General features: G+C 48.1%; 1 protein-coding gene across 1 annotated transcript; it reads left to right on the forward strand.

Moving 5' to 3' along the window:
* Window positions 1-12,540: 12,540 nt before the first annotated feature.
* On the forward strand, window positions 12,541-48,180 carry LOC144509486 (vesicular glutamate transporter 1). The gene is made up of 12 exons (XM_078238393.1): window positions 12,541-12,557; window positions 15,517-15,769; window positions 17,621-17,739; window positions 28,501-28,615; window positions 31,607-31,694; window positions 32,175-32,261; window positions 33,917-34,059; window positions 35,797-35,946; window positions 39,713-39,845; window positions 43,003-43,113; window positions 43,343-43,470; window positions 47,848-48,180. The coding sequence occupies exons 1-12, from the start codon at window positions 12,541-12,543 to the stop codon at window positions 48,178-48,180; spliced, it is 1,677 nt and encodes a 558-aa protein (XP_078094519.1).
* The last annotated feature ends 17,400 nt before the right edge of the window (window positions 48,181-65,580 follow it).

Below are 65,580 nucleotides of genomic sequence, written 5' to 3' on the forward strand. Positions count from 1 at the left end.
CCATATCCGATATTTTTAGATCAATTAGACAAATGTATTCAAAGAAGTTTTTCCAAAACACTATGTAATACCAAACTGGGTTTGCTTCCAGCAGTGTCCTGAGGACCTTACCAGTCAACCACCTGCTTGAAAAGTAGATCTACAGTTGGGTGGTGGCGGGAAAGTCATTTTGGGACGGTCAGTAGTCATGCATCAACTTGAAAGGGAAGTGCTGAGGCTGGGAGTCAGCTGAAATCTTCAAAGCTGAGATTGACAGATTTTTGTAAAGTAAGGGTATTAAAACTTATGGAACCAAAGCTGATAGATGGAGTTATAGTGCAGACTTGAGGAGCTGAATGCATAGGAACATAGAAATTAGGAGCAAAAGTAGGCAATTCAGTCCTTCGAGCCTGCTCCGCCATTCAATCAGATCATGGCTGATCTCTCCCTGGTCTCAGATCCAACTCCCCACCTGAAAAAAAAGTTTATTTATCAGTCACAAGTAGGCTTACATTAACACTGCAATGAAGTTACTGTGAAAATCCCCTAGTCGTCACACTCTGGCGCCTGTTCGGGTACACTGAGGGAGAATTTAGCACGGCCAGTACACCTAACCAGCACGTCTTCCGAACTGTGGGAGGAAACCGATGCAGACACGGGGAGAATGTGCAGACTCCGCACAGACAGTGACGCAAGCTGGGAATCGAACCCGGGTCCCTGGCACTGTGGAGGAGCAGTGCTAACCACCACTAAATTCACCACCCTCTGGGAGAAGTAAATGTGGACCAAATGGAACACCACCACCTGCAAGTTCCCCTCCAAGCCACTCACCATCCTGACTTGGAAATATATCAGCCATTCCTTCGCAGTCGCTGGGTCAAAATCCTGGAATTCCCTCCCTAACGGCATTGTGGGTCAACCCACAGCACGTGGACTGCAGCGATTCAAGAAGGCAGCTCACCACCACCTTCTCAAGAGCAACTAAGAACATAAGGCACAGTAGCAGAATTAGGCCACTCGGCCCCTCAAGTCTGCTTTGCCATTCAATCATAGCTGATATTTTTCTTTCTAAGGATGGGCAATAAATGCTGGCCCAACCAGCAATGCCCCTGCCCCACGAATGAATTAAAAAAATTAGTTTCTCCTCATCTCAGTTTCAAATCTACCGCCTCTCAAGCTGTACCTGTGACCTCTTGTTCTGGATTGCCCCACAAGGGGAATCATTTGGTCTACATTTACTTTATCCGTCCCTTTTGGTACTTTATATGAATTTTGTTTTAAATGAATGGCCTCTTGAGGATGCATAGGTCTCGGTTTGCGACCTATGCATCCTCAGTCAAGGCAGCGGGATCAGATCTGCTTCTCACTCTCAATGCTGCAAATTAGAATCCTGGGAGATGAGCAGAAGGCTGTATCTCAGCACCCTGCATGACTAACGCATCCCTCTACGTCCTTCTGTTGGCAGTTTTCCTCTGATTCCACACCAGGCAGAAGGCAGGTCGTCATCAATAATTGACTCAGCACTCGCAGAAGAGAGAGTATGACAACCTCCAAAAGCTCTGAACATCCGAGTGTATTTTTAGCATATGGCTGGGTCTTATTCAATCCTGCAGCAAGGGAATGGGCTAGTTGAACAGTACTAGCAAGATGGGCCAAATGGCCTGTTCCTGTCCTGTATGATTGTCCAAATTGAATCATACTCTGGATTAGGCATTCGGGTTCATAGGCTGCGACGTCAGAGCCAATCTCTTTTGGCAGCCATATCATAGAAAACAGGAGCAGGAATAGGCCATTCAGCCCTTCGAGCCTGTTCTGACTTTCAATACAATCATGGCTGATTCATGCCATCGCTGGGGGTGGCATGGTGGTCAGCACTGCTGCCTCACAGCGAGGGACCAGGGTTCAAATCCAGCCACGGGTCACTGTCTGCGCGTTCTCCCCGTGTCTGCGTGGGTTTCCTCCAGGTGCTCCGGTTTTCCCCCACAGTCCGAAAGACGTGCTGGTAACTTCATTGCAGTGTTAATGTAAGCCTACTTGTGACACTAATGAATAAACGTTAAGCTATAAGAGCCCTTCCGCTCTCTCTGCATCCAATCTGTGGTGTCACTGTGGTTCAATTGGCTTGCCCCACACATTCTAGGTATGCGAGTGTAATTAGCAGATTACTCTATCACAAGAGACCGCCTTTGTTACGACACTGGTAGACATGGGAGTTTGTACCTTTTAAATGATACTTTTGCACTTTTAGCTAAAGTAATTAGCTCTGGCCATTTGAAGGTAATAACTGTTCTATTAATTGATTAATTGATGAATGATGCAGCATTTTCTATAATCTGTTATGAAATATTAGACGTGCAGTAAATGTATTGAATGCATGTATTGGGAGGCTATGGTCTCGTGGTATTATTGCTAGACTATTAATCCAGAAACTCAGCTAACGTTCTGGGGACCCAAGTTCGAATCCCACCACGGCAGATGGTGGAATTTGAATTCAATACAAAATATCTGGAATTAAGAATCTACTGATGACCATGAAACCATTGTCGGAAAAAGCCATCTGGTTCTAGCTAACACTACATTCTGCACCCTCTCCTTTCCTTCTCTATGAACAGTATGCTTTGTCTGTATCGCGCGCAAGAAACAATACGTGTGAGAATAATAAATCAAATCAAATCAAATATCTGCCATCCTTACCCAGTCTAGCCTACATGAGGCCACAGTAAGAAGTCTCACAACACCAGGTTAAAGTCCAACAGGTTTATTTGGCAGCAAAATCCACTAGCTTTCGGAGCGCTGCTCCTTCATCAGGTAAGTGGGACTTCTGTTCACAAACAGGGCATATAAAGACACAAACTCAATTTACAAAATAATGGTTGGAATGCGAATCTTTACAGCTAATCAAGTCTTAAAGGTACAGACAATGTGAGCGGAGAGAGCGTTAAGCACAGGGTAAAGAGATATGTATTGTCCTGTCTCCAGACAGGACAGTTAGTGAGATTTTGCAAGCCCAGGCAAGTTGTGGGGGTTACAGATAACGTGACATGAACCCAAGATCCCGGTTGAGGCCGTCCTCATGTGTGCGGAACTTGGCTATCAGTCTCTGCTCAGCGACTCTGCGTTGTCGCGTGTCGTGAAGGCCGCCTTGGAGAACGTGTGGCCTCCAGAGCCACAGCAATGTGGTCGACTCTCAACTGCCCTCCAAAGGGCAACTAGACATGGGCAATAAATGCTGGCCCAGCCAGCGACGCCCATGTCCCATGAATGAATAAAACAAAATCTTATTTATGGAGTTGCGGTGAGTGAACAAGCCCGATTTCAATCTTGAAATGAAGGAGGGGCCACTCGTTCGGCCCACTCACGAGCCCAGGTTGCCCATCACTGGCCTAGAATCTGAATTGAAGGTTTAAGGAATTTAATGATTTGAAGACACAGGAACATAAGAATAGGAGTGGGCCACTAAACCCTTCAAGCCTCTTGGGCCCTTCAATAACCCAACTCCATAAACCTGCTTTTGCCCCACATCCTCTAAGACATTTGGTAAACATATATCTGTCAATGTCAGGTTTGAAGTTGGGAATTGATTTAGTATTGAATATCATTTGTGGAAGAGACTATCAAAGTTCTACAACCCTCTGTGTGTACAAGTGTTTCCAAAAAATCTTCTCCCTTTAATAGTTTTCAGTTCCCCTTAATAGCTGAAGACTTGGGTGGTAGGGTGGCATAGTGCTTAGCCCTGCTGCCTCACAGTGCCAGGGACCCGGGTTCGATTCCTGGCTTGGGTCACTGTCTGTGTGGAGTCTGCACGTTCTCCCCGTGTCTGCGTGCGCTTCCTCCGGGTGTCCCGGTTTCCTCCCACAGTCCGAAAGATGTGCTGGTTAGGAGCATTGAAGATGCTAAATTCTCCCTCAGTGTACCCGAACTGGCGCCGGAGTGTGGCGACTAGGGGATTTTCACAGTAACTTCATTGCAGTGTTAATGTAAGCCTACTTATGATTAATAAATAAACTTTAAACTTTGATCAAACCATCCCTTAACCTCCTGCATTCCAGGGACATTTGTTTTAATTAAATGCGGGTGTCGCTGGCTGGGCCAACATTTGTTGCCCATCTCTAATTGCCCCTTGAAATGAGTGGCTTAAGAGTCAACAACACATGTAGATCCTTGATTGGTAAGGGAATCAGAGGTGGTGAGAAAATGGAGTTGAGAAACATATCAGCATGATTGAATGGGGGGAGCAAACACAATGGGCCAAATGGCCTAATTCTGCTCCTATATCTTAAGTTGCTGTGGATTTGGAGTCACACATAGGCCAGACCGGATTAGGATGGCAGGATTTCCTTCCCTAGAGGACGTGAGTGAAAAAGATGGGTTTTTAATGACATTTGGCAATGGTCAGCATTAGACTTTTATTTAGAGATTTTTATTGAATTCAAATTCAAATTCCACCATTGCCCTGTTGGGATTTGAACCTGGGTCCCCAGAGCATTACTCCAGGGTCTCTGGATTAATACTCCAGCAACAATACCACTACGCCACCACTGGGAAATGTGAATCACGCTTGATAGAGTGATCTATGTGACCTCTCTAAATCCCGTGGACATAATGGACATGTGAAATGAGAATCCAGTTGCACCAAAGAGGCTGTGGCAACAAGTTTGGTTGCTTCAAGATGCAAATATAACCATCCCTACTACACTAAAAGTGATCAATCAATAAAAATATTTGGCTCGTTACCAATGATTTCTTTCTGAAAGCCTCGCCTTTCTGAGTGTTATGCTCCATCTGTTGACCTTTGCAGTCTAATGTTCAGAACAGGCACTTGAATATCGCAAAGAATGTTGATACAAACATCCAATACAAAATGGAGAGTGTAACATGTGGACCAGATGTGTAAGACGACTGGACTTTGGGCTCCTGGAGGCACAGCTGCTATATTGGTACTTGATAAAGATTTGTCTGTTGTTATTTGGCAAGATACTTATCTTCCTAGTTGTGTCCCTGATGCTGAACTTGGAGTGAATGCTGGGAGAATTACAGGGTTATTCCTATCAGACAGGTAGCTCAACTAATGTAAATATTGGTCCATCAAACATGCGTTATGCGGGATAGGTTTCTGAGGGAATTCTTGTTGGTTTCTAATTGGCAAATTCCTTGCCAACTCAGGATTATTTTAACACTGCAAGGGATCAAACCCCCTTCATATTCCCCTGTATTGTTAAATATAAAAATGGGCCAAATTCTTTCATACTCATCCCCACTGTACTGCAACCCAATGGACCAAACCCCTTGCTATTCAGCCCACTATACTCCAACCCAATGGACCAACCCTTTGCTATATAACTCCACTGTACTGCGACCCAATGCACCAAACCCCTTGCTATTCACCCCACTGTTCTGCAAACCAATGGACCAAACCCCATGCTATTCATAAGACCATAAGACATAGGAGCGCAAGTAAGGACATTCGGCCCATCGAGTCCACTCCACCATTCAATCATGGTTGATTTCAACTCCATTTACCCGCTCTCTCCCCATAGCCCTTAATTCCTCGAGAAATCAAGAATTTATCAATTTCTGTCTTGAAGACGCTCAACGTCTCGGCCTCCACAGCCCTCTGGCTGTGTTCCACAGACCTACCACCCTCTGGCTGAAGAAATTTCTCCTCATCTCTGTTCTAAAGTGACTCCCTTTTATTCTAAGGCTGTGCCCCCGCGTCCTAGTCTCCCCTGCTAATGGAAACAACTTCCCTACGTCCATCCTATCTAAGCCGTTCATTATCTTGTAAGTTTCTATTAGATCTCCCCTCAACCTCCTAAACTCCAATGAATATAATCCCACGATCCTCAGACGTTCATCGTATGTCAGGCCTACCATTCCTGGGATCATCCATGTGAATCTCCGCTGGACCCGCTCCAGTGCCAGTATGTCCTTCCTGAGGTGTGGGGCCCAAAATTGCTCACAGTACTCCAAATGGGGCCTAACCAGTGCTTTATAAAGCCTCAGAAGTACATCCCTGCTTTTGTATTCCAAGCCTCTTGAGATAAATGACAACATTACATTTGCTTTCTTAATTACGGACTCAACCTGCAAGTTTACCTTTATAGAATCCTGGACTAGGACTCCCAAGTCCCTTTGCACTTTAGCATTATGAATTTTGTCACCGTTTAGAAAATAGTCCATGCCTCTATTCTTTTTTCCAAAGTGCAAGACCTCGCACTTGCCCACGTTGAATTTCATCAGCCACTTCTTGGACCACTCTCCTAAACTGTCTAAATCTTTCTGCAGCCTCCCCACCTCCTCAATACTACCTGCCCCTCCACCTATCATCCTACTGTACTCCAACCCAATGCACCAAACCCCTTTGCTATTCATCCCACAGTTCTGAACTCAATGGACCAAACTCCTTCCTATCCACCCCCACAGTACTCCAACCCAATGCACAAACCCCTTGCTACTCACCCCACTATACTCCAGCCAATGGACTAAACCCTTTGCTATTCACCCCACTGTACTCCAACCCAATGCACCAAACCCCTTGCTATTCACCCCCACTGTACTCCAACCCAATGGACAAAACCCCTTGCTATTCACCCCACTGTACTCCAACCCAATGCACCAAACCCCTTGCTATTCACCCCACTGTACTCCAACCCAATGCACCAAACCCCTTGCTATTCACCCCCACTGTACTGCAACATAATGGGCCAAACCCCTTGCTGTTTATCCTACTGTATTCCAACCCAATGCACAAACCCCTTGCTATTCACCCCACTATACTCTAACCAATGGACTAAACCGTTTGCTATTCACTCTACTGTACTGCAACCCAATAGGCCAATCCCCATGCTATTCACTCCACATTTCTGAACCCAATGGACCAAACCCCTTGCTATTCACCCCACTGTACCCCAACCCAATGCACCAAACCCCTTGCTATTTAGCCCACATTTCTGAACCCAATGGACCAAACCCTTTGCTATTTAACTCCACTGTACTCCAACCCAATAGGCCAAACCCCTTGCTATTCACCCCACTGTACTCCAACCCAATAGACCAAGCCCTTTGCTATTCACCCCACCGTACTCCAACTCAATGCACCAAGCCCCTTGCTATTCACCCCACTGTACTCCAACTCAATGGACCAAACCCTTTGCTATTCACCCCACTATACTCCAACCGAATGCTCCAAACCCCTTGCTATTCACTCCTACTGTACTTCAACCCAATGCACAAACCCTTTGCTATTCACCCCACCGTACTCCAACTCAATGCACCAAGCCCCTTGCTATTCACCCCTCTGTACTCCAACCCATTAGACCAAACCCTTTGCTATTCACTCCACTGAACTCCAACCCAATGGATTCACACTATACTTTCCAATGCACCAACCCTCCATCAATTCTCTCCATCTGAAGAATTCTAGGGATGAAGACCAGTTACTCCCATTGTACTCTTTCTAATTCATCACATCCTGCAACCCCCCCACCTTGAACTCTAACACACTGGGCCCTCCCCAATCACAAAGGATCTTATCTCTTCCCATTGACTGCACGGAATTCCAAACATTTTACCGTCACATCAATAGCGCGAGAGTTCCGAATTAGTTTTATCCTCAAATGTTCAGTACTTAACGACAGGCCTGTGCAACAGAATCAATTCACTTCCAAATGGCGCTGAGAGGCAGCGTCTAAATTTATCTCCATCATGTAGAAACGAAGGTGTACGCGAGTGCGTTCTGTTGGGTTTGATTTAGATGGAGTTGCTGAATCAACGATTAGATGTTGCGTGCATTTAGCACAGTTATTTTTACCTACGGCAGCCCTGATCCATTCCTAATCCTGATTAAAGCCCGGCATGCCTTTGCAAAGCAGTCCTGCGTTTATGAAGATTGATTATTCTTGCCACAAATACAATCTATTCAAAGATGAGTTGAAAACAAGTCATTTTCATGACGCTAATGGCACATTAAAAATGTGCTTTACTTGCTTTCATCTCCTGCCAAATCCTTGTGCCTAATGTTGTACATTATATCATCATCGGAAGAGAGCTTACTCCAGCTCCTGGGTGACCATTAGAAAAGAGATGTCTGAGGATGCGGGCGGAGGGAGGACAACTCAGTAGATTTTGATTTGATTTGATTTATTATTATCACATGTATTGGGATAAAGTGAAAAGTATTGTTTCTTGCGCGCTATACAGACAGAACACACTGTTCATAGAGAAGAAAAGGAGTGAGTGCAGAATGTAGTGTTACAGTCATAGCTAGGGTGTAGAGAAAGATCCACTTAATGCGAGGTAGGTTCGTTCAAAGTCTGGTGGCAGCAGGGAGAAGCTGTTCTTGAGTCGGTTGGTGCCTGACCCCAAGCTTTTGTATCTTTTACCCGACGGAAGAAGGTGGAAGAGAGAATGTTGGAGGTGCATGGGGTCCTTAATTATGCTGGCTGCTTTGCCAAGGCAGTGGGAAGTGTAGACAGAGTCAATGGATGGGAGGCTGGTTTGCTGTTGAGATTATGAAGAGATTACCTACAAACATTAGGAACAGGAGTAACGCCACTCGGCCCCTCAAACCTGCTCCGCCATTCAATAAGATCATGGCTGATCTGATTGTAACTTCAACCTCACCTTCCTGCCAACCCCTCCCAGCATGACATGGTGGCACAGTGGTTAGCATTGTTGCCTCGCAGCGCCAGGGACCCAAGTTCGATTCCCGGCTTTGCTCTCACTGTCTGTGCGAAATATACCATATTGTTCACCTTAACCGCAGGAGCACGTCCTGAAGTCTCACCTCTTGCTGGGTGGCACAGTGGTTAGGATTGCTTTCTCACAGCGCCAGGGACCCAGTTTCGATTCCCGGCTTGGGTCACGGTCTGCAGCGAGACTGCATGTTCTTCCCATGTCTGCGTGGGTTTCCTCCGGGTGCTCCAGTTTCCTCCCACAGTCCGAAAGACGTGCTGGTTAGGGTGAACTGGCCATGCTAAATTTTCCCTCGGTGTACCTGAACAGGCGCCGGAGTGTGGCGACTAGGGGATTTTCACAGTAACTTCATCGCAGTGTTAATGCAAGCCTACTTGTGACACTAATCAATAAACTTTAAACTTTACTCCCGATACGCTTTCACACCTTTGTTAATGAAGAATCTATCTAACTCTGCCTTAAAAATATTCAAAGACTCTGCTTTCACCTCTTTTTGAGGAAGAGAGTCCCAGACACTCACCACCTTCGAGGGAAAACATTTCTCATCATCTGTGTCTTTAATGGGTAACCCATTATCTTCAAACAGTGACCCCCTAATTCTAGATTCTCCCACAAGTGGAAACATCCCTCCACATCCACCCTGTCAATACCCCTCAGGATCTTGAAGATCTTGATCTTGATTTGATCAAGTCACCTCTAACTCTTCGAAAATCGAGTGGATGCAAACCTAACCTCTCCAAACCTTCCTCATAAGACAACATGTCCTTTCCTAGCATTGTCTAGTAAACCTTCTCCAAACTGCTTAGAATCATAGAATCCTATGGTGTAGAAGGAGGCCATTCGGCCCATCAAGTCTGCACCAACCACAATCCCACCCAGGCCCTATTCCCATAACCCCATGCATTTCCCTAGCTCGTCCCCCTGATGCTAAGTGGCAATCTAGCATGGCCAATCCACCTAACCTGCACATCTTTGGAGTGTGGGAGGAAACCAGAGCACTCAGAGGAAACCCACGCAGACACGGGGAGAATGTGCAAACTCCACACAGACAGTGACCCAAGCTGGGAATCGAACCTGGGTCCCTGGCGCTGTGAGGCAGCAGCACTAACCACTGTACTTCTAACGCACTTACATCTTGCCTTAAACAAGGAGACCAATAATGTGCATAATAATCCAGAAGTAGTCTCATCAATGCCATGTGCAACTGAAACAGAACCTCCCTACTCTTGTATTAATTCCGCTCACAATAAATGATAACATTCTATTAGCTTTCCTAATTACTTGCTGAACCTGTACACTAGCCTTTTGTGATTCATGCCCTTCGACACCCTTGTGGCTTGATTGCGGCCGCCACAACAATTCCCGGGCCAGCCCGGTCCCCCCTGCCCTGGAGCGTCCCGATGTCCAGCCCAACCCCCACCCCCCCCCCACCCCGCCAGCAGTGGCGATCCCACCACCCCCCTCACCCCAGCAGAACCCCCCCCCACCCCCCCCCCCACCGGGGTCAGATCCCCCTGGCGGCAGGCCCCCCCCCCCAGCAGACCAACCCCCGCCAGCCCGCCCCAATCGCTGCCCTCCCTCCATCCCGGACCGATCCTGTCTGCAGAGTGGCAGCGGGACCCCCCACCAATCGCACCTAGGCCCTGCCCACCATAGGCCCCTCCCCCTTGGCACTGCCCAATGCGTGGTGGGCAATGCCAAGGTGCCCCCTGGGCATGGGCACTTTGCCCATTGGGCAGTGCCAAGGGGCACAGGTTGGCACTGCCAGGGTGCCCATGGCCAGCAGGGGACACCACCCTCCCCCACTGCCCGATCCCCTGGGAGGCCCCGATGGGGAGCTAGTCTGGACCCCGCAGGAATGCAGTATTCATGGCGGGGTGGGAGATTCAATACATGCAGAAAAGATTTTAATTACTTACCTGCCTTCCCGCCAGTTTCCAGTTCGCCGGCTCTGGGAGGTGCGCATACGTTCCCAGCGCATGCGCAAATCCCTGTTCAAGGCCGCAGATGCACGTCTCCCATCGCGACCCGACAGAAAAGTTGCGAGTCGCAATGGGAGAATTGTGGCAGATATTTCATTTGCCAGATTTTTGCCCATTCACTTAACCTATTTATGTCACATTGTAGCCTCCTTATGTCTCTTCTTTCCTACCTATCTTTGTGTTATCAGCAAATTTAATAACTAAAGTACCTTTAGTCCCTTTGTCCAAGTAATTTATATAAATTGTAAAGTGTTGAGGCCCAGCACTTATTCCTGTCAGCACACCACTCATCACATCTTGCCAACTGCTGCCTCACAGCGCCAAGGACCCGGGTTCGATTCCCGGCTTGGGTCACTGTCTGTGTGAAGTTTGCACGTTCCCCCCGTGTCTGCATGGGTTTCCTCCGGGGGCTCCGGTTTCCTCCCACAGTCTGAAAGACGTGCCGGTTAGGGTGCATTGGCCGTGCTAAATTCTCCCTCAGTGTACCCGAATAGGCACTGGAGTGTGGCGACTGGGGAATTTTCACAGTAACTTCTTTGCAGTGTTAATGTAAGCCTACTTGTGACACTAATACATCAACTTTAAAAAACACATGGGTCTAAAGGGGTCTTTGCAGCCGTTAGCTATCAGGCTGAACTCCAAAGCAGACAACACGACCTTGGAGCTCGCAACCCCAGAATCTCACCTCGGGACCCCACTGGGAGTCGTGAGCCACAGTTTGAGTTTACGGGGATAGGGCCTGGGTGGGATTATTGTCAGTGCAGGCTCAATGGGCCGAATGGCCTCCTTCTGCACTGCAGGGATTCTATGATACCAAGAATGGGCAGGTTTCATTTTCAGTCAGTCAGGAGATGTGAGCTTCATTGGCTAAGCCAGCACTTATTGCCCATCCCTATTTGCCCTTTAAGGAGGTGGTGGTGAGGTACACTTTTGAACCGCTGCAGGTACACCCAGAGTGCTGTTAGGGAGGAAGTTCCAGTTTTTTGACCCAGAGACAACGAAGATATAGCAAAATATTTCCCAGTCCTTCACTCAAACCAGCCTCCCATCCATTGACTCCATCTACACTTCCCGCTGCCTTGGAAAAGCAGCCAGCATAATTAAGGACCCCACGCACCCCAGACATTCTCTCTTCCACTTTCTTCCATCGGGAAAAAGATGCGAAAGTCTGAGGACACGTACCAACTGACTCAAGAACAGCTTGTTCCCTGCTGCCATCAGACTTTTGAATGGACTTACCTCGCAATAAGTTGACCTTTCTCTACACCCTAGCTATAGCTGTAACACCACATTTTGCACCCTCTCCTTTCCTTCCCTATGAACAGTATGCTTTGTCAAGAAAACATACCTTACATGGGGAAGGAAAGGAGAGAGTGTAAGAAACAATACTTCCCATTGTATGCTAATACATGTGACAATAATAAATCAAACCAAGTCAGGATGGTGAGTGGCTTAGAGGAGAAAATCCAGGTGGTGATGTTCCCATGTATCTACTGTCCTTGACCTTCTAGATGGTAGACGTCATGGCTTTGAAAGGTGCTGCCAAATGAACCTTGGTGAGTTCCTTGGCTGTCCTATGAGGAAAGCTTGGACAGGCGAGGATTGTATCCATTGGAGTTTGGAAAAATATGATCAAAACCTTTAAGATCCTGAGGGGTATTAACAGGGTGGATGTGGAGAGTTGCTTCCTCGTGGGAGAATCCAGAACAAGGGGTCGCTGTTCACAAGTAAGAGATCGCCCATTTAAAACGGAGGTGAGGCAAATATATTTCTCTCAAAGGGTTGTAGGTCTCTGGAACTCTCTTCCTCAAAAGGCAGCGGCAGTAGAGGGGTGGATTTTCCCGTTCCGCCTGCCACGGGAATCGTAGCAGGAAAGGAGCGGACCATGACTGTTGAACTCAGGTGGGATTTTCCAGTTTTGGGTGGCTGGAAAATCCCGCCCAGAGTCTTTGAATATTTTTCAGGGGAATTTTTGAGGAAATGCTTAGGAAATCAGAAGCACGAAGGGACTTGGGAGTCCTGGTTCAAGATTCTCTTAAGGTTAACGTGCAGGTTCATTCAGCAGTTAGGAAGGCAAATGCAATGTTAGCATTCACGTCAAGAGGGCTAGAATACAAGAGCAGGGATGTTCTTCTGAGGCTGTCTAAGGCTCTAGTCAGACCCCATTTGGAGTATTGTGAGCAATTTTGGACCCCATATCTAAGGAAGGATGTGCTGGCCTTGGAAAGGGTCCAGAGGAGGTTCACAAGAATGATCCCTGAATGAAGAGCTTGTCGTTTGAGGAACGGTTGAGGACTCTGGGTCTGTACTCTTTGGAGTTTAGAAGGATGAGGGGGGAATCTTATTGTAACTTACAGGATGCTGAGAGGCCTGAATAGAGTGGACGTGGAGAGGATGTTTCCACTAGTAGGAAAAACTAGAACCAGAGGGCACAACCTCAGGCTAAAAGGATGATCCTTTAAAGCAGAGATGACGAGGAATTTCTTCAGCCAGAGAGTGTTGAATCTGTGGAATTCATTGCCGCAGAAGGCTGTGGAGGTCAGGTCATTGAGTGTCTTTAAGATAGAGATAGATAGGCTCTTGATTAATAAAGGGATCAGGAGTTATGGAGAAAAGGCAGGAGAATGGGAATGAGCAAAATATCAGCCATAATTGAATGGGCCGAGTGGTCTAATTCTGCTCCTATGTCTTATGATCTTATGGTCTTAAGGCAGAGATAGATACTTGATTAATAAGGTGGGGGGGAGTGAAAGGTTATTGGGAGTCGGCAGGAATGTGGGGGGTTAAAGCTACAATCAGATCAGCCATGATCTTATTGAATGGTGCAGCAGGCCTGAGGGGCCGAGTGGCCTTACTCCTGCTCCTAATGTACGTTTGTCTAAGTGGACACAATACTCTGTTGGAGATCCATCCGGTGATTTATTATGAGTTCGCACCATACGCTTATTTTGTGATTCCTGAGGGCTATTTTGACATGGCTGAGTGGTTAGGATTAGTTGCTGGTGTGGGTAGGAATGTGAGTTAAATGGATAGAAACTCCATAGATATCAGACTCCAACCTGCCCATTTTCAGGTTCTTACGGAGGACTGGACAGTCATTCAGTCCCAGGGGGAAAGCTGGAATTTTAAGTATGTTAACAAGGCTGGAAGACTTTGACTTAACTTGCTTTGGAAAGTTGACAACTGCAACAAGGCAAGGACAACCTCTGGGAGAGGGCATTCGTTTTTACAGCACTGCTAGCAGGCCAGGAGGAGCAGAGCTGCTTCCTGCCTTCCAGTTTCCTGTAAATCCCTCCCCAAACAAATCCTCCCCCCTCCCAGAGTGCGACCACTCCCCCCTGGGATCAGACTGCTCCAGCCCCATACATGGGATAGCGGATTGGATCTACCTAATCCTGTGGCTTTCTGGAATTCTACTTACCCGACTGGCAGCCAAGTCAACTGGGCTGCTTTCTGGACGAGGAACTTGTAACAGCCAAACATTGCACGTTCTGAAGTCAAAACCGCGGTATATGGGATCTGGACTGAGTACATTAGTGCGGCAACAATAATCTCTCCCTCAATGTCAACAAAACGAAGGAGATTGTCATCGACTTCAGGAAACTTAAAGGAGAACATGCTCCTGTCTACATCAATGGGGATGAAGTAGAAAGGGTCAAGAGCTTCAAGTTTTTAGGTGTCCAGATCACCAACAACCTGTCCTGGTCCCCCCATGCCGAAACTATAATTAAGAAAGCCCACCAATGCCTCTACTTTCTCAGAAGACTAAGGAAATTTGGCATGTCAGCTACGACTCTCATCAACTTTTACAGATGCACCAGAGAAAGCATTCTCTCTGGTTGTATCACAGCTTGGTATGGCTCCTGCTCTGCCCAAGACCGCAAGGAACTACAAAAGGTTGTGAATGTAGCCCAATCCATCATGCAAACCAGCCTCCCATCAATTGACTCTGTCTACACTTCCCGCTGCCTTGGTGAAGCAGCCAGCATAATTAAGGACCCCACGCACCCCGGACATTCTCTTTTCCACCTTCTTCCATCAGGAAAAAGATACAAAAGTCTGAGGTCATGTACCAACCGACTCAAGAGCAGCTTCTTTGAATGGACTTACCTTGCATTAAGTTGATTTTTCTCCACACCCTCGCTATGACTGTAACACTACATTCAGCACCCTCTCATTTCCTTCTCTATGAACGGTATGCTTTGTCTATATAGCGCGCAAGAAACAATACTTTTCACTGTATGCTAATACATGTGACAATAATAAATCGAATCAAATCAAATCAAATCAGGTTAGGGGGATTTGCAGAGTAAATGCGTGACGTTACGTGAGGTTATAGGGGCTGGGTGGGATTATTGTTAGTGCAGGTTCAATGGACAAAATGACCTCCTTCTGCACTGTAGGGATTCTATGATTCTATGATATAGGCCACCGGACTGCCCACACCCCATTTGGTAAGTAGAATCAGCCCCCATGACTCTAATCATAAAGCCAACAATCAGATATGTATTTTTTTATTGTATGATAATACAAAACTTGATTCTTACTGCATAAGATATATGCTGTCAAAGTTTTTGCCTTGCGCTCATCAGGACAGAGACAAGAATACCAAATTTCAAAGGGAGCCTGTGTTGTTGCTCCATATCAAAATTTGGTATTCTTTCACCTGTTTCTGATGAGTGCAAGATGAAAAGCTTCGGCAGCCTGTCTCTTTTGTTCAGTAGTGTGCTTTTATTTTTTTTTTTCACAAGCAGCTCCACTCGTTTTTCTTGCCACCTTCAGAGATTTGGGCTCATGAGCTTTCTGTCCCTGCTCCCGCTTTTCCTGAGATATTAATCCGCCTGCTTTTTACTCAACACAGAATCCTAGAGAGGCGACAGAATGTCGGGGAGACTATCGAGCTAACTGAGGATGGCCGAGCGATCGGCGTGTCAGAGAAACGGAAGCCCCTCTTGGATTGCACCTGCTTTGGGCTGCCAAAACGTTACGTCATCGCCATGATGAGCGGCCTGGGCTTCTGCATCTCCTTCGGCATCCGCTGCAATCTCGGAGTGGCGATTGTGAGCATGGTGAACAATAACACAGTCTATCGGAATGGGAAACTCACCATGGAGGTAAGGGGGGAGCTGGCAATGGTAATCAACATTTGTATTTATACAGCGCATCCGACATAACTAAAAACATCCTAAAAGACACTCCTCAAGAAAACTGCCGCACAGAATTTGACACCAAGTCACATAAAGAGATATTAAGAAGAACAATCCAAATGGTTACTTGGAGAGATTTTAAGAAGTGATAAATTGGGAGGTTTAGGGAGAGATTTTATCACAGAGGAGGGGTATGGTGGCACAGTGGTTAGCGCTGCTGCCTCACAGCGCCAGGGACCTGGGTTCGATTCCGGCCTTGGGTCATCATCGGTGCAGAGTCTGCACGTTCTCCCCGTGTCTGCGTGGGTTTCCACCGGGTGCCCCGTTTTTCTCCCACACTCCAAAGATGTGCAGGTTAGGTGGATTGGCCATGCTAAATTGCCCCCTTCAGGTGCAGGTTAGGGTGGATTAGCCATGCTAAATTGTCCCTTAGTGCCCACAGACTGAGGGGGGGTGGGGGGGGGGGGGGGGGGGGGGGGCGGCGGTGTTGTGACTGGTAAGATAATGAAGAAATTTGAGAGCAGGATAAGAGTTGAGGAAGCAATGCAGGGCAGCAAGCGCACAGTGTGATGCTGAATGAGAATCGAGCTTTCTAGAACAAAGAAGGAAATGGGTTTGGTCAGGGGCAGAGGCAGCAAAGACATCAACTCCACATAGAATCCAACCCGGAGAAAGAGAGGCAAGCAGAGAAGATGGGATTGTTCCCCATAGTGGGGTGGTTCCCTAAATTATTTGAATCATAGAATCCCTACAGTGCAGAAGGAGGCCATTCGGCCCATCAAGTCTGCACTGACCACAATCCCACCCAGGCCCTATTCCCGTAACCCCATATATTTACCCTGCTAATCCCCTGACACCGAGGGTCAATTTAGCATGGCCAACCTAACCCGCACATCTTTGGACTGTTTCATTTGATTTGATTTACTATGTATTCGTATACAGTGAAAAGTATTGTTTCTTGCGGGCTTTACAGACAAAGCATACCATTCATAGAGAAGGAAACGAGAGAGTGCAGAATGTAGCGTTACAGTCATAGTTAGGGAGGAAACCGGAGCACCTGGAGGAAATTCACGCAGACACGGGGAACTCCACACAGACAGTGACCCGAGGCCGGAATTGAACCCGGATCCCTGGCGCTGCGAGCCAGCAGTGTTAACCACTGAGGCACCATGCCGCCTTCAAATTGAATAGAAGATTCAAAGTTGTGAAAGGTTTTGCTGGAAGGATAAAGAAAAACTGTTTTTAGTGACAGGTATGTCATTACGCAGAGGACACTGATCTAAGGCAAGAGTAGTAGATCAGGAACATTATGCAGCAAGATGTTCATGGGTCATAGAATAGAACCATAGAATCCTACAGTGCAGAAGAAGGCCATTTGGCCCATCGAGTCTGCACCAACCACAATTCCACCCAGGCCCTATCCCCGTAACCCCACGCATTTACCCTAGCCAGTCTCCTTGACACTAAGGGGCAATTTAGCATGGCCAATCCACCTAACCCGCGCATCTTTGGAGTGTATGTTATGAGAACAATACATGGGAAAAAAAGATTGCCAAAGGGGCAATTTGTTCACACAGAGGGTGGTGAGTGTCTGGAACGAGCTGCCAGAGGCAGTAGTAGAGGCGGGTACAATTTTGTCTTTTAAAAAGCATTTAGACAATTACATGGGTAAGATGGGTGTAGAGGGATATGGGCCAAATGCGGGCAACTGGGACTAACTTAATGGTAAAAACTGGGCGGCATGGACAATTTGGACTGAAGGGCCTGTTTCCATGCTGTAAACTCTAAGACTCTAACCCATTTCCTTCTTTGTTCTAGAAAGCTCGATTCAACTGGGACCCAGAGACGGTGGGAATGATTCACGGATCCTTCTTCTGGGGGTATATCGTCACGCAGATTCCTGGAGGTTACATATCACAGAAATTTGCAGCCAACAGGTAAGGTGGAATTTTCCGGAACCGGATAGAGTGAATGAGTTGGCAAAGTAAAAATTAATGTAAAATATACTCGCGTGATGAAGATTGGAAAATAATAACAGTGGGAGAACAGATTTAAATATCTGGGAAGCAACTTGTTAGAAGATGATCACTGTCGTAAAGAAATCCAAGCTAGAATAGCAATAATATGATTATATTCACTGGAGGTTAGAAGAGTGAGTGGGGATCTCATAGAAACTTATAAAATTCTAACAGGGTTAGACAGGGTAGATTCAGAAAGAATGTTCCTGTTGGTGGGGAAGCCCAGAACGAGGGGAGTCATGGATTGAGGATAAGGGGTAAACCTTTTAGGACCAAGGTGAGGAGAAATTTCTTCACCTGGGGCTGGAACTCTACAATCTCGCCCGCCACGGAATTGGCCCGAGCGAGGGTCTGACAACAGAAATCTCCATTGACCTCGAGGCAGGAATTTCAGGTCGCGCCCGAGAGAGGCCGTAAAATCCCGCCCGGAGAGTGGTGAATGTGTGGAATTCGCTACGAAAGTAGTTGAGGTCGAAACATTGTGTGATTTCAAGAAGAAATTAGATATAGCTCTTGGGGCTAAAGGGACCAAGGGATATTGGGGAGGAAGGGGGGGATCAGGATATTGAATTTGAAAGTAATTGAGGCCAAAACTTTGAATGTTCTCAAGAAGCAGTTAGCCCTTGAGGTAAAAGGGATCAAAGGATGTGGGGGAAAGGCGGGATCAGGCTATTGAGTTGGACGATCAGCCATGATCACAATGAATGGCAGAGCAGGCTCAAAGGGCCGAATGGCCTACTCCTGTTTCTATGTAATAAAGAATGGACTTTCCGAAGAGAGGCAATTGCTCAGCGTAGGAATGGGCAGAGATCGTAAGAAAAGACTTAGGAGTAAAGGCAAATTACTGCGTGTTTCTTCAGAAGGAACTCTTCAAATGCAGACAATAAACATCCAACAAAACTTACTCCAACTTATAAATCAAAGGAAGGGTTTAATAAAGAAACTTCATTACTCCAAACTTGGTTCCTCGCCCCGGGCCACTCCAAACTCTCCCACAATTCCCAACAGGTTCTTATTTATAGGCAGTCAGCCGGTCAGCTGACAATCACATCATTCTGTAATTGGTTCCATGGTTTACTGGGTCAGCTGACTCTTACAGCTTGTTACCATTGGTCACATTACATCCGATACAAAGCTGTCACCGGTTACGTTCTAACACTACGGATGCTGGAATCTGAAACAAAAACAGAAAATGCTGGAAAATCTCAGCACGTCTGACAGTGTCTGTGGAGAGAGAATTGAGCCAATGTTTCGAGTCTGGATGACCCTTTGTCAGAGCTCTGTTAGAATTAGGATTGCTTTGCTGCTTGGGGCTGGCAGGGGGACAAAGCAGACATCCAAAGTCTAGAAGGCTTGGATTGTGGTCCTGGAAGACAGAGGGAGGGGGGGGGGGGGGGGTGCAGTTGTTGGAGAGAATCCAAGAGCAATTAAGAGGTTCTCTGGGTGGTGCATGAGAAAGGATATCATCGGGAAAAGGCGGCAAGGTTGAACTGGTCATTGTCTAAAGTATGAGCAAATTGTCAAGGGTGGTGTTGAAGGAAGATTAGAGCAACGTAGACCAAGAGGGAGAAAGAGAATGACAATTGAGTCACAGAGGAGGTTTATAGCATGAAACAGGTCCTTCGGCCCAACTTTTCCATACCACCCTTTTCTTTAAACCCCTAAGCTAGGCCCAATTGCTCGCATTTGGCCCATATCCCTCTATATCCATCTTACCCATGTAGCTGTCTAAATGCTTTTTAAAAGACAAAATTGTACCCGCCTCTACTACTACTTCTGGCAGCTCGTTCCAGACACTCGCCGCCCTCTGTGTGAAAAAATTGCCCCTCTGGACACTTTTGTATCGCTCCCCTCTCACCTTAAACCTATGCCCTCTAGTTTTAGATTCCCTACCTTTGGGAAAAGATATTGACTAGCTGATCTATGCCCCACATTATTTTATAGACCTCTATAAGATCACCCCTCACACCTTCTACACTCCAGAGAAAAAAGTCCCAGTCTACCCAGCCTCTCCTTATAACTCAAACCATCAAGTCCCGGTAGCATCCTAGTAAATCTTTTCTGCACTCTTTCTAGTTTAATAATATCCTTAACAATATTGGACAATTTGTGAATGGGGGGGACCCTATGTCCAACTGAAGCGGAAAACACAATGCCATGAGAAATAAACAGAGGATGTACCCTTGGGCACATCACCAGTGCTGGTTTTGTTCATTGATTCATGGGACGTGGGCATTGCTGGCTAGGCCAACATTTATTGTCCATCCCTAATCGCCCTTGAGAAGGTGGTGGTGAGCCGCCTTCTTGAACCTTCTGCAGCCCCTGTGATGTGTAGATACACCAAACTGCTGTTAGGGACTTTGACCAGGATCAGGATCAGGATTTTGACCCAGTGACAGTGAAGGAACGGCCGATGGATTTCCAAGTTGGGATGGTGAGTGGCTCGGAGGGGAACTTCAAGGTTTCCCACGTGTCTGCTGCTCTTCCCCTTCTAGATGGTGGCGGGTCGTGGGTTTGGAAGGTGCTGTCAAAGGAGTCTTGGTGAGTTGCTGCCATGCATCTTGTAGATGGTACACATGGCTGCCACTGTGTGTTGGTGATGGAGAGAGTGAATTTTTGTGGGCGGGGTGCCAATCAAGCTTTCCAGCCTCTCCGAGGAGGGTGCTTCAAGAATGACATTTGGAACAATGGTGGAGGGAAGGCTGACCACAGTCCTCCTTCTTTCTCAACACCCCTGTCTGTAGAGCTTTGAATCCAACTTGCATTTAAAGAGTACCTCTAACGATGGGCCAAATGGCCTCCTTCCATACTGTAGGAATTCCATGATTCTATAATAATTTAAAAAACGATTCCCAGGAGCCTAATCAGGAAACAAAACTGACAATAACATAGGAATTAGGGGCAGAAGTAGGGGTAGGCACGGTGGCACAGTGGTTAGCACTGCTGCCTCACAGTGCCAGGGACGCGGGTTCGATTCCTGGCTTGGGTCACTACCTGTGCGGAGTTTGCACATTCCCCCCGTGTCTACGTGGATTTCCTCCGGGTGCTCCGGTTTCCTCCCACAGTCCGAAAGACGTGTTGTTTAGGTGGATTGGCCATGCTAAATTGACCCCAACTACAAAAGCGGCTGAGCCTGCGAAGGTGGCACAGTGGTTAGCACTGATGCCTCACAGCACCAGGGACCCGGGTTCGATTCCGTTCTCAAGTTACTGTCTGTGTGGAGTTTGCACATTGTCTGTGTGGGTTTCCTCCGGGTGCTCCAGTTTCCTCCCACAGTCCAAAAGATGTGCGGGTTAGGTGGATTGGCCATGCTAAATTTCCCTTTAGTGTCAGTGGGATTAGCAGGATAAATATGTGGGGTGATGGGAATAGGGCCTGGGTGGGATTGTGGTCGGTGTAGACCCCTTGGGCTGAATGGCCTCCTTTTGCACTGGAGGGATTCCATGATTCTAAGTCGGCAAATTCAGCTCTTCGAGCTGCTCCACCAATAAGCTCAAGAAGGATGTTTGCTCAAAGAGGTAGGTTCTCAGGCATACACATTAAAAGAGGGAGGGGGTGGGGGTAGGGAGGCTTGATGGGGTTCAGCCAGGATACCCTTACGGTTAAACCGCCTGCCACTAACTCGGCAATGATGGGCAATGTGTTTCTGGAGGAGAGGTGCCAGGGCACCTGTTCCCTGGCAAGAGTCAGTGTCCTCATCTGAGGAAGGAAAGGGGAAGGGAGGGGCAGAGTGGGGGAGTCAGGGGCACAAAAGGATTAGATAAATCTTGTTTCCTTTGTGATTAAAACCAAATCAGCAAAGCCCCTGTAAACACGGATGTCAGGATTATTTTTTTAGTTCCCTTCCTTTCAGAGAGACGGGATTGCGCATTGAGTGAATGATTAAATGTTGCTCTGTCTGTTGGTGCAATGCCCTGCAGAGCCACTCACGGTAAGATTAATTAACAGCATTTGAAGGACGGTGCCAAGGGATTGGCATCTTGCCCAGGCATGGGGCGCACCGAGCTGCCAGGCTTTCAGACCATCTGATCATTTTCTGTTCTTGTTTCGCCGAGAACTGGAGGCCATATGTCAACAAAGAGCAAATCGCAAGCTCTTCCCCCGCCCCCCCATCTCCATCCCACACACACATCCCCTCACCCCCACATCTCCCTGCAACCCTCACTCCAATCCCAACCCCCTTACCCGCACACCTCTCCCCAAGCCTCACCCCATCCCCCTCACCCCCACACCTCTCCCCAACCCTCACCCCATCCCCCTCTCCAACCCTCACTCCAATCCCAACCCCCTCACCCGCATACCTTTCCCCAAGCCTCACCCCCCTCACCCCCACCCCCACACCTCTCCCCAACCCTCACTCCAATCACAACCCCCTCACCCCCACACCTCACCACAACCCCTCTCTCCAAATCTCACCCCAACGCCCTCACCCCCACACCTCTCCCCAACCCTTACGCCACCTCCCACACCTCTCCCCAAATCCTCACTCCACCCCCCACACCTCTCCCCAAGCCCAACCCCAACCCCCTCACCCCCACACCTCTCCCCATTCTGGATCAATCCGATATGTCATCAACTCATTCCTAACCCTGTATCTCAACCCCGGAAGAGATCCTTATACAAAGACTTATAGAATCCCTACAGTGCAGAAGGAGACCATTCGGCCCATCTGGTCTGCACAGACAACAATCCCACCCAGGCTCCATCCCCACATATTTGCCCTGTTTATCCCTCTAACCTACACATCCCGGGACACTAAAGGACAATTTAGCATGGCCGATCCACCTAACGAGCACATCTTTGGACTGTGGGAGGAAACTGGAGCACCCAGAGGAAACCCACGCAGACACGGGGAGAATGTGCAAACTCCACACGGACAGTGACCCGAGGCAGGAATTGAACCCAGGTCCCTGGAGCTGTGAGGCAGCAGTGCTAACCATTGTGCCACCATGCCGCCCACCTTCTTTCTTCCCTCTCTTCCTTCCCTTCCCAAAATTCTGCACCAGCAATGTTAACCGTAGCTCAGGGGTGGAGATGGAGAAGATGTGTCCATTAGGGTGGCATGGTGGCACAGCGGTTAGCACTGCTGCCCCACGGCGCCAGGGACCTCGATTCCCGGCCTCGAGTGACTGTGGGGAGTTTGCATGTTCTTGCCATGTCTGCATGGGGTTCCTCCGAGTGCTCCGGTTTCCTCCCACAGTCCAAAGCAGGTTAGGGGGATTGGCCATGATAAATCGTCCCTTAGTGTCAGGGGGATTAGCAGGGTAAATGCATGGGGTTATAGGGATAGGGGATTGTTGTTGGTGCAGACTCAATTGGCCAAATGGCCTCTTTCTGCACAGTAGGGGTTCTTTGATATGGGGGCGAGGGAGGCACCTTAGAGGCAAAGTATCTTTGCTGGTGTTTATATGTGTCTTGGCAAACAGAAGCATGACGAATTATTACCTTCAGGAGATAAGGGACAAAGCCTATCTGCAAATAAATATCCTCAGTCCAAGCTGCATCATTTTGCTGTTGTTTTATTGATCCCAGAGGCACCTTGCATGAAAGAGACAGAAGAGTGAAGGTTAGACAGCGGGCCTTGGCAGACGTCGCAGGCAAGGGTAGCAGCAACTGTAAAGTTTGTAAACTGTAATGTCCGAATAATCACTCAAATTACCAGCTGCAATTATTTCCAGCCACTCTAGAACATTCCTCAGCATCACAGAGTGGTGACAGCGCCAAATGAGGCCGTTGTGCATGTGCCAGCCCTCGGAATGAGCAGGGTAAATACTGGGGGTTATGGGGATAGGGCCTGGATGGGATTGTTGTCGGTATAGCCTCAATGGGCCAAATGGCCTCCTTCTGCACTGCAGTGATTCTATGATTCTCCTCCGATCTAGCTGACCATTAGGGGTGGATGGGTCATACTGGGGATCAGTACCTTCCAAACACACGGCCTCTCCCAGCTTGAAGGACAAGGGCTGCAGATACCTGGGGAACACCACCACCTGCAAATTCCCCTCCAAGTCACCCACCATCCTGACTTCAAATAATATTGGCCACTCTTTCTCTGTTGCTGGGTCAAAATCCTGGAACTTCCTCCCTAACAACACTACAGGAGATCAAGAAGGCAGCTCACGACTACCTTCCCAAGGGCAATTACAGATGGACAATAAATGCTGACCTTACCAACTCACCTTGTATCACACCAGCAACCCAACCCCTTCCTTATTAGGGTGACACTGTGGCACAGTGGTTAGCCCTGGTGCCTCACAGCGCCAGGACCCGGGTTCGATTCCCAGCCTCGGGTCACTGTGCGGAGTCTGCACGTTCTCCCCTGTGTCTGATTGGGTGTCCTCCAGAGCACCTGAAGGATTTACATTAACACTGCAATAAAGTTACTGTGAAAATCCCCTAGTCGCCACACTCCGGCGCCTGTTCGGGTACACTGAGGGAGAATTTAGCACGGCCAATGCACTTAACCGGCACGTCTTTCGGACTGTGGGAGGAAACCGGAGCACCCAGAGGAAACCCACGCAGACACGGGGAGAACGTGCAGCTCCACCCATACAGTGACCCAAGCCGGGAATTGAACCCGGGTCCCTGGCGATGTGAGGCAGCGGCGCTAACCACCGTGCCACCGGGAAGATAGCTCAATGGAATCTCGGGAAATCTCCTTTTTTCTCATGCTTTCATGGGATGTGGGCATCGATGGTAAAGTTAGCATTTGTTATCCATCCTGAATTGCTCTTGGGAAGGTGGTAGTGGTGAGCTGCCTTCTTGATCCACCACGGTGTTGTTAGGGAGGCAGTTCCAGGATTTTGACCCAGCGACAGAGAAGGAATGGCCGATATAATTCGAATTCAGGATGGTGAGTGGCCTGGAGGGGAACTTACAGGTGGTGGTTTTCCCATGTATCTGCCGCCCTTGTCCTTCTAGGTGGCAGACGCCGTGGATTTGGAAGGTGCTAATCTCCAAGATGATCCGTCTGCCCCTAATAGTCAGCTAGATCGGAGGAGAATTATAGAATCCCTACAGTGCGGAAGGAGGCCATTCAGCCCATTGAGTCTGTACCGACAACAATCCCACCCAAACCCTATCCCCAAAATTCACGTATTTACCCTGCTAATCCCCCTGACACTAAGGGGCAATTCACCGGAGGAAACCCGGAAGGTTTACATTAACACTGCAATGAAGTTACTGTGAAAATCCTCTAACCGCTACACTCCGGCGCCTGTTCGGGTACACTGAGAGAGAATTTAGCATGGCCAATGCACCTAACTTGCACATATTTGGGTTGCGGCAGGAAACCTGAGCGTCCGTTCAAACCCCGCGCAGACACGGGGAGGACGTGCAGACTCCGCACAGACAGTCACCTGAGGTTGGAATCGAACCTGGACCCCCGGCACTGTGAGACAGCGATGCTAACCACTGTGCCGTCCCGAATCTCTCTCACTCTTTTCCCTCTTAATTATCTCAACAACCCCAGAGATCAAAACAGAATGGGGAAAAAACAGCCCCGATTTTCTGTTTATTCTGAAAAACCAACTGAAAAGCTGAAATTCGCCCCAAGCCCATGACATCTGACCTGTGATGCAGCTGGTTTATTTTGAGGAGTAATTAGTGGTGTTCCTTACAGTGCCTGCAGGGATTACAGAGAGGGTTTCACAAACGATCCTCCGACTCTGAGGGACCAATTAAAATTCAGAGTCAGGATTTCTCTCCATTACATTAACACATTGATGCGAGTTTCACTCTGAAGTTATTTCAGCTTTGAACAGGAATCTGCAATCAACCAGGGCTATTGAGGTCCCCAAGAACAGCCTTCCCCCTCTGTCTCAGAGAGGAGTGCCATCTGATAGCCTATCCTGGACTCCACCTTCTTCCCTTCCACAACAAATTATCTACACCATCCCCTCAGACACTCACAGGTCAGCTATAACACATTGAAAACAGAATTACACTCTTTTCCACTATTTTTTCAAACACTTCCAGGATGGGTACAGCACGAGTTAGATACAGAGTGAAGCTCCCTCTACACTGTCCTCCATCAAACACTCCCAGGACAGGTACAACACGGGGTGAGATACAGAGTAAAGCCGCCTCTACACTGTCCTCCATCAAACACTCCCAGAACAGATGCAGCATGGGGCTAGATACAGAGTAAAGCTCCCTCTACACTGTCCTCCATCAAACACTCCCAGAACAGATGCAGCACGGGGTTAGATACAGAATAAAGCTCCCTCTACACTGTCCCCCATCAAACACTCCCAGGACAGGAACAGCACGGGATTAGATACAAAGTAAACCTCCCTCGACACTGTCCCCCATCAAACACTCCCAGGATAGGTGCAGCCCGAGGTTAGATACAGAGTAAAGCTCCCTCTACACGGTCCCCCATCAAACACTCACAGGACAGGATCAGCGCGGGGTTGGATTCAGAGTAACGCTCCCTCTACACTGACCCCATCAAACACTCCCAGGACAGGTACAACACAGGGCTCGATACAGAGTAAAGTTCCCTCTACACTGTCCCCCATCAAACACTCCCAGGACAGATACAGCATGGGGTTAGATACAGAATAAAGCTCCCTCTACTTTGTGCCTATCAAACACTCCCAGGACAGGTACAGCACAGGATTCGATACAGAGTAAAGCTCCCTCTACACTGTGCCCCCATCAAACACTCCCAGGACAATTACAGCACGGGGTTAAATACAGAGTAAAGCTCCCTCTCCTCTACATTGTCCTCCATCAAATACTCCCAGGACAGGTACAGCATGGGGATAGATACTGAGTAAAGCTCCCTCTACACTGTCCCTATCAAACACTGGTCGTCATGATGTGGAGATGCCAGCGTTGGACTGGGGTAAACACAGTAAGAGTTTTAACAACACCAGGTTAAAGTCCAACAGGTTTATTTGGTAGCAAATGCCATTAGCTTTCAGAGCGCTGCTCATTCGTCAGATGGAGTGGATATCTGCTCTCCTGTTTGAAATCTCCTGTTTGAGAGCAGATATCCACTCCATCTGACGAAGGAGCAGCGCTCCAAAAGCTAATGGCATTTGCTACCAAATAAACCTGTTGGACTTTAACCTGGTGTTGTTAAAACTCTTACTGTCCCATCAAACACTTCCAGGACAGGTACAGCACGGGGTTAGATACCGAGTAAAGCTCCCTCTACACTGTCCCCATCAAACACTCCCAGGACAGGTACAGCACGGGGTTAGATACAGAGTAAAGCTCCCTCTACACTGTCCCCATCAAACATTCCCAGGACAGGTACAGCACAAGTTGTGAAGTGATGTTATATCACCTTATTTTGTTCACTCAGAACTCCAAATTCTACCCGGAAAGGATTGAGAACTGTTTAGCGTTTGTGTCATTCACTTACGCAGAGAGGATATCACGTCAGCTGCAGTCCATCTGCTCAACACCCTCCCACTCTCCGAGCTGCTTCATGTTGTGCCTCTGTCGCTATCTAGCTTGGCGATTCATGCTGCATACGTCTGCAATTGAGACGCAGATAACAGGGATCAGACCTTAATATCAGGAGTGTCGGGTATGCAGTGACGGCAATGTCAACTGACTTTTCTAATGTGCCACCTTCATACCCGCGATGGTAATGCTCAAATTATTGCGGCTACCACAGCAAACCCAACGGGCACCCTAACGCCAGGAACCATAGAATCATAGAATCCCTACAGTGCAGCAAGAGGCCATTCAGCCCATCGACCCATAACAATCCCACCCAAGCCCTATTCCCGTAACACCAAACATTTATCCCACTTATCCCCCTAACCTACACATCTTTGGACACGAAGGGGCAATTTAGCATGGCCAGTCCACTAACTTGCACATCTTTGGACACTAAGGGGCAATTTACCATGGCCAATCCACCTAACCTGAACATCTTTGGACACTAAGGTGCAATTTAGCATGGCCAATCTGCCTAACCTGCATACTTTTGGACACTAAGGGGCAATTTAGCATGGCCAATCCACCTAACCTGCATGTCTTTGGACACTAAGAGGTAATTTAGCATGACCAATCCACCTAACTTGCACATCCTTAGACCCTAAGAGGCAATTTAGCATGGCCAATCCACCTAACCTACACACCTTTGGATACTGAGGGGCAATTTAGCATGGCCAATCCACCTAACCTGGACATCTTTAGACCCTCAGGGGCAATTTAGCATTGCCAATCCACCTAACCTACACACCTTTGGATACTGAGGGGCAATTTAGCATGGCCAATCCACCTAACCTACACATCTTTGGAGTGTGGGAGGAAACCTGATCACCCGGAGGAAACTCACGCAGAAAAGGGGAGAACGCGCAAACTCCACACAGACAGTGGCCCAAGGCCAGAATCGAACCCGGGTCCCTGTGAAGCAGCAGTGCTAAGCACTGTGCCAACCTGCCAGCAACAGGAGTTCCCAGCAACAGGATGTCAGTCAGTGCTGCTGAGTCTGTAGTTTGTGGGTTCGAGGCCCCCACCCCAAGTGCAATAATCTAGCTTGAGCCTCCACCAACACCACCGAGGGAGACGGTGTCCCATTACACTCCCAATCAATTGCTTTTTCTAGATTGTCAACGTAACCGATGGCTAGCTTGGTCATTGCATCGTGTGTTTGTTTCATCAAAATTATTTTTTTAAATTATTTGAACTGACTTTTGTCTTTTCTTTTGACAGAGTGTTTGGCTGGGCAATTGTGGCCACATCCTCACTGAATATGTTGATACCCTCGGCAGCCAGAGTTCATTTCAGCTGTGTCATAGTAATCAGGATTTTTCAAGGCCTGGTCGAGGTGAGTAGGCAAAATGATGTCGGAAAAAACCCATTCATTTCTCTGGATCTCAGTCCGTCTGGGAGCCTCATTTTCCCAATTAGTCTTCAGCTACTTTCTGAAATCCACTCAAGTCTCGGTGTAAGATTATTCTAGGTTTGAGAATATGGGATCTTCAGCACTTTGATATGTTAGACCTAGAGAAGGTGTTCCTATTTCCGAGAGTGTCTAAAACCAGACACATAAACATGAGAAAGTCTCGAATCCCTTGAAGAATTGAAGAGTAACTTCTTCACCAAAGAGGGATGAGATTGTGGACATAGGGAGAGGTTGAGGTGAATCACAAAGCTGTATTTGAGGGAATGCTAGATAAAACACATGACACAGAAAGGACTGGAAGGTTATATTGACCTGATTTGAGTTATTATTGTCGCATATATTGGGATACACTGAAAAGTATTGTTTCTTGTGAGCTGTTACAGACAAAACATACCGTTCATAAAGTACGTAGGGGAGAAGGAAAGGAGAGGGTGAAGAATATAGGCCGGAATTCTCCAGCCGTTCACGCCAGCATGGGATGATGTCAACAGGAATTCCCATTGACAGTGACGGGACCAAAGAATCCCGCCACAAACAAACAACACGCTATCTCTTGCCAGCGGGAAACACGTGATTGGGAGGCTGGAGAATCACACTCATAGTGTTAAAGTTAGAAGTTTATTTTATTAGTGTCACAAGTAGGCTTACATTAACACTGCAATGAAGTTACTGTGAAAATCCCCTAGTCGCCACACTCCGGCGCCTGTTTGGGTACACTGAGGGAGAATTTAGCACCTAACCAGCACGTCATTCAGGCTGTGGGAGGAAACCGGAGCACCCGGAGGAAACCCATGCAGACACGGGGGAGGACGTGCAGACTCCACACAAATGGTGACCCAAACCGGGAATCAAACCTTGGTCCCTGGCGCTGTGAGGCAGCAGTGCTAACCACTGTGTTGCAGTTACCGCTACACCCCAATGTGTACCAATGTGTACCCAAGGTGGGCGGCACGGTGGCACAGTGGTTAGCACTGCTGCTTCACAGCTCCAGGGACCTGGGTTCGATTCCCGGCTTGGGTCACTGTCTGTGTGGAGTTTGCACATTCTCCTCGTGTCTGCGTGGGTTTCCTCCGGGTGCTCCGGTTTCCTCCCACTGTCCAAAGATGCACGGGTTCGGTTGATTGGCCATGCTAAAAAATTGCCCCTTAGTGTCCTGAGATGCGTAGGTTAGAGGGATTAGCGGGTAAATATGTAGGTATATCGGGGTAGGGCCTGGGTGGGATTGTGGTCGGTGCAGACTCGATGGGCCAAATGGCCTCTTTCTGCACTATAGGGTTTCTATGATTATTCTATGAATGTGTGATAGGACCATTCAAAAGTCTGATGGCAGCAGGGAAGAAGCTGTTCTTGAGTCGATTGGTATGCGTTTTCAGATTATTGTATCTTTTTCCCGATGGAAGAAGGTGGATGAGAGAATGTCCGGGATGCGTGGGATCCTTAATTATGCTGGCTGCTTTTCCGAGGCAGTGGGAAGTGTAGACAGAGTCAACGGATGGGAGGCTGGTTTGCGTGATGGACTGGGCTACGTTCACAATCCTTGTGCGGAGCAGGAGCCATACCAAACTGTGATACATCCGGAGAGGATGCTTTCTATGGTGTATCTGTAAAAATTGGTGAGAATGGATGAAGTAAGTAGAGTGAGAAGAGGCTCAAGTGGATAATAAATACCTGAATGGGCCTGTTGTACATGCATTTCAATATTCAAGATTTACACATTGGTCTTGCATTTTATCTCTATTCTGAGCTGACTTAGCCAACTCCATGGAAACTGAGTTGAATATCCACATTCTAAGAAGCAGGGATTTCAGTCAGTTTTGCTGCCCCTCATTATCTTTGTTGACCCCTGCCTGAGAGGACAGGATGTGGAGATGCCGGCGTTGGACTGGGGTAAACACAGTAAGAAGTTTAACAATACCAGGTTAAAGTCCAACAGGTTTATTTGGTAGCAAAAGCCACACAAGCTTTCGGAGCTCTTAGCCCCTTCTTCAGGTGAGTGGGAATTCTGTTCACAAACAGAGCTTATAAAGACACAGACTCAATTTACATGAATAATGGTTGGAATGCAAATACTTACAACTAATCAAGTCTTTAAGAGACGAAACAATGTGAGTGGAGAGAGCATCAAGACAGGCTAAAAAGATGTGTATTGTCTCCAGACAAGACAGCCAGTGAAACTCTGCAGGTCCTTAGGACAGGGCCAGGCCTGTTTTACCTTGAACTGTCAAGTAGGCCGTTAGCCTAAGCTCTGACATGAAGGATGGCCACTCGGCTGAGGGCGCTAGCATCTGTGCAACACCACCCACGAAGAAGACTCGGGCACCATGCTTTAGGAAGGATGTCAAGGCCTCGGAGAAGGCACAGAGAAGATATTGCAGAACGGTCATGGGGAGGAGTGATTCAGTCATGCAGAGAGGCTGAAAGAGCTGAGATTCGTCCCCCTTGGAGCAGCGATGGTTAAGGGGAAACCTAGAGGAGATTTTCAAAATCGTGACAGATCTTGATCGAGTAGATAGGGGGAGGTTCACTGGCAAGAAAGTTGGTAACTCAAGCGTGCAGATTCCAGGCAATTGGGGCGGCACGGTGGCACAGTGGTTCGCACTGCTGCCTCACAGTGCCAGGGACCCGGGTTCGATTCTCAACTTAGGTCACTATCTGTGCGGAGTTTGCACGTTCTCCCCGTGTCTGCGTGGGTTTCCTCTGGTTTCCTCCCACAGTCCGAAAGATGTGCTGATTAGATGCGTCAGCCATGCTAAATTCTCTCTCAGTGTACAGAACTGGAATGTGGCGACTCAGGGATTTTCACAGTAACTTCATTGCAGCGTTAATGTAAGCCTCCTTGTGACACCAATGTTTCAACTTAACGCAGGTTCAAACCCTGTCATGTGATATTTTCCTGTGTTTATTTGCCCGCAGGGAGTGACGTATCCTGCGTGCCATGGAATTTGGAGCAAATGGGCGCCTCCCTTGGAGCGAAGCCGGCTCGCTACTACCTCCTTCTGTGGTAATCAAGCTCTTTAAACCTGTCCCAGTTACCATCACAACGGTGCGGCGCATAGGATGGTCAGGAGGTGCCAGGCCTGTGAATGGGTCATGATGACCCATGGGTGTCCCATCCTCTCCACAGCGCACTTAATGCCTACTTACCTTCGACCCCAGAAGCTAATCTCTGCTTCCTGTTATGGAGACAGGAGTGGACATCGACATCAATGTGAAGACCCAGGCCAGAAACTCCAAGGAGTTTGGTGAAGTTAGCCTGGGATCTCAGGGCGGGATTTTCCGGCCGCGCTCGCCCCAGGACTGGAAAAATCCCGCCCGAGGTCAATTGGCCATTTGCATGGTCCAGAGAATTCCAGCCATGCTCTAATTGATTGATAGGAAAGGTTGAAGAGGCTGAATGGCCTCCTCCTGTTCCTAATGTTAAACTGCTTAATAATATTCAATCTCAACTGTAGTTTGGTGATGTGCACACTTTCTCTTGCAGGTTCCTATGCGGGGGCAGTAGTAGCAATGCCTCTCGCAGGAATCCTTGTCCAGTACTCAGGGTGGTCCTCAGTCTTCTACGTCTATGGTACGTATCAGGGGGAGCGTATGATTTGATTTGATTTATTATTGTCATATGTATTGGGATACAGAGAAAAGTACTGTTTCTCGCGCGCTATACAGATAAAACCTACCGTTCATAGAGAAGGAAAGGAGAGGGTGTAGAATGTATAGCTAGCGTGTAGAGAAAGATCAACTTAACGCAAGGTAGGTCCATTCAAAAGTCTGATGACAGCAGGGAAGAAGCTGTTCTTGAGTCAGTTGGTACATAGCCTCAGACTTTTGTATCTTTTTCCCGAAGGAAGAAGGTGGAAGAGAGAATGTCCAGGGTGCGTGGGGTCCTTAAATATGCTGGCAGTGTGAAGTGTACATGGGGGAGAAGGAAAGGAGAGAGTGCAGAATGTAGCGTTACAATCATAGCTAGGGTGTAGAGAAAGATCAACCTAATGCGAGATAGGTTCATTCAAAAGTCTGATGGCAGCAGGGAGTTCTTGAGTCGGTTGGTACATGACCTCAGACATTTGTAGCTTTTCCCGATGGAAGAAGGTGGAAGAGAGAATGTCCGGGGTGTGTGGGGTCCTTAATTATTTGATTTGATTTGATTTATTATTGTCGCATGTATTAACATACAGTGAAAAGTATTGTTTCTTGCGCGCTTTACAGACAAAACATACCGTTCATAGAGAAGGAAACGAGAGAGTGCAGAATGTAGTGTTACAGTCATAGCAAGGGTGTAGAGAAAGATCAGCTTAATATATGGTAGGTCCATTCAAACGCCTGATGGCAGCAGGGAAGAAGCTGTTCTTGAGTCGGTTGGTACGTGACCTCAGACTTTTGTATCTTTTTCCCAATGGAAGAAGGTGGAAGAGTGAATGCCTGGGGTGCGTGGGGTCCTTAATTATGCTGGCTGGTTTTCTGAGGCAGCGGCAAGTGTAGCCGGACTTAACGGATGGGAGACTGGTTTGCGTGATGGACTGGGCTATTCCCACAACCCTTTGTAGTTTCTTGTGGTCTTGGGCAGAGCAGGAGCCAAACCAAGCTGTGATACATCTGGATCGCATGCTTTCTATGGTGCATCTGTAAAAGTTGGTGAGAGTCGTAGCGGCCATGCCAAATATCCTTAGCCTCCTGAGAAAGTTGAGGCGTTGGTGGGCTTTCTTAACTATAGTGTCGGCATGAATAAAGCCCCTGATGAAGTCCCAGCATTTTGAAGTCTAATGTGTGACTATTTTTAAATTATGGGAATTAAAAGATATAACAGGGGGTGTGTTGGATGGTTGGAGGCTGAAGGAGACTTGAGATCAGGAAGGGTGAGCGATTTGAAAACAAGGATAAGGACATGGGCCATTTGGAGAGAACCGTTCCATCCCCAATGATGGTTGTATATCTCATTACTGAACACGCCTGGGCCAAGCGAACGGTGAAGGAAGTGGGAGGGAGGTGGTGAGAGGGAGGAAATGCTCCCAGTTGCCATCCCAGTGGTTCCTGCAGCAAAGTGGGCGTGGAATTTGAGTGTAGGATCGGGCATTGGCTTGATGTCGTTCCATGGAAAGACCCAACAAGAAAAGCCCAAGGAATTGCCAACTCGCTGTTGGAGTCGACCCCATCCCGAGTCAGCGAGAGCAGCAAGTGAGAGAACAAATCGATCGATATGTAAAAGGTCTCATTTGGCTCCTCTGACAGGAAGCTTTGGCATGGTGTGGTACATCTTTTGGCTGTTGGTGTCTTACGAGAGCCCGGCCACACACCCCACAATTTCAGACGAAGAGAAGACCTACATCGAGGAATCGATTGGAGAAAGTGCCAATCTTATGAACCCACTGGCGGTAAGTGTTGCTTTTTTTCCTTACCCGCTTGTACTGAGCAAAAAGGTCAAAAGGTAATGGGGGTAGTCGTGGATATCTTGGGGGTTGTTCTATCAGTTAGCGTGCTACACCCGAACCGCAAGGTACATCATGAAGCCAGACTATGCCCCAACAATTTTTCTATTTTTCAATTGATGTGAGGATAAGATGTTTCACTCCGGTAGTAATTCCACCGATAAATTAGGGATCATTTATCAAAACAATTAATTCATAGCCAAAAGAGAAAATGCTGGAAAATCTCAGCAGGTCTGGCAGCATCTGTAAGGAGAGAAAAGAGCTGACGTTTCGAGTCCAGATGACCCTTTGTCAAAGCTTTGACAGGGTGTGACTGGAACAGCTGTCAAAGCTTTGACAAAGGGTCATCTGGACTCGAAACGTCAGCTCTTTTCTCTCCTTACAGATGCTGCCAGACCTGCTGAGATTTTCCAGCATTTTCTCTTTAGGTTTCAGATTCCAGCATCCGCAGTAATTTGCTATTATCCAATTAATTCACAGCACATTTTAAATATAGCACTTACAAAATGAACTATAGTTAAACAAAATGAAAGGACACAACTCTAATTTCTAACTTATCAGTATTTCAGTTCCAAATAAGCAACATTTCTCTTACGGAATCAAATGCCATTTTAAATGCAGTCAGCAAACCCTGGCATACTTGCTATTAATTGTGTTAACAGTCTTAAAGCTTTCAGAGAGGTTTTGATTTTCAGGGCAGCTTGCAGACTTCTGTTTCTAAACTACCCCTGCCAGAAACTGAACTAAAAGTTGTTTACACTGCTACATACCTAACTCCTCCCATTAACCACATTATCACATGTCCCACTCTGCTCCCACACCTTGTGGCATGTTCTCTGGCAGTGGAGGCAGCTTGCCATTGACCATAGGTGGGATCTGCCAATCCCCCTGATATCTATGGCATTTTGCATGGTTCACCCATCCCGGCACCAGGGAACCCATCACAGGGGAGTTGCCTTCAACGAGACCGAAGGGTCCTGCCAGCGGGAAGCACCGGAACATTCTGCCTGGTGAGAAAAGCCACGTGAGAATAAACTTGAGTAAAGAAAGCCAAGGAAGTGCGGGGCCATGTTTCAAGTTTATTTATTAGTGTCACAAGTAGGATTACATTAACACTGCAATGAAGTTACTGTGAAAATCCCCCAGTCGCCACACTCTGGCGCCTGTTCGGGTACACTGAGAGAGAATTTAGCCAAGCATCTAACCAGCAAGTCTGTCGGACTGCGGGAGGAAACCAGGAGCACCCGGAGGAAACCCAGGCAGACATGGGGAGAACGTGCAAACTCCACATGGACAGTGACCCAAGCCGGGAATCGAACCCTGGGTCCTTGGCGCTGTGAGGCAGCAGTGCTAACCGCTGTGCCACCGTGGGCAAGAGGAGGGGAATGGAATTAATTGGATAGCTGGCACGGGCCAAATGGCCTTGTTCAATGCTTCAGTTGAGTCTGTGATTCTGTAGGTTACAGAATTTGGCAACGGCATCATTTTTCTTTTATTCATTCATGGGACATGGGCGCCGCTGGCTGGCCAGCATTTATTGCCCATCCCTAGTTGCCCTTGAACTGAGTATCATATCGCAACCTTACACATTGTCCACAGTTTGTGGGAAGAGTTGGGCTTGGATTGGGGTGGGGTAGTAAACTCTGATTCTGTGTACCATCTCCTTCTCGTGTTCCCTGGCAGAAATTCAAGGCACCCTGGCGCAAATTCTTCACCTCGATGCCCGTTTACGCCATCGTTGTGGCCAACTTCTGCCGCAGTTGGACATTTTACCTGCTGTTGATCAGTCAGCCGGCTTACTTTGAGGAGGTGTTCGGGTTCGAGATCAGTAAGGTATGCAATCTAGTCATTTCAATGTAGATATTTGCATGTTAACAAGAATAAAAGGCGGGATTTTCCTACCGCGTCCTCCCGGATATTCCCGCCTGAAGTCAGGAGGCTTAGGGGTGATCTTATAGAGGTCTATAAAATAATGAGGGACACAGATAGTCAACATCTTTTCCCAAAGGTAGGGGAGTCTAAAACTAGAGGGCATTGGTTTAAGGTGAGAGGGGAGAGACACAAAATATCCAGAGCGGCAATTTTTTCACACAGAGGGTGGTGAGTGTCTGGAACAAGCTGCCAGAGGTAGTAGTAGAGGCGGGTACAATTTTGTCTTTTAAAAATAATTTAGACAGTTACATGGGTAAGATGGGTATGGAGGGATATGGGCCAAATGCGGGCAATTAGACTAACTTAGTGGTACTAAAAAGGGCGGCATGGACAAGTTGGGCCGAAGGGCCTGTTTCCATGCTGTAAACCTCTATGACATTTTCTCACCAGCCCCCGCCTGCGGCATGTTTTGAGGGAGTGGAGAATAGAGCGCCATTGGCCAATGACACTATCTACCTATCTATGACCTTAAAATGGTCCGCTAGAATTTTCCATCCTGTCCGCAACGATTCCCGCGGAGGGGGGGAATGAAAAACTGCAGCCGGAATTCTCCGGCCGTTCACACCGACGGGATTCTCCAGTCCCTCCGCAGTGCAGCCCCGCCCGCGGGTTTCCCGCCAGCGTGGGGTGGTGTCAATGGGAATTCCCATTGACAGCGGCGGGACTGGAGAATTCCGCCACTAGCAAACACGCCTCCTGCTGGCGGGAAACACGCGACTGGGAGGCCGGAGTATCTCCCTCCTTTTTTTGTGTGAAATGCACTTGTCCTCCTACTCGAGGGGTTGTGGGAGGGTTGGCGGGTGGGGGAGGGATGACACAGGGGGTTGGTTGACGTGGGTTGAAGGTCTCCTTCGCCATCTAGACCTTGGTTAAAATTGAAGACAGGCTCCCGTAGCGCCATTGGAACCCAAACTGTGCGTTCAAGGCTGGGCCCCACCTTCCACCCCCACTACTCACTTTCCAATTAGCCCACTCTTAGATGGCTGAGCACGGTTCTAGTATCCTGCAAGCCTACAACTAGGGTCAAGTCATAGAGGTTTACAGCATGGAAGCAGGCCCTTCAGCCCAACTTGTCCATGCCGCCCAGCTTTTACCACTAAGCTAGTTCCAAATGCCCGCGTTTGGCCCATATCCCTCTATACCATCTTATCCATGTTATAAATGCTTCTGAAAAGACAAAATTGTACCCGCCTCTACTACTGCCTCTGGCAGCTCATTCCAGACACTCACCACCCTCTGAGTGAAGAAATTGCCTTCTGGACTCTTTTATATCTCTCCCCTCTCACCTTAAACCTATGCCCTCTAGTTTTAACCTCCCCTATTTTTCGGAAAAGATGTTGACTATCTACCTTATCTATATCCCTCATTATTTTATAGACCTCTATAAGATCACCCCTAAGTCTCCTACGCTCCGGAGAAAAAAGTCCCAATCTATCCAGCCTCTCCTTATAACTCAAGCCATCGAGTCCTGGTAGCATCCTAGTAAATCGCTTCTGCACTCTTTCTAGTTTAGTAATATCCTTTCTACAATGGGGTGACCAGAACTAAAGAACAAACAAAGAACAAAGAAAATTACAGCACAGGAACAGGCTTTTCAGCCCTCCAAGCCTGCACCAACCATGCTGCCCGACTGAAATAAAGCCCCCTACCCTTCCGGGGACCATATCCCTCTATTCCCATCCTATTCATGTATTTGTCAGAATACTGTACATAGTATTCCAAGTGTGGCCTTACCAATGTCTTGTGCAACTTCAACAAGACATCCCAACTCCTGTATTCAATGTTCTGACCAATGAAACCAAGCATGCAGAATGCCTTCTTCACCACCCTGTCCACCTGTGACTCCACTTTCAAGGAGCTATGAACCTGTACCTCAAGACCTCTGTTCTATAACTCTCCCTCATGCCCTACCATTAACTGAGCAGGTCCTGCCCCGATTCAATCTACAACAAGGATGTGAAGGTATTAGAGAAGGTGCCAGGCAGGTTTACTAGGTCCAAACGGATATGATGATTAAGAAGGAAGGATCAGTTTAGATCTCTATTCTTGGGAAAGAGAGGACAACAGGATGACCTGATGTGATCGGTAAGATTACGAAGTGGTTTCAGAGAGTAGACGTACAGATGTTTCCACTTGTGGGAGAGGCGGGGGATGGGATTTTCTCACCAACCCCCGCCTGCGGCATGTTTTGAGGGAGTGGAGATAAAGCGCCATTGGCCAATGGCAGGATTTTCCCATCCCACAGCCGTGGTCGGGTTTTCCCGTTGTTCGCACCCTCCATCACCAGGAACACACAGCTGGGGCTCATCATCAGCAGAACCAGACAATCCCGATGGCAAGAGTAGCCGGAAAACCCTGACCAGAACTAGGGACTGGAAATGTAAGATAGCCACCAGTGCATCCAAACAAGAATTCAGGAGAAACCTCTTTACCCAGAGAGAATCATGGAATCAAATAGGATCATAGATTCTCTACAGTGCAGAAAGAGGCCATTTGGCCCATCGAGTCTGCACCGACCACAATCCCACCCAGGCCCTATCTCCGTAACCCCTCATATTTACCCGGCTAATCTCCCTGACAATAAGGGGCAATTTAGCATGGCCAGTCAACCTAATCCGCAGATCTTTGGACGGCGGGAGGAAACCGGAGCACCCGGAGGAAACCCATGCAGACACGGGGAGAATGTACAAACTCCACACAGACAGTGACCCAAGCTGGGAATCGAACCTGGGTCTCTGGCACAGTGAGGCAGCAGTGTTAACCGTTGTGCCATCGTGGCATCCGCCCATTGGTGAGAATGTGGAATTTGTACCACAGGGAGCGGTTGAGGTAAATAACATTGATGTATTGAAGAGGAATCTAGGTTGATTTGATTTGATTTAATTTGATTTATTATTGTCACATGTATTAACAAACAGTGAAAAGTATTGATTCTTGCGCGCTATAAGACAAAGCATACCGTTCATAGAGAAGGAAACAAGAGAGTGCAGAATGTAGTGTTACAGTCATAGCTAGGGTGTAGAGAAAGATCAACTTAATGCAAGGTAGGCCCATTCAAAAGTCTGACAGCAGCAGGGAAGAAACTGTTCTTGAGTTGGTTGGTACGTGATCTCAGGCTTTTGTATCTTTTTCCCGACGGAAGAAGGTGGAAGAGAGAATGTCCGGGGTGTGTGGGGTCCTTAATTATGCTGGCTGCTTTGCCGAGGCAGCGGGAAGTGTAGACAGAGTCAATGGATGGGAGGCTGGTTTGCGTGATGGATTGGGCTACATTCGCAACCTTTTGTAATCCCTTGCGGTCTTGGACAGAGCGGGAGCCATACCAAGCTGTGATACAACCAGAAAGAATGCTTTCTATGGTGCATCTGTCAAAGTTACTGAGAGTCGTAGCTGACATGCCAAATTTCCTTAGTCTTCTGAGAAAGTAGAGGCATTGGTGGGCTTTCTTAACTATAGTTGGCAATAGAACTGAAATTAGGCACGGGGATGAGGGATTGGAGGGAGGCAGAAACATCTCAGGAAAGCCTGAGCGGAATTTCTACTCTAGCGTGTCTATGAAGCCACTTAGCGCGCTGCTGGTATCCAGGGTTGATCTAGGCCTTAGGCCTCAGACGTAAGCCTCAGTGCAGTTCACATTGTTAGTTGTGTGTTTTGTCTCCTCTCGACACAGGTAGGCATGTTGTCCGCCCTCCCCCACCTCGTTATGACGATCATCGTGCCCATCGGTGGACAACTAGCGGACTACCTGAGAGCCAAGAAAATCATGTCCACCACCAACGTGAGGAAGATGATGAACTGTGGAGGTGTGTTTCTGCAGGGCAGGCCAACAATGGCCTTCCGTACATAACTCCCCTCAACCACAATGGCAGCTCTTAGTCACGCAAGATGCTCTAGTATGTGCCAGTATGCTGTGTCCTCATCCATACCATGGTTACCTCTAGACTTGACAGTTCCAATGCTCCTGTGGCCTGGTTCTCGAACCTTACAGCTTCCACAATCTTAACATCATCCAAAAGCCGGTATCCTAATGCGACGTTCATCCATCACCCTACACTTCCTTTTTATTCATTCGTGGGACACGGGCGTCGCTGACTGGGCAGCATTCAGAACAAAGAACAAAGAAAATTACAGCACAGGAACAGGCCCTTCAGCCCTCCTACACTGACCATGCTGCCCATCTGAACTACAACCCCCTACCCTTCCAGGGACATAGAAACATAGAAGATAGGAGCAGGAGGAGGCCATTTGGCCCTTCGAGCCTGCTCCGCCATTCATTACAATCATAGCTGATCATCCAACTCAATAGCCTAATTCTGCTTTTTCCCCATAACGTTTGACCCCATTCATCCCAATGCTATATCCAGCCGCCTCTTGAATATATTCAATGCTTTAGCATCATATCCCACTATTTCCATCCCATTCATATATTTGTCAAGACACTCCTTAAAAGTCACAATCATATCTGCTTCCACTACCTCCCCCAGCAGCGTGTTCCAGGCACCCATCACCCTCTGTTAAAAAAACTTGCCTCGTACATCTCCTTTAAACCTTGCCCCTCACACCTTACACCCATGCCCCTACTAATTGACTCTTCCACCCTGGGAAAAAGCTTCTGACTATCCACTCTGTCCATGCCCCTCATAATCTTGTAGACTTCTATCAGGTCGCCCCTCAACCTCCGTCATTCCAGTGAGAACAAACCAAGTTTCTCCAACCTCTCCTCATAGCAAATGCCCTCCATACCAGGCAACACCCTGGTAAATCTTTTCTGTACCCTCTCCAAAGTCTCCACATCCTTCTGGTAGTGGGGCGATCAAAATTGAACACTATATTCCAAGTGCGGCCTCACTAAGTTTCTATAAAGCTGCAACATGACTTGCCATTTATTGCCCATCCTTAGTTGCCCTTGGAGGGCAGTTGAGAGTCGACCACTTTGCTGTGGCTCTGGAGTCACATGTAGGCCAGACTGGGTAAGGACGGCAGATTTCCTTCCCTAAAGGGACATTAGTGAACTAGGTGGGTTTTTCCGACAATCATAGAACCATAGATACCCTACAGTGCAGAAAGAGGCCATTTGGCCCATCGAGTCTGCACCGACCGCAATCCCACCCAGGCCCTACCCCCACATCCCTACATATTTACCCGCTAATCCCTCTAACCTACGCATCTCAGAACACTAAGGGGCAATTTTAGCACGGCCAATCAACCGAACCCGCACATCTTTGGACTGTGGGAGGAAACCGGAGCACCCGGAGGAAACCCACGCAGCCACGAGGAGAATGTGCAAACTCCACACGGACAGTGACCCAAGCCGGGAATCGAACCCAGGTCTCTGGAGCTGTGAAGCAGCAGTGCTAACCACTGTGCTACCATGCCACCAATCGATAATGGTTTCAGGGTCATCAGTAGATTCTTAATTCCAGATATTTTTTATTGAATTCAAATTCCTCCACCTGCTGTAACGGGATTCAAACCTGTGTCTCCAGAACATTAGCTGAGTTTCTGGATTAGTTGTCTAGCAATAATAGCACTAGGCCATTTCCTCCCCTAGTTTATGTCAGTATGCTATGTCCTCATCCATGCCATGTTTTTTTTAAATTCATCATGGGACATGGGCATCGTTGGTTAGGCCGGCATTTATTGTCCATCCCTAGTTGCCCCTTGAGAAGGTGGTGGTGACAACTGAGTGTCTCGCTAGGCCATTTCAGAGGGCAATTGAGAGTCAACCACATTGCTGTGGCTCTGGAGTCACATGTAGGCCAGACCGGGTAAGGAAGGCAGATTTCCTTCCCTAAAGAACATTAGGTTATCCGAGAATCCCAACTGCGGATAGTTGGGAACACTGCGGATAGTTGGGAACCTGTCTCGGGGGCAGGGAATTCATATGGTGTTCGTGGAAGTGGAAATGACTAGGGTTGGGAAGCATTTTCCGATCAGGGCCATTGTGATCTCCTGGACTCGTTTCGATCGCCTCAGGGGGTCGGAGAGGAATTTCCCAGATTTTTTTTTCCCCATATTGGCCCTGGGGTTTTCACTCTGGGTTTTCGCCTCTCCCTGGAGATCACATGGTCTGGAATGGGGGGGTGGGGGTGAGTTAATAGGTTGTGATAAACAAAGCATCGTAGCTGTGAGGGACAGCTCGGTGGATAGGATATTAGGATGTAGATAGGCTGGAAAATTGGGCGGGGATCCTGGATTCAGGATTCAATCCTGGACCGGGGAGCGGCGCGGGCTTGGAGGGCCGAAGGGCCTGTTCCTGTGCTGTATTGTTCTTTGTTCTTTGTAATTCCAACGCTCCCATGGCCTGACCCTCCTGCAGTTTCCATAATCTTAAGCTTATCGAGAAGTCCACTGCCCACATCCTAATGTGAAGATCATTCATCACCCCACACCTTCTCTGGTGACTCCCGTGAAGCATCATGGGATGTGTTACTATGGTAAGGAGGCTACATGAATGCAGGTTCTTGTTGATATCCATCAACTAATTTGCCTGAAAATCTCAACTAAATTTCTGGACCATCATGGACTGCAAATTGGCCCTTCCCCCTTATTTCCCACTTTGACCAGAAATGTGAGCAGGCGAGTGAAGTCTTGCGGCTCAGTGGGTGGTGGGGTTGGCACAGTGGTTAGCGCTGCTGCCTCACAGCGCCAGGGACACAAGTTCAATTCTGGCCTTGGCTGACTGTCTGTGTGGAGTTTGCAAATTCTCCCTGTGTCTGCGTGGGTTTCCTCCGGGTGCTCCGGTTTCCTCCCACAATCCGAAGGACGTGCTGGTTAGGGTGCATTGGCCGTGCTAAATTCTCCCTCAGTGTACCCGAACAGGCGCCGGAGTGATTTTCACAGTAACTTCATTGCAGTGTTAATGTAAGCCTATTTGTGACACTCGTAAATAAACTTCTATGTTGCTGTGTGAAACCTCCCCTCATTCTGCTCTGCTCCTCTTTCTCCGTCTTTCCTCAGGTTTTGGAATGGAGGCAACCTTTCTTCTGGTGGTGGGTTTCTCTCACACGAAGGGAGTGGCGATTTCTTTTCTTGTCCTGGCTGTGGGATTCAGCGGATTTGCCATCTCAGGTGACTGGTGCTTTCATTCCCTGTAATTTCATCATGTCTTGTTAGCAAACCAATTTGCCAGCTTCATCCATCCTCATCAAAAGCAGTCGTATTATCATATATTACCATAGGTGAGCATGTGTTGTCTCACTCAACAATTTAGCAGCGCACAGATGGGGACATGACTCAACTTAATCCCTCCCCGGTCCCAGCTCATGTTCCTGTGTGTTTTTTCTTTGTCACAACTCAGGCTTCAATGTCAACCACCTCGACATTGCTCCACGTTATGCCAGCATCCTGATGGGGCTATCCAATGGAGTCGGCACTTTATCCGGGATGGTTTGCCCTCTAATTGTGGGAGCCATGACAAAGCACAAGGTGAGGAACTGTAAATGAAATGCCACTGTTTCCAGCCTGAGAGTTAAGGCACGGTGGCACGGTGGTTAGCGCTGCTGCCTCACAGCGCCAGGGACCCGGGTTCGATTCCCGGCGTGGGTCACAGTCCGTGCGGAGTCTGCACGTTCTCCCCGTGTCTGCGTGGGTTTCCTCCGGGTGCTCCGGTTTCCTCTCAGCCCGAAAGACGTGCTGATTCGTGTCATAGAGTCATAGAGGTTTGCAGCTTGGAAACCTGCAGCCCAACTTGTCCACGCCGCCCAGTTTTTACCACTAAGCAAGTCCCAATTGTGGCCCATATCCCTCTATACCCATCTTATCCATGTAACTGTCTAAATGCTTCTGATGTGGAGATGCCAGTATTGGACTGGGGTGGGCACAATAAGAAGTCTCACAACACCAGGTTAAAGTCCAACGGGTTTATTTGGCAGCACAAGCTTTCGGAGCGCTGCCTCTTCATCAGGTGAGTTCCTTCGTCAGGCCACTAACCTCTGAAAGCTCGTGCTACCAAATGCATCTTGAAAGACAAAATTGTACCCGTCTCTACTATTACCTCCGGCAGCTCATTCCAGACACTCACCACCCTCTAAGTGAAAAAATTGCCCTTCTGTTCCCTTTTGTATCACTCCCCTCCCACCCTCTAGTTTTAGACTCCCCTACCTTTGGTTGGGTGCATTGGCTGTGCTAAATTCTCCCTCAGTGTACCCAAACAGGCGTCGGAGTGTGGCGACAAGGGGATTTTCACAGTAACTTCATTGCAGTGTTAATGTGAACCTACTACAGCAATTCGCCAAAGATCCTTAGATAATTAACAGTTGGGAAAATATCAATACTTAACATATTCTTCGGGGCTTCCAGACATATCTTGTTCATTGCATATTCCAATTTTTCACAGCTGAAGATGCAGTTTAGTTTAGTTTAATTTATTTATTAGTGTCACAAGTTTTTTTTATTCATTCGTGGGATGTTACATTTGTTACAGCTCCATATTCGAGAGCATCTTCCAAACCCACAACCACTTCCATCTTAAAGGACAAGGGCAGCAGATACATGGGAACACCACCACCTGCAAGTTCCCCTCCAAGCCACTCACCATCCTGACTTGGAAATATATCGGCCGTCCCTTCGCAGTCACTGGGTCAAAATCCTGAATTCCCTCCCTAAAGGCATTGTGGTTCAACCCACAGCACATGGACTGCAGCGATTCAAGAAGGCAGCTCACCACCACCTTCTCAAGGGCAACTAGAATGGGCAATAAACGCTGGCCTAGCCAGCGACACACATGTCCCATGAATGAATTTTTAAAAACTTGTGACACTCATAATTGTGACACTTGTGACACTGTCCAAAGAAAGGCACTGCTGCCTCACAGCGCCAGGGACCTGGGTTCAATTTGCGGCTTAGGTCACTGTCTGTGTGGAGTTTGCACGTTCTCCCCGTGTCTGCGTGGGTTTCCTCTGGATGCCCCAGTTTCCTCCCACAGTCCAAAGATGTGCGGGTTAGGTGGATTGGCCGTGCTAAATTGCCCCTTATTGGCAGGGGGGGCTAGCAGGGCAAATGCATGGGGTAATGGGGATTGGGCCAGGGTGGGATTGTGGTTGGTGTAGACTCAATGGGCTGAATGGCCTCCTTCTGCACGGTAGTATTCTATGGTACTATGTGCGGGTTAGGTGGATTGGCCATGCTAAATTGACCCTAGTGTCAGGGGGATTAGCAGGGTAAATATGTGGAGTTACGGGAATAGAGTGGGTGGGATTGTGCAGGCTCAATGGGCCGAATGGCCTCCTTCCGCACTGCAGGGATTCTATGATTCTGTGATAATAAATAAACAAAATTAGACCAACACATGTACAAGTGTGAAAGTTTGGAATATGCATGAACAAGATGTGTCTGGAAGCCCCCGAGAATGTGTTAATTATTGATATTTTCCCAACTGTTCATTACCTTTTGATTTTTATATTCTTTTTAACCCTTCCACAAAGGGATAGCTGTAAAGATGTTCTGCTCCCACACACCCCCTTCCCACCGCCCCACATTCTCCGCTGTTAACAGGAAGCACTGACATATGGTTCAGGTTGCAAGTGCATTTCTGGAGGTTTCACCAAATCACATAACTGTACAAGACATTGGTAAGGCCACATTTGCGTATAATTCGGGTCGCCCTGCTTTGGAAGGTTTTTATTAAACTGGGAAGGTTGCAAAAAAAAGATTTACAAAGATGTTACCGGGACTAGAAGGTTTGAATTATAAGGAGAGGCTGGATGGGCTGGGACTTTTTTCCCTGGAGCGTAGGAAGATAAGGGGAGATCTTATAGAAACATAGAAAATAGGTGCCAGCGTAGGCCATTCAACCCCTCGAGTCTGCACCGCCATTCAGTATGATCATGGCTGATCATGCACTTTCAGTATCCCACTCCCACTTTCTCTCCACACCTCTTGATCCCTTCAGCCACAAGGGCCACGTCCGGCTCCCTCTTGAACATATCTGACGAACTGGCCTCCAGCAGCTTTCTGTGGTAGAGAATTCCACAGGTTCACAACTCTCTGAGTGAAGACGTTCTTCCTCATCTCAGTCCTGAAAGGCTTACCCCTTATTCTTAGACTGTGACACCTAGTTCTGGACCTCCCCAACATTGGGAACATTCTTCCCGCATCTATTCTGTCCAGTGCCATCAGGTTTCTATGAGATCCCCTCTCATTCTTCTAAATTACAATGAGTATAAGCCCAGTCGATCGGGTCGTTCTTCATGTGTCAGTCCTGCCAATCCAGGAATCAGTCTGGTAAATTTCCGCTCGACTCCCTCGATAGTAAGGATGCCCTTCCTCAGACTAGGAGACCAAAACTGCACACAATATTCAAGGTGTGGCCTCACCAAGGCCCTGTATAACTGCAGCAAGGCACCTTTATTCCTATATCCAAATCCTCTTGCTATGAAGGTCAGTTCCCAATATCCATCGCTGTAAATAAAATAGGTTTCTCCCAATTGTTTCCCTGAACCGGTTCATAGAAACTAGAAGCAGGAGGAGGCCATTTGGCCCTTCGAGCCTGCTCCATCTTTCATTTTGATCATGATGATCCTCAAATTCAATATCCTGATCCCCCCTTCCCCCCTATATCCCTTGATCCCTTTAGCCCCAAGATCTGTATCTAATTTCTTCTTGAAATCACACAACATTTTGGCCTCAACTACTTTCTGTGGTTCCACAGATTCCCCACTCTCTGGGTGAAGAAATTCTTCCTCACCTCAGTCCTAAAATGTTTACCCTTTATCCTCAAACTACAACCCCTAGTTCTGGACTCCCCCCACCATTGGGAACATTCTTTCTGAATCTACCCTGTCTAACCCTGTTAGAATTTTATAAGTTTCTATGAGATCCCCTCTCACTCTTCTAAACTCCAGTGAATATAATCCTAACTAACTCAGTCTCTCCTCATATGACAGACCTCTCATCCCAGGGATCAGCCTGGTAAACCTTCACTGTACTCCTTCTATAGCAAGGACATCCTTCCTCAGATAAGGGCACCAAAACTGCACACAATACTCCACAAGCAGCCAGCATAATCAAGGACCCCACGCACCCCGGATATTCTCTCTTCCACTTTCTTCCGTCGGGAAAAAGATACAAAAGTCTGAGGTCACGTACCAACTGACTCAAGTACAGCTTCCTCCCTGGCGCCATCAGACAATTGAATGGACCTGCCCCGCATTAAGTTGATCTTTCTCTGCACCCTAGCTATGACTGTAACACTACATTCTGCACTCTCTCCTTTCCTTCTCTATGAACGGTATGCTTTGTCTGTTTCATGTGCAAGAAACAATACTTTTCACTGTAAATACATGTGACAATAATAAATCAAATCAAATCAAATCAAATCAAATGAAGGTCTGGCCTCACCAATGCCCTGTACAATTGTAGTTGTTGGCATTGCATCCCTCCTGCCCCAACCCCAAACCTGCGTTTAGCTACATAAAGAAAACCACATATGTTGGAAATCAGAAATGAGAGAAAGTCTTAGCGAGTCAGGCAGCATCTGTGAAGAGGAAATTCTGAAGAAGATTCATACTGGATTTGATTCTGGGCAGTATTCACCTCCCCGCCCTCTCCTTTGACAAAGCTTTGACAAAGGGTCATCTGGACTCGAAACGTCAGCTCTTTTCTCTCCTTACAGATGTTGCCAGACCTGCTGAGATTTTCCAGCATTTTCTCTATTGGTTCCGGCCTATGAATCTGGTGAACGGCCTCTGAGGGGTTATTTCAAGGGGGTTAGCGTTTGAGCCTCTGCCTCTGTTTGCGGTTGTGGTGCCCTGTATGAGATTCCGCTAACAAGCTGTTGTGTTTGTTTTCGCAACGCCCGCCAAGTCCCGAGAGGAGTGGCAGTACGTCTTCCTGATCGCCTCGCTGGTTCACTACGCGGGCGTCATCTTCTACGGCATCTTTGCCTCCGGGGAGAAGCAGCCCTGGGCAGAGCCCGAGGAGCTCAGCGATGAGAAGTGTGGCTTCATGTACGAGGACGAGTTGGCGCACGAGGTCGAGGAGGGCGGCCAGGGCTACGGGAGCTACGGGGCCACCCAGACCACCAACGTGACCAACGGCAGCTGGGTCAACGAATGGGACAAGAAGGAGGAATTCGTCCAGGAGCAAGGGAAGGATCCGTACATGTACGGCACCGCGCAAGACAGGGACTTATCCTGAGCGTGGAGCCGGGAGTTGGGGGGGAAAGCACGGCTCACACAAACGACACCAACACAATAAAATTAAGCGCGAGAGGGAGCCAGCCTTGTGGAGAAGGCAGTGTAGAATCTAATGTACATAAGTAACCAATTGTTCAAAGGACGATTTCACCTTACTTTCCATTCAGGCAAGGTGGACGACCTTCATTCTCGTGATGTTTAGTGTGCGTGTATGCGCGTGTGCGCGTGCGGCCCAAGGAAGGCTGCCCCGGCGTGAGAAATTGTGCGTAGCGCCCTCATTTAGCGTGTTGGGCCTCTTCAAGCTGAAAGCCACCTTTGTCTCTTTTCTCCCTCCGAACTGTGGCAAGGAAGTGCCGTTTCCCCCTTCCTGTCACCACCCATTTTTCCCTCCCGCATTTTTATGTTTTATTCCCTACTATTTATTGGCCAGGGTGTGAGGGGGCGAGGGGAGTGCGGGGATGTGGGAGGAGAGGGCTTTCCTCATTGCAAATGGAGAGAGAGAGGATGGCTAGGTTTGCGGTGCCCAACAGGTTGCGTGGCTGGGAAAGCTAAACCATTCTCTACCATTGACCACCCCCCCCCCCCCATCTCACCAAAGATGTTTCCTTCCCGGGCATTCGGGCAGATATTGAATCAAAGTTTGAGGCTTTCTTTGGCCTCTTAAACCCGATGAGATACAAAAGCAGGTGATGCGACCATAAAGCCATAAGATATCGGAGCAGAATTGGGCCATTCGGTCCATCGAGCCTGCTCCGCCACTCCATAAAGTCCGTGGAATCCCGACAGTCCAGAAGGAGGACATTCAGCCATCGACTCTGCACCGACCACAATCCCACCCAGGCTTTATCCCCGTACCCTCATGCATTTACCCTAGCTAGTCCCCCACCCAACACTAAGGGGCAATTTAGTCTGGCCAATCCACCTAGCCCGCACATCTTTGGACTGTGGGAGGAAACCGGAGCACCCAGAGGAAACCCACGCAGACACGAGGAGAATGTGCAAACTCCAAGTTTTTTACACAGAGGGTGCGGGGGTGGGGGGCGGGGGGGTGCCCAGAACTCGCTGTTGGGGGAGGTAGTGGAAGCGGATATGATAGTGGCTTTTAAGGGCTGTCTGGACAAATACATGAATAGAATGGGAATAGAAGGATATGGTCTCTGGAAGTGTAGGGGGTTTTAGTTCAGACGGGCAGCATAGTCGGTGCGGGCTTGGAGGGCCGAACGGCCTGTTCCTGTGCTGTAATTTTCCTTGTTCTTGTTTCCTTGTTCTTTTTCCACACAAACAGTGACCCAAGCCGGGAATCGAACCCGGGTCCCTGGTGCTGTGAGGCCGCGGTGCTAACCACTGTGCCACCGTGCCAACCCATTCAATCATAGCTGATAATTTCTCAACCCCATTCTCTCCCGCCTTTTCCCGTCATCTTTGATCCCCTTACCAATCAAGAAGGGGTCCCCGCAAGACAAACTGGGTGGTCCAAAGGATACAACTTTCTGTTGTGCCTGCTGTCTCTGATGGTTATCGGGGCGGGGGGAGGGCGGGGGGGGAGCGTAGGGCTGTGGGTGGAGGGTGGGGGGAGGGAGTCCTCTTTATTTTTATTCGTATCCATTTAAAGGATGTGGGCATTGCTGGCAAGGTCGGAGTTTATCTCTCACTGCCCCCTGAGGAGACAGTGAGCTGCCTTCCCAGTCCACGGCAGTCGGCTGTAGAGTAAGTACATCCACAGTGCTGTTAGGGATGGGGTTGCAGGATTTTGATCTGGAAATTCTCCGTCTCTCAAAGGGAACAGTTGGGGAAGCAGCAAACTGGAGTTGAGTGTTTAGCGATACCGCACCGGCAGTGAGCTCCGCAGAGAGCAACTGTGGAGATTCTGCACCCCTGATCTCATCCCTCCCCCCCCCCGCCCCCCCCCCCACCTCCACACCGGCCCCCACAGCCATCAAGGACAGGGAAGGTTCCATGCGAAGGGCAAATTCCATCCAAGCTAGTTTTGCAGCAATGGAGTGCATCAGGGCTGAGAGCTTGGAGCGGCCAGTGCTGCCAATAAGAGATAGTTTCAGAGCTCACGCCCACTAGGGGCCCCCTACAATCACAAATTTATAACACTTGTGTGTTTGTGTGAGTGTGTGTATGTGCATGTACATGCATGGGTGTGTGTGCGTTTGTGTGCAATTGTGTGTTTCCATTTGTATGCATGTGCGTGTCTGTCTTTGTGTGTGCGATTGTGTGCATTTATTTGTGTGTGGTTGTGTGAGTGTGTGTGTGCATGTACATGCATATGCATTTGTGTGTGTGGTTGTGCATGTGTATCTGTGTGTGCGATTGTATGCATTTATGTGTGTGGGCGTGCGTTTGTGAGTGTGTGTATGTGAGTGTGAGAGTGTGTGTGAGTGTGTGTGTGAGTGTGCGTGTGTGTGAGTGTGTGTGAGTGTGTGTGTGAGTGTGCGTGTGTGTGTGAATGTGTAAGTGTGTGTGTGTGTGTGCGTGTGTGTGAATGTGTGAGAATGTGTGAGCGTGTGTGTGTGTGAGTGTGTGCGTGTGTGTGAGCGTGTGTGTGTGTGTGAGTGAGTGAGTGTGTGTGTGTGAGTATGTGTGTGTGAGTGAGTGTGTGTGTGAGTGTGTGTGAGTGAGAGTGAGAGTGAGTGTGTGTGTGTGTGAGTGTGTGTGAGTGTGTGTGTGTGTGAGTGTGTGTGTGTGTGAGTGAGAGTGAGAGTGAGTGTGTGTGTGTGTGTGTGTGAGTGTGTGAGAGTGAGTGTGTGTGAGTGAGAGTGAGTGTGAGTGTGTGTGTGAGTGTGTGTGTGAGTATGTGAATGAAGGGCGTGATCTTACCAGCCGTTCATGCCAGGCTCCCATTGCCAGTGAGGTCGGAGAACTTGGTGCCCAGCAAAATATCCGTTCATTGCAGTGGGATGGGAAAATCCCGCTGGCGTGGAAGGCCGGAACATTCCGGCCGTGTGGCATTGTGAAGTGTTCTATAAATCCCAGCCCCTTCTCTCGTCACCTGGGCAACAGGACTATGGGTTGGATTCATTCCATCACATGCCTGATCGGTCTCCCTCATTCTATCCTGCAAAACTCTAGCCCATCCAAGGTTCACACTCGGAATTTGTAGATTTATCAGTTGATGGCTTCTTGGAGTGCGAGCCTTCAGACGGAGCTCAGGATGCGAGGCTGGGGAACTCTCCGGAAGTTGCGACTCACTAAATGAGGTGCGCGTCTCCTCAGATGAATTGACCTACTCATGGCAGGGGAGAAACAGAGTCCAGGACGGGCAACGCGAAACGTGGGAACGGGTCCCGAGATGAGCGATGAAACGCTTAGGGCAGAGCAGTGAGGGAGAGGTTACAGGACACAAAGGAGCAAATGTAACAAAGAGAACGAGATGGTGCTGTGCGCCAGACAACAAAAGTTGACCCACCACCAGCACCCAACCTCCCCTCCCTCTCCCCCCCCTGCCCCCCCCCCCCCCCCCCCAAACCCCCGGCAAGCCCTTCCACCTTGGCCCAATCTGTTACCACCCCTCCTTCCCCCCAGCCATAACAAACCAGACTGTCAATGTTTTCTGTCGAGCAAGATTATTAAGGATAAGTGGAATTTCACGAGTCAATGGGGTTGAGATACAGATCAGCTACGATCTAATTGAATGACGGGACAGGGCCGAATGGCCTTGCCCTCCTGTTCCTCAGCAGACCCGGAGCCTTGGTTCTCTCACACCCTCCTCCTCATCGTATTTTGACCTCAGCTGTGACGTTGTTGTACTATGTGCCATGTTTGTCATCTCACCAATCACCGCCCCCCCCCCCCTCCACCCCCACCCCCACCGCCGCCCCTCCTCATCACAGAACCACCGAATGCGATTTCCCCCTTGTTATTCACTGATCTTGGAAAATAAAAGAAATTGAATAAAAATATCACACAAGGCAATTTAAAAAGTTACTTCTTCATGCTTGTATTGAATGATAGGCAACGTCTGAAGGAGTTACTGTCAAAGAATGGGACATCCGAAAGCAATATATCAAATGTCAGGATTGTGGACATTGTAAAGCCAGGTGGAGATAAAGGAAATTCAACTTCTCATGTGCATTTCTATTCACTTTTTCTCTCTTTTCTTCCTAATACTCTTTTCCCTATTTATTTGTGGGACACGGGACATCGCTGGCTGGGCCAACATTTACTGCCCATCTCTAGCTGTCCTTGAACTGAGTGTCTCTCTCGGCCATTTCAAAGGGCAGTTGAGAGTCAACCACATTGCTGCAGCTCTGGTGTCACATAAGACCATAGGAGCAGAATTAGGCCACTCGGCCCATCGAGTCTGCTCCGCCATTCAATCATGGCTGATATTTTTATCATCCCCATTCTCCTGCCTTGTAGGCCAGACCGGGTAAGGACGGCAGGTTTCCTTCCCTAAAGGGACATTATTGAACCAGATAATGGTTTCACAGTCACCAGTAGATTCCAGATATTTTTTATTGAATTCAAATTGCACTATCTGCCGTGGTGGGATTCGAACCCGGGTCCCCAGAACACTAGCTGAGTTTCGGGATTAATAATCTAACGATAATACCACTAGGCCATCGCCTCCCTTTGAGAAGATATTTCCACTCACGTCTGATGGTTGGAAGATCTATCTTCTGCAGGGAAAGAGGTAAAGGCATGGAAAGTGGTTACACAAGTCCCGGGGTCCCATTGCGTCCTGCTGCCTGATTTCCTTGGGCATTTCCCTCCAGTTTGATCCTGGTATGTGTTCCATTTTCCAACAATACCGGGACCTGCGCCTGCGAGGGTGACCATATTATTCAGAAGTCAAAACCGAGGCACGTTGTCCAGCTCCTGGTAATACTGACTTGCATGGTCAAGGGATATGAGAGTCTGTGTGATTGCGCACCCCATTCTAGGTTGGCACTGAGCTTCTTTCGCCCAGCTCCCCCATCCTTCCCACCCCTGCCCACTGGGCTATTTGCTACACACCCTCCACCGTTAGTGAGCTCGTTTATCTTAAGAGACGCCGTCAATCCCACATCTGGGAGGGTGACCCGGGCAAGTTTCATTGAACCATAAAGCTCCTACAGTGCAGAAAGAGGCCATTCAGCCCATCAGGCCTGCCCCAACTCTACAAAACAGCCCCAATTCTACTCAGAGGCAATTCATTCAGGCCACCCCCCCCCCCCCTCCCCCCAACCTATCCCCATAACCCCGTGCATTTACCATGGTTAATTCCCCCTAACCTGCACATCTTTGGACATTAAGAAGCAATTTAGCACGGCCAATCCACCTAACCAACACATCTTTGGAGTGAGGTTTATAGAATTCCTATTGTGCAGAAGGAGGCCACTCAGCCCATCGCGTCTGCACTGACAACAATCCCACCGAGGCCCTATCCTTGTAATCCCCCTGACACTGAGGGGCAATCCCACCCAGAACTGTTCCCCGTAACCCCAAGTATTTACCCCATTAATCCCCCTAACCTACACATCTTGGGACACTAAAAGGCAATTTAGCATGGCCAATCCACCTAACCTGCATATCTTTAGACACTAAGGGGCAATTTAGCATGGCCAATCCACCTAACCTGCACATCTTTGGACACCAAGGGGCAATTTAGCATGGCCAATCCACCTAACCTACACATCTTTGGACACGAACGAACAATTTAGCCAATCCACCTAACCTACACATCTTTGGACACTAAGGGGCAATTTAGCATGGCCAATCCACCTAACCTGCACATCTTTGGGCACTAAGGGGCAATTTAACATGGCCAATCCACCTAACCTGCACATCTTTCGACACTAAGGGGCAATTTAGCATGGCCAATCCACCTAACCTACACATCTTTAGACACTAAGGGACAATTTAGCATGGCCAATCCACCTAACCTACACATCTTTGGACACTAAGGGACAATTTAGCATGGCCAATCCACCTAACCTACACATCTTTGGACACTAAGGGACAATTTAGCATGGCCAATCCACCTAACCTACACATCTTTGGACACTAAGGGGCAACTTAGCATGGCCAATCCACCTAGCTTACACATCTTTGGACACAAGGGACAATTTAGCATGGCCAATCCCCTTAACCCGCACATCTTTGGAGTGTGGGAGGAAACCGGAGCACCCGGAAGAAACCCACGCAGATGGTTGGGGGGAGAACATGCAATCTCCACGCAGACAGTGACCTGAGGCCGGAATCGAACCTGGGTCCCTGGCGCTGTGAGGCAGCAGTGCCACTGTGCCGCCCTCAATGTGGGGGAATTAAACAGGAAGGAGATCTGTAACATTGGAATTCTATGCAGGAGTATGAGGTCTGGAAGGCCCTTGATCCACTGGAGTTTTACAAGCTGAGAAACGCTGACAGAATTTGATAAGGTTGTTGTAACAATCACGGCAGGAAACAGCACGGACTCCACGGGGTATACTCAATCCTGAATATTACTTTAAGGCCCCGGTGCCCTGCAGAGGCCACTTTTGCACACACTATGCTGCCTTCTGTTAGTATCTGAAGCTGGGGACACCTTTTATCGCTGCCTGATTTTCCCTCAGGCATGAATGAGAGAGAGAGAGCGAAGGACTTTGAAATCGCTTATGGAAAGATTTAGGGGAGCCTGGAGACTAAATAATTCAATAGGCCGGGCTCTGTGACAAGACATTTTAATGTAATTTCGTGCATTACAAGCCGCGAAGTGCAATAAATTGCGATGAGTTTCTCTTTGTTCCCTGGATGTAGGCCCAAGGTCGGGACTCCTGTGTTCCCAGGAGATCCGCGACAGCAGTAATTACATTGACAATTGATGAGTGGTGCAGCTCACGTACACATGATTTATTGACCAAGTCCCAGAGATGACTGACGGCCCCCCCCCCCCTGTACAATGCGGCTGAAACACGAGTCGCAGATCAGAGGACCTCCCCGGGTGCCCCAGATGTGCGCTTCCAGGGATGGAGTTCAAAGTTCAAAGTCAGGCATCTCCTCTCAGCCGCTCGGTGAATGAAGCTGTCTTAACGCCAGGCTTATTAACCTCGGCTTTATTGGCCAATCCCCTCGTAACGAGCCTCGCCAGGAATTGCCCTGAGTCCGTACTTTTTATTTCTTTCAAGCTCCCTCCTCACATTTGCATGTTTTATCAGACGAAGACGGAAAGACAGAAGCAGCGACGGAAGAAAGACAAGGAGGTGTGATTGTATCCCCAAGGGGGCCAATGGAGACGGATTAACGTCAGTTAAGGTACAGCGACGCACACCACTCGGTGAGGAGTTAGTGAGTGCGGAAAGCGAATCAGTAGAGACAGGGTCAGGAATGATGGCTGAGGGAATTGTGTAGTCAACAAGAATTACAAAAGGAGGCCATTCGGCCCATTGTGTCGGCACTGGCCCTCCAAATGAGTATCATGGCTTAGTGCTAGCCCGCTGCTATTTATCCCCCTCTGTACCCTCTGCACGATTTTTCTATTCTATAGGATTAGACAGGGTAGATTCGGAAAGAATGTTCTTGATGGTAGGGGGAATAATATGCATAACCCCTTAACTGAACTGAATTGCTATGTTGACCTTCATAGCGAGAGGATTTGAGTATAGGAATAGGGATGTTTTAATGCAATTGTATGGGATGTTGGTGAGGCCACACCTGGAGTATTGTGTACAGTTTTGGTGTTCTTATCTGAGGAAGGATGTACTTGCTGTAGAGGGAGCGCAGCAAAAGTTTACCAAGCTGATTCCTGGGATGGCGGGTCTGTCATATGAGGAGAGACTAAGTCGATTAGGATTATATTCATGGGAGTTTAGAAGAGCGAGAGGGGGATCTGATAAAAACTTATAAAATTCTAACAGGGTTAGACAGAGTAGATTCAGAAAAAATGTTCCCGATGGTGGAGGAATCCAGAACTAGGGATCGTTGTTTGGGGATAAGGGGGAAACCTTTTAGGACTGAGGTGAGGAGAAATATTTTCACCCAGAGGGTGGTGAATGTGTGGAATTCACTCCCACAGAAAGTAGTTGAGGCCAAAATATTGTGTGATTTCAAGAAGAAATTAGATATAGCTCTTGGGGCTAAAGGGGTCAAGGAACTTAGGGGGAAAGGGGGGATCAGGATAATGAATTTGATGATCAGCCATGATCAAAATGAATGGCGGAGCAGGCTCGAAGGGCCAAATGGCCTCTTCCTGCTTCTCGTTTCTATGTTTCCATGTTTCTATAATCATCCAACGTCCTCTTGAGCGCCTCAATTGAATCTGCGTCTGCCAGGTGGAAGGTTCCAGACCCCAACCACCCGCAGTGCGAAGAAGTTTCTCCTCCCATCACATTTGCTTCTTTTACAAATCGCTCTAAATCTGCGACCTCTCGTTCCCGATCCTCTTCCGAGAGGGAACAGTTTCTCCTGATCTACACTGTCCAGCCCCCGCCTCATGATTGGGGACATCGCGATCAAATCCCATCACAGCCTCCTCCTCTCCAAGGAGAACAGTCCCGACCTCTCCAATCTATCCTCATCACTGAGGATTCTCATCCCCAGGAACCAATCTTCATATCCGGAGAGGGCGGGGAATGCCAGAAGTCTGCTCGACTTTGGGAGTCATCACGTCCAGATCCACTCTCATTTAATGAACTCCCAGATGCAGAGCTCCAGAAGCCCCTTAGTGTCCCAAGATGTACATGTTAGGTGGATTTGCCATGCTAAATTGTCCCTTAGTGTCCCAAGAGGGCGGCACGGTAGCACAGTGGTTAGGGCGGCACGGTAGCACAGTGGTTAGCACTGCTGCTTCACAGCTCCAGGGTCCCGGGTTCGATTCCCGACTCGGGTCACTGTCTGTGTGGAGTTTGCACATTCTCCTCGTGTCTGCGTGGGTTTCCTCCGGGTGCTTCGGTTTCCTCCCACAGTCCAAAGATGTGCGGGTTAGGTTGATTGGCCAGGTTAAAAAATTGCCCCTTAGAGTGCTGGGATGTGTAGGTTAGAGGGATTAGCGGGTAAAATATGTGGGGGTAGGGCCTGGGTGGGATTGTGGTCGGTGCAGACTCGATGGGCCGAATGGCCTCCTTCTGCACTGTAGGGTTTCTATGATTTCTATGATTTCTATGTTTAGGTGGATTTGCCATGCTAAATTGCCCCTTAGTGTCCCAAGATGTGCAGTTTAGGTGGATTGGCCATGCCAAATTGTCCCATAATGTCCCAAGATGTGCAGGTTAGGTGGATTTGCCATGCTAAATTGTCCCTTAGTTTACCAAAATGTGCAGGTTAGGTGGATTTGCCATTGTATATCTAACTGCCCCTTGAATACATTTAATGTTTTGGCCTCAACCACTTTCTGTGATAGTGAATTCCACAGTCTGACCACTCTCTGGGTGAAGAAATCTCTGACCTAAACAGTCTATCCTGTATCCTCTGACTGTGACCTGTGGCTCTGGACAACCCCACCATTGAAAGCATCCTCCAATCATCTACCCTGTCTAGTCCTATTGGAATTTTAGAGATTTCTATGAGTTCCCCCCTCATTCTTCTGAACTCCAGTCAATATAATCCAAACTGATTCAATCTCTCCTCATACGTCAGTTCTGCCATCCCAGGAATTGACAGCCATCCCCACTAATCATAGGATCCCTATAGTCCAGAAGAAGGCCACTCGGTCCATCGAATCTGGACCGACCCCCCGACAGAGCATCCTACCCAGGCCCTAATCCCTGTATTTAACTCACTAAACTGCACATCTTGAGACACTAAGGGGCAATTTAGCATGTCCAATCCACCTAACCCGAACATCTTTGGAACGTGGGAGGAAACCGGAGGAACCGGAGAGAAACCCTAGCAGACATGGGGAGAGCGCACAGACTCCACACAGACAGTGACCAGAATCGAACCTGGGTCCCTGGCGCCGTGAGGCAGCAGTGCTAACCCACTGTGCCACCGTGCCGCCCTATGTATCAGGAAGCCCAGTGTCCTGTTAAATCCCTTCCCCCGGGCACGACGATCTGCTTTTACCATGATTTTTCTCGAGTGGAGCCTCCAAACGGAACATAAGGAGGCAAGGAGAGGGAAGCCAGGACGTGTGTCAACCGGGATTTCATCGGATTTAGCAGATGACACATCAGAGAAAATTGCACAGCAGATCCGGTAATCCTTGTGCTCGCGGGGGGAGGGGAGAGGGGGGGAAGGGGGAGAGGAACAGCACGCGTTTGCTGCAATGCATCATCGCAGCCACAATACGAATAAATTATGGGGAGGGATGGACTCTTTTTGATGCATTTTTCCACAGAAATAAGAGGGACTAAGCCATCAGTTCCCCACTTCAGGATTGCCAATCCGACGATGCACTATTGCTTTGTGACATTAACTAGAACCCAGGTCCCTGGCACTGTGAGGCAGCAGTGCTAACCACTGTGCCACCGATTTGATGCTGCGACTGTGTCAGGAGTTAGAATAGTCTTTCCAGTCACCTTTTATCAGTTTTACTTTGTAGTGAAGCCAAACTTTTTAATATGAATTCTTAAAATTTGGATTATATGAGGCTCCATTATTATTCCCCAGTCACTCAAAAGAGCTGACTGTCCAGAGAACACTGGTATAGCAGAATGCTGACTGTGCTTCTATGTTTCAAGGCTTTACAATACAATGGGCGGAATTTTACTGGCACCTCTGCTCGAGGTTGTACGATCCCACCCGAGGCCAACGGAGAATGCCATTCTCCGAGCCTCGCCCACCCCCAGAATCGGGACAGGCGTGCCAGTAAAATTCCGGTCAACGTGTTTTGACTCAAAAATGTATTAGTCAGAGCAAACCTTTGAACTAAACCTGATCTGATTGAGGTGTTCAAGGTTATGAGGGGCATGGACAGGGCGGATAGGGAGCAGCCGTTCCCCTTAGTTGAAGGGTCAGTTACGAGGGGACACAAGTGAAAAGTGAGGGGTGGGAGGTTTAGGAGGGATTTGAGGAAAGACTTTTTTACTCAGAGGGTGGTGACGGTCTGGAATGCGCTGCCTGGGGAGGGTGGTGGAGGCGGGATGCCTCAGATCCTTTAAAGAGTACCTGGATGAGCACTTGGCACGTCATAACATTCAAGGTTATGGGCCAAGTGCTGGCAAGTGGGATTAGGTGGGCAGGTCAGGGCTGGTGCAGACTCGATGGGCCAAAGGGCCTCTTCTGCACTGTAGGATTCTGTGAATCTGTGATTCTGTAAAACTTGTGACTACTTTTAAACTATTCACAAATTTAAAACAGAGTTGAGGAGAAACTACTTCTCCCAAAGGGTTGTGAATCTGTGGAATTCGCTACCCCAAAGTGCAGTGGATGCTGGGACAGTGAATATGTTTAAGGAGGAGTTAGACAGAATTTTAATTGGTAATGGGTTGAAGGGTTATGGGGAGAAGGCAGGAAAATGGGGATGAGGAGCATATCAGCCATGGTCGAATGGCGGAGTGGACTCAATGGGCCGAATGGCCTAATTCTGCTCCTATATCTTATGAACTTATGAACACATTATCCACAAGTAATAATTTCACAAGTTAAGTTAATACAAGTCTGACATGAAGTCTTTAGTCAATTGGATAAACCCCTGAAATCTCCGGGAATTAAGGATCAATCTCCAGGATACTTACACCCAGGAGAACAATCAGGAGGGCCGTTAAAAAAATGTTTTTTTTTAATCACAGAATCTCCTACAGTACAAAACAAGGCCATTTGGCCCATCAAGGTTGCACTGACAACAATCCCACCTGGGCCCTGTCCTCCACACATTTGCCCTGCTAATCCTCCTTAGACTAAAGGGCAATTTAGCATGGCCATTCCACCTAACCCACACATCTTTGGAGTGTGGGAGGAAACCAGAGCACCCCAAGGAAACCCACACAGACATGGGGAGAATGTGCAGACGCCGCACAGATAGTGACCCAAGCCAGGAATTGGATCCGGGTCCCTAGTACTGTGAGGCAGCAGTGCTAACCACTGTGCCACCGTGCCATCCCCGTTTAGCTCCTTTTCTATCATTTAGAAGTTGAAGTGGAGAATCAAGAACGGTGAATGCTGGAAAGACTCAACAGATCTGGCAGCATCTGTAGGGAGAGAAACGGAATTAACATTTCTCGTCTGTTTTACTCTTGATCAGAACTAAAGAGAGGAAAAAGGGGTTGGATATTCAACTTTAGCTGGGAGGGATTGCAACAAGATGTAGCAACTTTAAGAGCAAGAGAAAGATAGCCCGGTCTGGGGGAGACAGTTTTGCGTTGAGGCAATACATGTATGGAATATTTTTTCTTTTAATTTAATTTTTGAGTTGATTTGATTTATTATTGTCACATGTATTAGCATACAGTGAAAAGTATTGTTTCTTGCGCGCTATACAGACAAAGCATATCATTCATAGAGAAGGAAAGGAGAGAGTGCAGAATGTAGTGTTAAAGTCATAGCTAGGGTGTAGAGAAAGATCAACTTAATGCGAGGTAAGTCCATTCAAAAGTCTGACAGCAGCAGGGAAGAAGCTGTTCTTGAGTCGGTCGGTACGTGACCTCAGATCTTTGTAGCTTATTCCCAACGGAAGAAGGCTGAAGAGAGAATGTCCGGGGTGCGTGGGAGCCTTGATTATGCTGGCTGCTTTGCCGAGGCAGCGGGAAGTGTAGACAGAGTCAATGGATGGGAGGCTGGTTTGAGTGATGGACTGGGCTTCGTTCACGACCTTTTGTAGTTTTTTACAGTCCTTACATGGTCTGATTCCAAAGCAAGAAGTTTAACAACACCAGGTTAAAGTCCAACAGGTTTATTTGGTAGCAAAAGCCACACAAGCTTTTGGAGTCCCAAGCCCCTTCTTCAGGTGAGTGGGAATTAACCTGGTGTTGTTAAACTTCTTACTGTGTTTACCCCAGTCCAACGCCGGCATCTCCACATCCTGATTCCAAAGCCACGGGAATGTGATTGATGTTTAACTGTCCTCTGAAATGGCTGAACAGGCTGTTCAGCTGAAGGGTGGTCTTGGGTAAGATTCATATACAAAAATAAAGCAACATTCAACAAAGGTTTCATTCTCATCATTAGACTTCTAGCGAATTCAAACTTCACCATCTGCCGTGGCAGGGTTTGAACCCTGGTTCTCGCATCTTGCTCTCTGGATTACTAGTGCAGTGACAATGCCCCAGTGCCACTGCTTGCTGGGTTATTGACTATATTCAAGACTAAGTCAAATAGATTTTTGGTTGATAAGGCAGTCAAGGGGTATTGGGAGGGAGGGGCAGGGAGCAGAGAGGAAAGTGGAGTTGAGGCCACAATTAGATCAGTCATAAGCTTGTCAACTGGCAGAACAGACTCAATGGGCCAAATGGTCTACTCCAGCCCCTAATTCTTGTGTTCCATGAATACAAACAAGCCCCATAGCCTTACCATGGTCTGATGACGGTTACCGGAGAAACTGTTGTCACCACACACTCCCAACTTCGCTATAAAGAGCCAAGGATGATTTAAAATGTGGCCGCAGTGGATTCAAAGAATTTCTTACTGCCTGAGATTTTAAGAGGAGGGGTTGGAACAGGAGACTCGTGTGGAGTATGAGCACCAGCACTGACGAGTTGGGCCGAATGGCCAGATTGGATGCTGTCCAGGCTACGTAATTCTCTGTAGATTATGGATGACTGCAGATCATGCCAGAAGTAGATAAGCTGCCTAGCAACACAAAATGGCCGACCTAGCGGCCACGAAGCGGGCAGCTGGGTCACAAACATAAATCATAGAATCCCTACAGTGCAGAAGGAGGCCATTCGGCCCATCGAGTCTGCACCAACTCTCTGACAGAGAATCCTACCCAGGCCATAATTTTTACCGATGCACCAGAGGAAGCCATTCACGTTGTATCACAGCTTGGTATGGCTCCTGCTCTGACCAAGACCGCAAGAAACTACAAAAGATCATACACACGGTCCAATCAGTCACGCAAACCAGCCTCCTATCCACTGACTCTGTCTACACTTCCTGCTGCCCCAGGAAAACAGCCAGCATAATTAAGGACCCCATGCATCCCGGACATTCTCTCTTCCACCTTCTTCCGTCGGGAAAAAGATACAAAAGTCTGAGATCGCATACCAACCGACTCAAGAACAGCTTCTTCCCTGCTGCTGTCAGGCTTTTGAGTGGACCTGCCTTATATTAAGTTGATCTACACCCTAGCTATGACTGTAACACTACATTCTGCACTCTCTCCTTTCCTTCTCTATGAACAGTATGCTTTGTCTGTATTGCGCGCAAGAAACAATACGTTTCACTGTATGCTAATACAATAATAAATCAAGTCCAATCAAATCAAAATCCCATTACCCCACATATTTACCCCAATATATCCCCTAACCTGCACATCTTTGGACACTAAGGGGCATTTTAGCATGGCCAATCCACCTAACCCACCCATCTTTAGACACTAAGGAGCAATTTAGCATGGCCAAACCACCAAACCCGCACATCTTTAGACACTAAAGGGCAATTTAGCATAGCCAATCTACCTAACCTGCACATCTTTGGACACTAAGGGACAACTTAGCATGGCCAATTCACTTAACCTGCACATCTTTGGACACTAAGAGGCAATTTAGCATGACCAATCCACCGAACCCACACATCTTTAGACACTAAGGGGGAATTTAGCATGGCCAATCTACCTAAGCTGCACATCTTTGGAAACTAAGGGGCAATTTAGCATGGCCAATCCACCTAACCTACACATCTTTAGACACTAAGGGGCAATTTAGCATGGCCAATCCACCTAACCTACACATCTTTAGACACTAAGGGGCAACTTAGCATGGACAATCCACCTAACTCGCGCATCTTTAGACACTAAGGGGCAATTCAGCATGGCCAATCCACCTAACCCGCACATCCTGAAACACCAAGGGGCAATTTAGCATGGCCAATCCACCTAACCTGAACATGTTTGGAATGTGGGAGGAAACCGGAGCACCCAGAGGAAACCCATGCAGACACGGGGAGAACATGCAAACTCCACAAGACAGTGACCCGAGGCCCGAATCGAAACCTGTTCCCTGGCGCTGTGAGGGAACTGAGCAAAAAGCAAAAGGGAAAAAAAATTCTTGGCATTGAAGGAACTGAATTTTTAATTATGATGTTGAACTCAGCTACAAGAGTCAGTCAGCTAGATCTTCCCCTCGTTTAAGCCTTGCAGTAAGCCTCTGTTCTATTCAAGCAGGGCTTAGGAGTCGAGAGAGAGCGAGTGAGAGAGAGAGAGAGATGGTGAACAGCTGGTCCCTGATGTCACCAGCACCATGAGTCAACATTACACTCCACACACCCAACACCCCCCACCCCCTCCCCCTCTCCCTTCCTCCCACCCACTCCACTACATCCCTGAGCCAGACTTTGGCACACGCCTGCTGTGTGCCCTTGACAGCAGTGGCAGGATAATCTGCAGAAGCACGCGGGGACCATCTGTGCCCCGACAGGAGGAAGCAAGAACCTGCTCTCTATTTAACTGGAAGAACGCAACCCCTTTCTCTCCCTCGCAGTTACTGTTGCGGTAGCGTTGACCAGTGTCGGCACAGCTTGCATTTGATCTGATTTGATTTATTATTGTCACATATGTTGGCATATAGTGAAAAGTATTGTTTCTTCCATGCTATACAAAGCATATCATTCATAAAGTACATAGACCATAAGACATAGGAGCAGAATTAGGCCACTCGGCCCATCGAGTCTGCCCCGCCATTCAATCATGGCTGATATTTTTCTCATCCCCATTCTCCTGCCTTTTCCCCATAACCCCTGATCCCCTTATTAATCAAGAACCTATCTATCTCTGTCTTAAAGACACTCAATGACCTGGCCTCCACAGCCTTCTGCGGCAAAGAGTTCCACAGATTCACCACTCTCTGGCTGAAGAAATTCCTCCTCATCTCTGTTTCAAAGGATCGTCCCTTCATAGGGGAGAAGGAAAGGAGAGAGTGCAGAATATAATGTTACAGTCATAGAGAAAGATCACCTTAATGTATTTGATTTGATTTATGATTGTCATATGTATTGGGATACAGTGAAAACTATTTATTGCGTGCTATACAGACAAAGCATACTGTTCATAGAGAGGGAAAGGACTGCAGAATATAATGTAACAGTCATAGCTAGGGTGGAGAGAAAAATCACCTGAATGTATTTGATTTGATTTATTATTGTCACATGTATTAGTATACAATGAAAAGTATTGTTTCTTGCGCGCTATACAGACAAAGCATACCGTTCATAAAGAAGGAAAGGAGAGGGTGCAGAATGTAGTGTTACAGTCCTAGCTGTTAAACCTCAGTTGCAGTCCAGTAATAAAAGATGATGCAAGTCCAGCTTCTTCACAAAGTCATTTTATCCTCATTTACAACTCCACATACACACACACCCAACACCCAGTGCCACCTCTAACCCCTTTATATATCCCAGTGAGTACCATTAAACAACTAATATACAAATTAGGTCTAAAGTGGGAGGTTGCAGTTAACCCGTTCCTGACAAGAGCTGGAGTGTGGAGAAAGATCAGCTTAGTATAAGCTTAATATAATATAATTAGTATACAGTGAAGTATTGCTTTCTGCACGCTATACATACAAAGCATACCGTTCATAGAGAAGGAAAGGAGAGGGTGCAGAATGTAGTGTTACAGTCATAGCTAGGGTGTAGAGAAAGATCAGCTTAATGCGACGTAGCCCCATTCAAAAGTCTGACGGCAGCAGGGAAGAAACTGTTCTTTAGTCAGTTGGTACGTGACCTCAAAATTTTGAATCTTTTTCCCGGTGGAAGATGGTGGAAGAGAGAATGTCCGGGATGTGTGGGGGCCTTGATTATACTGGCTGTTTTTCCAAGGCAGCGGGAAGTGCAGATGGAGTCAATGGATGGGAGGCTGGTTTGCGTGATGGACTAGGCTTCGTTCACGGCTCTTTGTAGTTTCTTGTGGGCTTGGTCAGAGTCATATCAAGCTGTGATACATAGAATCCCTACAATGCAGAAGGAGGACATTTGGCCCGTCTGGTCTGCATGGACCACAGTCGCACCCAGTTCCTTTTCCTGTAACCCCACGTATTTACCCTGCTAATCCCCCTGACACTAGGGTCAATTTACCATGGCCAATCAATCTAATCCAGATATCTTTGGACTGTGGGAGGAAACCGGAGCACCCAGAGGAAACCCACGCAGACACGGGGAGAACGTGCGAACTCCACACAAACAGTGACTCGAGGCCGGAATTGAACCTGGCACTGTGAGGCAGCAGTGCTAACCACTGTGCCACCGTGCTGCCCATACATCCGGAAAGAATGCTTCCTATGGAGCATCTGTAAAAAATTAGTGAGAGTCGTAGAGGGCATGTCAAATTTCCTTGGCCTCTTGAGAAAGTAGAGGCGCTGGTGGGGCTTTCTTGCCTGCCCCTCCCTCACCCCCCACAATGTGACAT

Source organism: Mustelus asterias, chromosome 21, assembly GCF_964213995.1.
Source record: "Mustelus asterias chromosome 21, sMusAst1.hap1.1, whole genome shotgun sequence".
Classification (NCBI taxonomy): domain Eukaryota; kingdom Metazoa; phylum Chordata; class Chondrichthyes; order Carcharhiniformes; family Triakidae; genus Mustelus; species Mustelus asterias.

Excerpts from the sequence above, each read along its gene's own strand:
- LOC144509486 (XM_078238393.1), top strand. Across the intron at positions 31,695-32,174 it reads CGCTACTACCTCCTTCTGTG|GTTCCTATGCGGGGGCAGTA; the intron begins GTAATCAAGCTC and ends TTTCTCTTGCAG. Across the intron at positions 43,114-43,342 it reads CAGCGGATTTGCCATCTCAG|GCTTCAATGTCAACCACCTC; the intron begins GTGACTGGTGCT and ends GTCACAACTCAG.